Genomic DNA, 72,089 nt, shown 5'->3' on the forward strand with positions numbered 1-72,089 from the left:
TCAATAATAGACTGTGGCTATGGTTTATGACTGCAATCGACGCCATACTAAGTCACTGGGGACTGATTTTCCAATGAGAAGCTGGAACTTTCGCCGGAAACAGGATCTGAAAAGTGGATAAATCGGGAGCTTTTGGAGGATTTTTTTTTTGGTGTAATTAAAATGTTGGGGGTTGGGGGCGTGTAGTTTTCAAAACTTTGGGACTGAGATTTGACACAACACATCTCTGACATGCTGACGTCATAAATGATGGCCAAAGCACCAATTTTTGAAGACTTGTGGCCTTTTGGCAAAATAACTTTTTAATATGGCCTTTTAGCCAACTCCTCCCAATAGCAACCACTAAACTATAACTTAGGCAGTTACACTATATCTCACTACGTTTGTAGAAATTCTTTTGCTAATTTTCCTGGAAGGGAAGATGATTGAAGCAATGCAAGTAAAATAACAATTAAAGTGCATCTTCATTGGGACACACTGTATATGCAAAAATTCAGAACATAAAGGGACTGAAAAATTAACAGGAGGAGTCTGAGCTCATTGGAAAAACTCTGATTAAGCAGAGCACCATCATTGCCGTTCAATGTACATATTTTGATTCAATTGTGAACCCTATCTTTGCAGTGTTACAAACAGATCAGCACCATTCTGCACTATGAAGTTCACAAATATTACAAGTTAAAATGCATTTGTATTTACAAGTTTACTCACTTTATCTTTCAGTAGTTTTCTCCAATCACGATTTTGATTTCTAATTCTTCTTTTCCTTTAAGATTTTGATTTCTAATGTTCACTGGAAGTCTCATCTGAATTCCTCTAAGCATAAAAGAAGTGGATCGTCGCATGAATTACTATTGGCCCTGTGTGCACCTTAAAAGAATTTTGGCAGAAGTGAGTCAGTGACTGACTTCCAAAAAAAAACAATCCTGAAGAAGCCAATGCTGTTATCTGCTCTTCACGTTGATTGTTGTTCATTAGATCGTTGTCGTGCTTTGGAATAAAGCTTAAGTGGATCTGCATGGTTAGAGTCAAGACACAGGGCTGCTTCACAATCTCGAATGGTAGATGTGGGGTCACCCATCGAGTCATGAAAAGCTGTTCGAAGATGGAGCAGGTGGAAGTCGGGTTTGAAAGCTATGACTTTTGTTAACTCTGAGATGGCCTCAGATTCCTTATGGTCATCCATTAAAACTGAAAATACAATACAATCTTCTGATATTACTTCTCTCGGTATATATCATGTATCTTCACAGACACAAATATAGCTGCAATAAGCTAGATCAAAGAAGGGAGAGGGGTAGGAGAAGCATGCAATGTTGCAATGAGATAATCCAATTTCATTCTCAGATTCTGATGCTATACAAAATTTATTTATGTTTGGCAACCAAGAAAAAATGACCATATCTTAAGAAATTTGTCTGATTTTCAAGTAAAACAGCCAAGTAACTTTAGTCGCTTCTCCCATCAGAAACTGACATTAAATCGAATCTACCTCCTAGTAGAAGATAGTGCTTGATTTCGTTGGGAATTGTGAGTTGGACTCGACAGGCATAGATGCTCCCTAATCCAGTTGTTGAAAATGAAAGAGTACAAAATAAGACGTTCGTCCAATTACTTACGTGTACCATTCTAGAACAGCACCTGCTGAGTCACATAAAAAGCAGTTTTCTGAGCTTGAGGTGTAACTACTGCTCCAAATATTGGATCTTTCTAAGAGCTTCTTTCAAACTGAAATCTTTCATTGAACTTAAGAGTCTTAGACTCCAAAATAGAGCCTAGAAACTACAAGCTAATATCAACAGTCCTTATTATAGAAGCACAATTTCTTCTCAGCTACCAGATACATATGTCCATCAGTGGCACGGAGACTTGGTCGGACTAGACAGGTTACATTTAAATCAAACGACAATGACAGTGCTCCCAAAGCAATCTTAAGAATACATGAAACTGAAGAAAGATTTGGTTCACCAAGTAAGGAACTTTTTGTCATACATGTTAAAGGAGAGAATTCAATTTATTATTTTCTTTCTATAAGTACCAACCTATATAGCTCACACACAAAAACTCATATACTAGCAAGCACAAACAGTACTACGTCATTACATAGGAGAAAAACAACTACACGGACCGCCTAGTATTGGGTCCATCCCCTTATTTTGAGGAAGAAAACACCTTCCTTATTTTAGGGAAGAAAACACTTCCCTTGTTTTGAGGAAGAAAACACTTCCCTTGTTTTGAGGAAGAAAACATCTTCCTTGTCTTTGGAAAATTGCCAAGTGCTCGCTTGAGTCACTAATGACATCAATAAGTTCATCTCATACCTATAAATAGGGAAGCTTTCTCATTTGCTAGACACACCAAAAATTGAAGAAGACAACACATCCCAAAGAGAGAAAAATCTAAGAGAAATACTCTTACCGAAAGGCTTAAGTAAGAGAAGTCTTTGAGAGAATTTTTTAGTAAAAAAAATAAAATAAAATTCTTGAGTGTAATTGGGATTGGGGTTGTGAGGTTGAGTGTTGTAAACACTTGTAATATTTCTTCTTTAATAAGATCTGCAGCAGCAATGTGGACGTAGCTCTCACATTGAGGGTGAACCACTATAAATCTGTGTGTGCTATTTATTCTTCGCTTACATCACGGCGTAAGTAGGTTCTGTCTAAGGAGGTTGGTATTTAAGTGGTCCAGTTGTGACTCTCCAATCTTTCCTGGGAACCTGCTTACAAAGGTCGGATTTGGGATTCAAAATCCTAACAACTGGTATCAGAGCAACAGGTTGTGTTGTGATTTAGAAACGATGGGAGGCGAAGATGGTACGATGCACGGCATCGGTAAATTCGATGGTACAGATTTTGCGTTCTGGAGAATGCAAATTGAAGATTATTTATATGGAAGAAAGCTTCATGAACCTCTGAGTCCGAAACCAGAGGAGATGAAGCAAGCAGATTGGGATCTCCTCGACAGACAAGTTCTGGGAGTCATTCGGCTAACGCTGTCGAAGAACGTTGCTCACAACGTGGCAAAGGAGAAGACCACAGCAGATATGATGAAGGTATTGTCTGACATGTATGAGAAACCTTCGGCAAATAATAACGTATTTCTCATGAAGAAACTATTTCATCTAAAGATGATGGAAAATGCTCATGTTGCTGCACACATAAATGAATTCAATACCATTGTAAATCAATTGTCATCGGTAAAAATTGATTTCGATGATGAAGTACAAGCTCTAATTTTGTTGGCATCCCTACCAAATAGTTGGGAGCCAATGAGAGCAGCGGTTAGTAATTCTGTCGGCAGTGACAAACTAAAGTTCAACGATGTTAGAGATCGTATCCTTGCTGAGGAGGTGCGCAGGACAGATTCTGGAGAGGCATCGACGAGTTCTGCTTTTAATGTTGAAAACAGAAGCAGAAATTATGACAGAAACTACAACCGAAATAGGGGCAAATCGAAGTCAAGGAATGGCAGGGGTCAATCCAGACCAGGACGAACACTTGAGTATTGGAACTGTGGAAAACCAGGTCACTTCAAGAAGAACTGCAGGGCGACAAAGAAAGAGGACAACAAGGGGGCTGGAATCAACGCTGCTACGGAAGACATTGGCGATGCGTTGTTGCTATCGGTTGACAGCCCGATAGACTCTTGGGTGCTTGACCCAGGAGCGTCCTTTCATACCACCCCACATCATGATATAATGACAAACTACGTGGCTGGGAATCTCGACAAAGTTTATTTAGCCGATGGAGAGCCGCTAGACGTTGTTGGCACGGGAGACATTAATTTGAAGATGTCAAATGGATCCTCGTGGAAGATTAAAAAAGTTAGACATGTTCCAAAGCTGATGCGAAACCTGATCTCAGTAGGTCAGCTTGATGATGAGGGATATGATCTCAACTTTGGTAATGGGTCTTGGAAGGGGGCGAAATGTGATATGGTAGTTGGCCGAGGAAAGAAGATTGACACTCTCTACATGACGACTAGCTGTCGTGATACTGTTGCTGTGGTTGACAACCCAAAGAAGACAGATTTGTGGCATTGTCGGCTGGGACATATCATCCAGAAGGGGATGAAGCTGTTGGTGACAAATGGCTTAATTCCGGAGCTGAAGACGGTGGACCTTCATACGTGTGAGAGCTGCATTCTCGGAAAACAAAAGCGAGTAAGCTTCTGAAATGCAGGCAGGGAGTTGAAGGTCGAGAAGCTGGAATTGGTGCACACAGACGTGTGGGGACCTACCACCGTCCCCTCTCTTGGAGGATCACACTACTACGTGATCTTCATTGATGATTCAACCAGGAAGGTGTGGGTTTACTTTATGAAAAATAAATCTGATGTGTTTAGTGTATTCAAAAGATGGAAAGCCATGGTTGAGAATGAAACAAACCTCAAGTTGAAGTGTTTGAGGTCCGACAACGGCGGAGAATACATTGATGGTGATTTCAAATGGTATTGTGCCGATAATGGGATCAAGATGATGAAGACTATTCCTGGAACGTCGCAACAAAATGGAATAGCTGAAAGAATGAACCGAACGTTGAACGAGCGTGCTCGGAGTATGAGAATACACTCTGGACTGCCCAAGACATTCTGGGCAGATGCAGTCAATACCGCGGCCTTCTTAATTAACCGAGGACCGTCAGTTCCCTTGGATTTCAGAATTCCAGAAGAAGTCTAGAGTGGCAAGAAGGTAAATCTTTCATTTCTGAAAGTGTTCGGCTGCTTATCATATGTTCATAATGATGATACGGCTAGAAGCAAGCTTGATCCAAAATCAAAGAAGTGTTACTTTATTGGCTATGGTGACACCGAGCTTGGTTACCGATTTTGGGATGAACAAAATCGGAAGATCATCCGAAGCAGAAATGTTGTCTTCAACGAAGAGGTACTGTACAAAGACAAGTTGCAAAAAAATTCAAAATGTCAGGACAAGGAATCGGAAATAGTCGATTTGAGGGACTTCCCGACACCTAAACCGCAGCCAGGTACAGCCGAGGCAGAGGAACAAACAATCCGAGAAGGTGCTGATGAAAATGCCGATTCTGAAACAAATAAGCAGACGCCAATCACAGAACTACGTAGATCATCCAGGATCAGGAAGCCGATTCACAGGTACTCTCTATCCCTCAACTACATTCTACTCACTGATAGAGGGGAGCCGGTATGTTATGAAGAAGCAATGCAAGTCGATGAATTGACCAAGTGAGAGCTAGCAATGAAAGATGAGATGGATTCACTATCGGAAAATCATACATGGGAATTAGCCGAGTTGCCAAAGGATAAGAGGGCATTGCAAAACAAATGGGTTTATCGGATAAAGGAAGAACCCAATGGAAGCAAGCGTTATAAAGCAAGGCTGGTTGCAAAGGGATTTCAACAGAAAGAAGGCATCGACTATACAGAGATCTTCTCTCCCGTAGTCAAGATGGTGACTATCAGAACTGTTCTTGGACTGGTAGCAAAGGAAAATCTACATCTGCAACAAATGGACGTGAAAACTGCATTTCTTCACGGTGATCTAGACGAGGAAATCTACATGCGACAGCCGGAGGGATTCAAAGTCAAAGGAAAGGAGAATCTGGTGTGAAAACTTCAAAAGAGTCTGTACGGACTAAAACAGGCTCCAAGACAGTGGTATTTAAAGTTTGACAGCTTTATGAAGAAAGCTGATTTTTCAAGGTGCGAGGCAAATCACTGTTGTTACTTCAAGAAATTTGAAGACTCGTACATGATACTGCTACTCTATGTCGACGACATGCTAATCGTAGGAGCAAACCTACAGGAGATTGATCGGTTGAAAAAAGGGTTATCAGAAGAGTTTGCAATGAAGGATTTGGGAGCTGCTAAGCAAATCCTTGGGATGAAAATCGATCGAAGCAAGGACGGCATCAAACTCTCACAAGACGAATATGTGAGGAAAGTTATCAAAAGGTTCAACATGCATGATGCCAAGCCAGTCAGCACTCCCTTGGCTGGACACTTTCGGTTGTCAAAGGATCAGTCGCCGACAACCGAGGATGAGAAGAAGCAGATAGACAAGATACCTTATGCATATGCAATCGGTAGTCTTATGTATGCAATGATATGTACAAGGCCAGACATTTCACATGCAGTGGGAGTTGTCAGCCGATTTATGAGCAATCCGGGAAAGCAACACTGGGAGGCTGTGAAGTGGATATTCAGATATCAGAAAGGCAGCTCGAGTTCAGCTCTGTATTTCCGAAAATCAAAAACAGGATTGCAAGGGTATGTTGATGCTGACAATGGTGGTGATGTTGATAGCAGAAAGAGCACATCCGGGTATGTTTACACCTTCGGAGGTACTGCAATCTCTTGGGTTTCCAAGTTGCAAAAGATAGTAGCTCTCTCTAGTTGTGAGGCTGAGTACGTTGCTGTGACGGAGGCCACAAAGGAAATGATGTGGCTACAATCTTTTCTGCGGGAATTGGATCAGGACCACGAGGGAAGTGTGCTATATTGTGATAGCCAAAGTGCCATTCATTTGGCAAAGAACCCGGTCTACCATGCTCGAACAAAGCACATACAACTCCGGTACCATTTCATTAGATCAGCTTTGGAAAATGGAGCGCTAGTGCTTGAGAAGATCGTAGGGAGTCAGAATCCAGCAGACATGCTGACAAAGGCAGTGACGATAGACAAACTGAAGCTATGCTCAGCTTCAGTTGGCCTGCACGAAGTATGAAAGTAGGAAAGAGCTGCTGCATCGATCAAAGTATGAAGACAAATTAAAATTAGTCTTCAAGTGAGAGATTTATTGGGTCCATCCCCTTATTTTGAGGAAGAAAACACCTCCCTTATTTTAGGGAAGAAAACACTTCCCTTGTTTTGAGGAAGAAAACATCTTCCTGAGGGGATCTAACTTTGTCGCCATTCTAAGATCACTTTTTGCCATTTCATGATTACAGTATTCAGAACGCTTCTCATAAGCTGATGCATTGTAGCTTGCCTTCTCAATCAACTTTGTCATCTCATCATATGCAGATTTTCTCTGATTTTTGAGATGGTAAACTCGTGTCAGGCCCTGATGGGCTCTTGTATGCTTAATAGTCAAGGCATTCATGTATCTATCCATTGCATTGTCTAGCTTATCAACATCTACATAGATACTTGCCATATTACTCAGAGCCTGCAGAAGTATGTATGTAACTTTTTGAGTGAATATTCCGGTCATTAGACGTCATGTATTTGTATGTTCCTGAAAGGAGTACTCACCTGGCCTTTCCTAAGACCATCTGAAGGGCATCCAAGAGCTTCCTCAAGCAGTTTTATTACATACAATGATGCCTCAAAATCTGAATTGGTTTCTGATAAAACATATGCTTTTAGGAAAAATGCTTCAAATGATCTCTGGATCGAGATTGACTCTTCAGCTTTAGAAATAGCTTCTTCACGATAACCTGTGTCATATAATATCCATCCTTCATAGACTAACCTTTCTTGCTCAGAGGTAGCTTGATTTCGGGCTTCTCTTAGACTACGCATTGCAACTTTGTGGCTGTCCAACCTATAATTCAACTTCCAATCAGTCTAACAGAATTCATGGAGCACAAAGAGAAACATTACTCTAAACACCAGCCAGGTATTCAACTTGAGCTACTTATGCATGAGAAAAGTATCTCATTTAGCGAAAAAAAGAAAAAGACGAAATAAATTTTCTGTATAATCGATTGAGGTGAATGTTAAGAGCTTCAAGTTTCTTAAAGTGGCTCCATGGAGACAGCCAGCAATATCATATGCACATGATCAGAAATGATTTGTCAATGACAATAAAAGCTAAATATATACTTAAATCATACCATAAAAGAAGGAGAGATTGCATGAACATTAATAGACTCTTCCCAGGGTCATTGGCCAACATATGATGAACAACAGCTAAGGAACCAATATCATCTACAGAGGACCATCGGTTATACAATTGCATCCAGCAATCGGCCTGATTGCGCTGCTGAACAGTATGACGTAGCAGCTCCACCAATTTATCACCTTGCAATTTTCCGTGGAACATCACGTACTGGGGATCCAAAGTCAACAGTGCTCTAACACCCCTTAAAGCTCCTTCATAGTCCTCCAGGGCGATCAAGAACCAGGCACGAAGCTCAAGGCAGTCAGGAGAGATCTTGAAACCAATTATTTTGTTGATCTCAGAAATTGCTGCCTCGATTCTATTCTCCTCCGCCTTTGTAACAGCTCTGTATTTGTATGGATAAGAAAGCGTTGGATCCAATTCAGTAGCGGTACTCAGGTCCATCGTCTTTTATTTGCCATGACAATACAGGGATCGCTCCTGATACATCCACCCAGAAGGTATACAATCAGATATGAGGGAGTTCATCAACTTGTATGCCTTGTACATATGACCACGCTTGTACTTGGCTCTGGCAATGCCAGCTAAGGAATAAGCATGACCAGCTTCAACAGCTGCCTCAAACCATTTCCGAGCATCTTTATACTCTTTTCTTTCAAGCATCACACAACCTAGCTGGTGGAACGCAAGCTGTTTCTGCCAGCTTGCGTTTGAACATTCTCCCAATCTTTCCAACAGCATTACCATTGTGTTTGATTTCATGTCCTCCTCCGTAGCTGTTTGGGTCAAAAAATAGTACAGCAAAAAAGAAGCATGCCCTGCTGAAGCTAATCTGTCCCTACCTTCTGAACTGCAGAAGAGCCTCGACACGTTAGGGTTGTGCATTGAATTTGGAAGTTCCCTCAATAGCACCTGCAAGCATGCTGCCACAAGAACATATGCAGTCTCCTCCAACCCGTATTCAATAAGTAACAAAGCACTATCCATATCAGAAACCAACGATGCTAAATAAGCTTCACAAGCAAACTTCATTTCATTGCAACAAAACTTGTTGGCCAATGATAAAAGCTCTAAGACAATATCCGGATCAAAAGATTCCACACTTCTCGTTCTGCTGATCATCTCAGCAGCTTTCATCGCATTTGCAGAAATCCCATTTTGTGTAAAATTTATTTTCTCCCTTCGTGACTCCATGAAACCATCATACAACATCGCTTCAAATGGCCTCGAAAGTGAAGCTATATTAAATCTCCTACACCTGATCTCTTCATCCCCAATGCAAAATGACATATCATAATCATCCTCCTCATCACCATGACTAACTGAAGTCGAGCATTCCTCATCTCCAACGACAATTTCAGTATCCTCATCTTGTATAGGTCTCTGGTGACATATGCAAGGATCGGTAGCTGATTCAGGATTATACCCTGACACCAAAGAACTCCTCGGGCATTCAATGCTTCGCCCGCAACAATCCATAGCTGATACACCAATAAGTTCATCTTCTCTTCTATCATACCTTAACCACGCCGAAAGAACAACCTTAGAATGCACATCAACAGCGTGCTGTCTGCCCGACTTTAAGCACTTCCTAAATAATTTAGGATCCGATAACCCCCTAAATATGGTACATTGTTCGAGATACATCCCCGATATCTCAAACTGAGGACAAACCTCCATCCTACGATAAACATCAGCTAATGTCTCCACAAAATTGACGGATTTAAGATAAGATTCAATCTGGGGTTCAATTAAATCAGTTTGGGGAAGGCCACAAGTAGCTAAGGCTTCAGATAAGACAACATTTTTCACATTATCTTTTGTTTGCAAAGGTTGGTAATTCCTGTTTGACTTTGACCTAACAGAATTAACCCTTTCTTGGAGATGTTGTAGAAATTTCTCACCAACACCACCACCACCATAATTACCATTTGTTGTGGTTTTCCCAGATGGATTAAAAGCATAAAGTTGTGCTCCTTTACAACCTTCCATCATATTCAAACTACGCATCGTTGCAAAAATGTTATGTTGCATATTCCCTCAATTAACAAAAACATATAGTATGATAACTTATATGCTGTTTTATCTACGAATCTAGGAACTTTTGCCTGCACAGTATTATTTGGTCTTACGTACCAAAACTGATAACATTCAAGATTAAGCAGGATTATACATAAAAGATCCTTTTTTGGCTCTCTCTTTAATGGGTTACTCAAAAACATAAAATAGAAAAGCTTACCCGCAAACACCACCGTTTAAACAAAAGAGAAAAAATAGAGCAAAACAATGGTGTTGCAGGTTGTTTTGGGCTTTTAACAATTCTGGGTGTTTATTATTATTATTATTATTATTATTATTATTATTATTATTATTATTATTATTATTATTATTTTTCGCGTAATTTTTTTTTACCTTTTTTCTTAGAAGAAAGAAAAGAAAAGAAAAAAAGGGAACATTGATGGGTTGAGTTTTCTCTTTGTTTACGCGAAGAACAAATGTAGATTGATGATTAAGGAGCAATAGTATCCATTGAATGGTCATGCATAGTGTAAACCACTCCTTATAGATATCGTAATGTGGCCTTATTTTGATATAAAATATTATGCTCGGAGCCAAAGTTTGCTTATGTGGATGAGAATTTTTTTATTATTTCTCATTTTCTTTTTTCACAACTTGGAGGCCAAGTTTGGCCCCTATAAAAGGAAGGCATTTGTCTCCATTTGAAGACACACCAAAAACAATTCAAGAGCTTCTCATCTCTTAGCTTTGTCTTCTTCTTCCTCCATTTTTTATTTAGAGTATTATTTTAAGAGAGTTATATGTTGGGAAACACTTGTGTGAACCCTTCTTTGGAGTGATCTTGTGAGGTTATTCTCTTGGAATACTTTTGGGGTAATTAGAGTATTTTCTCTAATTTTGTACTCTCTATTGTACTCTTGTTGATATAGTGAAATTGCTCATCTCCGCTTGTGGATGTAGGTCACACTGACTGAACCACATTAAATTTATGCCTCATTTATTTTCTTTACTTGCTGTTGTTATCAACTAACTATTGTCTTTGTTATTGTCATTATAATATTATTTGGCTAAATTTCTCATTACTCGGGTTACCGATCCTAACAAATTGGTATCAGAGACGGATCTAACCGGGTAAATTTTAGTAGCTAAAGATGACTGTAACAAAAACTTATGTTGAGAAATTTGACCGAAGTGCAAACTTCGGGATGTGGCAATTGAAGATGGAAGCTATCCTAATTCAGGACGGCTTAGATATGGCACTGTAAGGAAAAGAAAAGAAGCCAGAAAGTATGATGGAGCCCGAGTTTGCTGTCATAGATAAAAAGGCAAAATCAGGTATCATTTTAAATCTCTCAAATGAGGTTTGACGTGAAGTATCTGCAGAAACCACAGCCAAAGGCATGTGGGAAAAATTAAAAACCCTGTATATAAAGAGGACAGTGGAAATATAGACTTTACCTGAAGCAAAAACTTTACACATTTCGTATGCTTGAAGGTACTTCTATACTCTCACATCTTGATGCATTTGATTCCATTCTTATGGATTTGAGCAATATTGATGCGGAAGTTAAAGATGAGGTTCAAGCCGTGTTATTGCTTATTTCCCTTCCCCAGTCATTCAAACATATAAGAGATACTATGCTTTATGGAATGGATAATATCTTTTATAGAGATATCAAATCTATCTTAAAATCAAAAGAACAGATAGATAGAGATATTACTGGGGAAACTAGTACACCCCTTGGGGAAAGCTTGTTTATAAGAGGTAGATCCGATAAGAAAGAATCAAGTAGTGAGAGGCCTAAATCAAGGTCAAAGTCTAGATACAGAAATGTTGTGTGCAAATATTGTCATAAGAAAGGTCATATTATTTCTGAATGCTATAAGTTGAAAAACAAAGAAAAGCATAAGGAAAAGAAAAATGAGCACCAAAATACTAACACCGCTGAAGCAAGTGTAGCTGCAGATGAGACCGAGGGAACAATATTTTTAGCTACTAACAATAGCTTTAAATCTAATGATGAGTGGATTTTAGATTCAGGTTGTTCTTATCATATATGTCCCAATAGGGATTTGTTTACCACATATGAATCTGTTGGAGGTGGAGTTGTCTTGATAGGCAACAACGCTCCATGTAAAGTTATTGGCAAAGGTACAATCCGAATCAGAATGCATGATGGTGTGGCGAGAACTCTCACTGATATTAGATATGTTCCTGACTTAAAGAAAAATCTCATCTCATTGGGAACTCTAGAATCTCTTGGGTGCAAATACACAATTGAAGGTGGAGTTTTGAAAATCTCTCTAGGTGCTCTTGTGATCATGAAAGCACGCAGATGTGGTACATTGTACACTTTATTGGGATCTACTATTACAGGTGCTGCTGCAGTCTCCACATCAAACCAACCTGATTCCAACATCACCAAATTGTGGCATATGCGATTGGTGCATATGAGTGAGAAAGGACTTTCCATTCTTAGCAAAAGAGGTGTCCTATGTGGACAAAGTACCGGAAACATGAAGTTCTGCGAACACTGTGTGTTCGGGAAGCAGAAAAGAGTCAACCTCAAATCTCCAGCAATTCATCGAACAAAAGGTACTTTGGATTACATTCATTCAGATCTTTGGGGTCCTTCTCGTACCCCGTCAAAAGGTGGTGCCAGATATATGCTAACTTTCATTGATGATTATTCAAGGAAAGTTTGGGTTTATTTCCTGAAAAATAAAAGTGATGTTTTCTTAACTTTCAAATAATGGAAAGTTTTGATTGAGAAGCAAACAGGAAAACAGGTCAAGCGGCTTAGAACAGATAATGGCTTGGAATTTTGTAATGACGAGTTTAACGAATTTTGCAAAAATGAAGAAGTTACTCGACATCGCACTGTGAGGATGACCCCTCAGCAAAATGGTGTTGCAGAAAGGATGAACAGAACTCTTTTGGAAAGAGCTCGTTGCTTGATTTCAAATACTAGGTTGACAAACGCCTTTTGGGCAGAAGCTATCTCTACAGCTTGTTATATTGTCAACCGTGCTCCTTCTGCACCTTTGAACTTTAAGACTCCGGAGGAAATGTGGTCAGGTACTCCTGGTAATTATTCACATTTAAAATTTTTTTGTTGTCCCGCGTACATGCATGTGAATGAAGGAAAATTAGAACCAAGCGCTAAAAAGTGTATTTTCCTTGGATATGCATCTGGGGTGAAAGGAGATAGACTATGGTATCCTGATCCCAAGTCACCAAAATTTGTAATTAGCAAAGATGTAACCTTTGCTGAATCCTATATGTTACATCTTAGAAAAGAGTCTTCTAGTTCTTGTAATAAGAATAAAGAGCAAGGTATACATGAGCAGGTGGAGGTTGAGCTTGGCATTCCTTCTAAGCCAAGCTCATTAACTGTGGAACAAAATACAGTTGAAACTCCGGAAGTTGGGCCAGAAGCTGAAGCTCCAGAAATTGAGCCTGAAGTTGAACCAAATGAGTATTTTATAGCCACACACAGACCAAGGAGACAAATTCAAAAACCAGGAAGGTATGGAGATTATGTTACATTTGTTTTTTCAGTTGCACAGGAAAGTGAAGAAATTGGAGAACTATCAAAATATTCAGAAGCAGTTTCTGGTGGTGATTCAGCCAAGTGGCTGATTGCAATGAATGAAGAAGTTGAATCTCTCCACAAGAATGGTACTTGGTCTCTTGTAAAGCCGCCATCAGGAAAGAGAATTGTTGGTTGCAAATGGGTCTTCAAGACAAAAGATGGCGTTTCAGGGGTTGAAGATGCACGGTATAAGGCACGATTAGTTGCAAAGGGCTATAGTCAGGTACAAGGAGTTGATTTTAATGATATTTTCTCACCTGTTGTTAAACATAGCTCCATTCATGTTTTGCTTGCCTTAGTTGCTATGTATGATTTGGATTTATAACAGCTTGATGTTAAGACAACTTTCTTACATGGCGAACTTGAGGAACAAATATACATGCATCAACCTAAAGGTTTTGAGATTGAAGGAATGGAAGATCATGTTTGCTTGTTGAAGAAATCTTTGTACGGATTAAAGCAGTCTCCAAGACAATGGTACAAAAGGTTTGATTCTTTTATGTTGGGTCATGGTTATTCCAGGAGCATGTATGATAGTTGTGTTTACTTCCGGAAGTTAAATGATGGTTCATTTGTTTACTTATTGTTATATGTTGACGACATGCTCATTGCTGCAAAGGATTTGACAGAAATTCACAATTTGAAAAGTCAGCTGAAAAGTGAATTTGAAATGAAAGATTTGGGAGCAGCTAAGAAAATCCTTGGCATGGAGATCAAAAGAGACCGAGGAGCCAACCGGCTATTCCTGACCTAGAAAAAGTACTTGGAGAAAGTCTTGGAGAGGTTTGGCATGAAAGATGCTAAACCAGTGAGTACTCCTCTTGCTGCTCATTTTAAGTTATCAGCTGCTCAATCACCGCAGTTAGAGGAAGAAGAGAGGTATATGGCACATGTATCATATTCTAGTGCAGTTGGCAGTATTATGTATGCAATTGTGTGTACACGTCTAGATATTTCACAAGCAGTAAGTGTGGTAAGCCGATATATGGCTTGCCCTGGTAAAGCACATTGGCAGGTTGTGAAATGGATTCTCAGATACTTAAAAGGTACTTCAAACGCATGTTTGGAGTTTGGGAGAAATACTGAATCTTTGGTTGGTTTTGTAGACTCTGATTATGCAGGTGATCTTGACAAAAGAAGATCACTGACAGGCTACGTGTTTTGCATTGGTAGTTGTGCTATCAGTTGGAAAGCTACATTACAACATGTAGTAGCTTTATCTACTACCGAAGTAGAATATATGGTCGTAACTGAGGCGATCAAAGAAGCCTTATGGTTGAAGGGTCTATTTGCTGAACTTAGCTTACACCAAGGTGGTATTACCATTTTCTGTGATAGTCAAAGTGCCATTCACCTGACTAACGATCAGATGTATCATGAGAGGACGAAGCATATAGATATCAAGTATCACTTCATTCGGGAAACCATCGCTGAAGGAAAGGTCCCTATTAAGAAAATCAACACTAGAGACAATCCTGCCGACATGTTCACAAAACCTCTTCCAGTTGGCAAGTTCAAGCTCTGCTTGAACTTGATTGGCATTCATGAAGAATGATTTAGCCCATATAGGCTTTTGTGGAGAGGGATTACTATATCACTCAAAATTAGGCCAAGGTGGAGATTTGTAATGTGACCTTATTTTGATATAAAATATTATGCTTGGAGCCAAAGTTTGCTTATGTGGATGAGAATTTTTTTATTATTTCTCATTTTCTTTTTCCACAACTTGGAGGCCAAGTTTGGCCCCTATAAAAGGAAGGCATGTGTCTCCATTTGAAGACACACCAAAAACAATTCAAGAGCTTCTCGTCTCTTAGCTTTGTCTTCTTCTTCCTCCCTTTTTTATTTAGAGTATTATTGTAAGAGAGTTATGTGTTGGGAAACACTTGTGTGAACCCTTCTTTGGAGCGATCTTGTGAGGTTATTCTCTTGAGATACTTTTGGGTAATTAGAGTATTTTCTCTAATTTTGTACTTTCTATTGTACTCTTGTTGATATAGTGAAATTGCTCCTCTCCGCTTGTGGACGTAGGTCACACTGACCGAATCACGTTAAATTTATGCCTCACTTATTTTCTTTACCTGCTGTTGTTATCAACTAACTATTGTCTTTGTTATTGTCATTATAATATTGTTTGGCTAAATTTCTCATTACTCTGGTTACCGATCCTAACAGATATACAAATTACACTTATCGTGTATTTTTTTTCCTTTTTCTCTGATTTGTTTGTTAAAAGAAATGGAATTAATGTCTGTTAAAAGTCGTTAAAGGTGTAGAGCCGTTGAAAGACGAAAGAGGAAGAAGCGCGCATTATTTTAGTGGCTAAAGTTTAAATTCTTTGCAAATGCTAGCTATGTTTTAAACAACATTCCTAAAAGTGGCTAGCTGATGTCATTATTCTTCCCGACAATACTATTTTCCGACCCGAATTGATTGGGCTATCTGTAGATTGTACAGTATAATGACATCAGCTAGCCACTTTTTGGAATGTTGTTTAAAACATAGCTAGCATTTGCAAAGTATTTAAAATTTAATCAATTTAAATATAGCCAACATTTGTTCCTTAATCTTAATATTCGCTTAAGTTATATATAGGTCATTTGCACTTTAGTTCCTACTTTTTGCTGGTCTTTACTAATCGCCCCTCAAGGTAACCAATTTTTCAAGGGCCATAAGTTTATATTTTCTCATCATATATAATATCTCACAAGTTATATACCGCGCCCTAAAGAACTTATGTGCCACTAGGTAGAAGTTCGATTTTGAAGGAAAAAAATTAAAGACCGGCCCATTTGAAGGGAATTTTTTTTAAAAAACCAGTCCATTTGAAAAGCAAACCGTGCAATTTCTTTGTTATATCGGTAGAGTTGTTGGCTGATATCAACTCTGATATGCTCGATTCTTGAAATACTTCACATTGTATAAACATTGAAAACAAAGAAAATAAATAAACTTCGAATCAAATATGAATACTGAATATATTTTGACTAGTTTTATCCTAATTCCGATGAAAAAGGCAAACACAGAAGCTGAGAATTGCTAACAATGATAATACTTGCCGATTTAGCAGTATCAATATAAGCTTTAGAGGTTGAAGTTTCTTATGCTTTAATTAAGAATGAAATATTCCTGGCTAGTGGTCTAAAATAGTCCTGATATTAGTCTTTAAGGAACATAGATATTCTGTTTTCTGGAGACCAAACCAACTTCCTCCCTTGACACTATTCTCTATCTGTAGTAACCACATTTCTAACTTTAGGCCTGGGTCCTGAAGTTTTGACTCAAGAACTCCACATTTCAAACTTTACACCATCGATGTAGCTAGATATCAGACTTGTCACATAACCTTTAATTGTGGAAAGTCTACATATTAGGAAATCATTATCAATTGTTATTAAGAATGAATTGTTGTTTCTTCTTTTAAATGTGTTGAACATGATTCAATGTTATCTAGACTAATTAGGCTTTCTTTGGAAGGTATATTCTTGATGAAGAAAATTGGCATCTTAAATTATACTTAATCATAGTAAAGTAACGTGTATCCCAACTTTAATTTGTAACTATTAAGATTAAATCATTATTTTGATAAACACTTGAAAGTGTATTTTAATTCCTTCAATATATATGTGCATATGGATGTATATTATATCCATGCAAACAGATAAAAACATCACATACATCAAGATATATAGCCATGATGATGATCATAACTATTTCAAAATTGATTGGGACGATAAAATTTGTTTAAAAATGAGGAAAGACGACAGATATGCTCATTCTCAAAGAATGCTAGATCCGCATTAATAGGCACACATATCCCTATGGGACCTTATTATATAATACTACTCCTTAATTTGCTTCGTGTTACAGAGTCTAAATGGAAGAGAAAACAAAACTTGTGTCGGAGTTGACTTCTCTGGATGGTGTGTTTCTCCGAATCTTTTCAGACCATGTTTTTTTCCAACACATTTTCATAATTACCACTAAAATATTTACTTCCAGTCCTAGCTTCGGAACTACTGTTTGGCGGGGCAGAAATAAATTATTATTTACGGATTCAGACGAATTCAATAGCTTTTGCTTAGACTTATATTTATATTGAAGTTTTTAATAAATATGTGTAAATACTTAATCGGGAACCTAGTAATTAAGATGAGCTATAGGTTCAGTAACAAGTTCTGAACTCATGAACTTCAAATCCTGATTGCACCTCTACTATTAATTTGGTCATCATCTTGATCACTACAAGAAAGTATAGAAATGACAACAAAAAATTTAATATTTGGCAACAACTTAGTTTTATTATTGGCAAATGAACTTTTTTGTTGCCAAAGAATTTAATTTTGTTGCCATAGTATTGATTATTGTTGCAAAAAGTACTTTTGGCCAAAAAAAAAAGGTGTTGCATGTTGCTGCAATAACAGCCGCTGGGAAAAGTCTATGCAACATTTTTTTTTGTTCTGTTGCCAAAAGTATTTTTTGCAACAATAATCAATCTATGACAACAAAAACAAATATATTTTTTTTTGTAGTGAATTTTTAATTTGCTTGACATACACATACATATCTTTGGTATGACAAGCAAAACGTTTTTTGAAATATGACTTGTTTATTTGAAGATTACTCCTTTCTGGGTATTTGGTTGGAAAGTGAAAAATAATTTTTGAAATAATTTTATCAGATCAGATAATATTCTGACTAAATTTTAAGTATTAAAGATTGATAATAATATCATAAAATAGTGTCATAAAGTTAATAGTTAGAAATAATTCGAAGAAAATGACTTCTTCCTAAAGTTGGACGAATTTCTCTGCAGATTAACATTAAAATGTTGACCTCTTGCAATCTTGACAAGTTCTTTTTGAATTGGTCACATATATAAATTTTTTGTTGAGAATTGACTGATTACTTCTTCTTCTACTTGGATATATCCTATTAGCTTAGTAAATTTAGATAAACTTAGCTTAATGCATTATGCATCATGATTGTTTAGGTCAATTACCGACGACTCATATACCACCTATTCAAACCATATACGACACTGATTTTGTTCATATTAAAAAAAAAAAAAATTGTTGATATATATTTCAACTCACCTAAATCTCGAATACTTAGACTATATTTTCAAGAACTTAATGATTTAATAATGGATTTAACTGCAACTAGCAGTGTAAAGAATATCTACATTATCATATAATTTAGATCGTATATATTCAGGGGCGGATGCATGTACGCTCTAGGAGTGTCGGCCGGAAACATTTATTAAATATGCATATTTAATTAGTATGAAAAAAATTAGAAAATCCGCACAAATAATATAAGCTGACATAGCTAAACAAAAAGAGCATCTAGTTCGCCCGGTTTAGTGCGCAATTAAGTGAACAGTGGTCATGAGTTCAAAACCTTGTAGATTGCATATATTTTATCGTTTTTTGTTTAATTATTTTCAGTTCTTTGGGGTCTTCCACAATGATAAGTTTCTAAGTACTTATTTTACTAAGTTGTACATATTAGTTTGGATTTGCAAATCTAACTTTTTACTAGTATTCTAAAAAATTACGAGAAATAATTATATGACAAGGGTTTAAAATTGAAAAAGAAAAAAAAAATCTCTCTTAATTTTAGCAAAGGAACAAATAAATGGAAAAAACATTTTTAAAATATCAGACAAGTAAAAGCAAATGGAGGGAGTACTACTTGAGTATGCTTTATTCATATTATTTAAATTGTGTTTTTTATTTTTTTAATATGATGTTGTTACCCTGATTTGTTCATTTGCCCATTTCTTTAAATGTCGCCATCGCTTATCAGAAATTCTACGTACGCCAAAGTATATATTAATACTCTTTAAATTTGTCAGTGAATTTCATTTATATACTATGACCTAATTCAAATTAAGCACATGAATACATGATAAAGTGTTCGTATTAGTCACATTCACCTAAAAATGTTAAAAAGATTTTTGCACGAATTTTCAAGCGTCTATGATGTAGCTAAATTAACCACTTAAAATATGTCACTTCAATTATACACATTAGGCTCAATAAGCCTTAAAACTTCAGACGTGTTCCAATTGATGCCGATGTATGTAACTAAAGTAGCTGACATATTTTATATAACTAAATAATTGGCGCCTGAGAAACATGCAAAAGTTTTTTCAAAATTTGAGACAAAAGTATCTACTAGGATTAGGACATTTTATCATATGTTCAAGTGCTTAATTGAAATATGATGTAGTTCAAAAGTCTAAATGGATTTATATTGGTCAGTTTAAGGGACTATCAAATGCATTTAGCCTATATATAATTTAACATGTTATAGAGGTTACTTGAGGTTATTAAATACCAGTTACTTGTAGTTCTAGCCATATTTTAGGTGATGTAAAATGTAAATAATGTAAATCTTTTTACTCTAATCATAGCTATTTATGTGTAGTGGAAGCAGCTAAGCAAAGGTAGGTTAGGAACACAACCCGTGATTCCCGTCGCAATGGAAGCTGCAAACATGCAAACAAGAAATTATTTTCCCTTTCTTTATAGATTTATAGTCAGATACACCAAGGCATTGCCCATATATGTATCAGCAGCATTCAGCAGTACTATAATCAACTGTTAGCTCTTAGTTGACTCATTATTGAAGTTGAAGTTATTCTATACTTCCTGCATTTGAGTTGTATACGCCAATAGTAATATATAGACCTTTAAACTATTATACTCCTGTTCAGAGGTGGAGCCAGGTAGGGACAAGGGGTTCACCTGAACCCCTTCGGCGAAATATTATATTATATATATATATATATATATATAAGGTTAAAATTATTTGTTATGTAAATATAGTAGATGTTGTATTCCCTTAGCTTCTTCGTGTGTTTACTTTTTCACAATTTGAATCCCCTTATTGGCGATCCTGACTCCGCCACTGCCCCTATTAAGCCTACTGTAGTAGGCTTAATAGGAGTATAATAGTTTTAACAGACCAACTAGTTGTGTTACAATTTTTTGGGATTTCTTACATTACAGTACTGCAGCCCAAAGTGGCCTATTTAGAAAAATAACCCCTAATATTTATTTCTTTTAACAAAATTTAGCTAGAGTATAAACAATATATCATCTATGTAAAATCAGTTATATATACAATATACACTGATTATACACTTATTGAACACTCGATATATATATTTGTTATACGTATGCACATTTGCGCTGGCTGCGAAGGGTTACATTTAGGAGCTCGTAAATATTTTTAACTGACAGGCCAAAATTGTAACTTTCCCTTAGTATGGGGAGTCAACTATACATTTTTCTGCAATGGTGAGAAATATAATAATTTTTAAAAGTTCAAATATTAGTCGAACAGTAGCATGAGAAAGAGCCGAATAAATGAGACGATATTAATAGGTAATCCCTAAATCAATTGGTTTCAACTTTCAACACTTTGGAAGGATGAGGGATCATTTGAATGACAACTTTAAGAACAAGATAAAAGGAAGTAAATTGTTACTCTTTTGTCCCTTTTCTTTCTTTCTTTCTTTTTGATTAGTAGGAATTAATCAGGAAGGAGTTTACTTTCTAGTTTCTACACATTGAAAGTTTAAATAATATGAAAAACAATCAGAACGTTTTAATGTACTCACCTGTTTCAAAAAGATTGTTTTAGTTTGACTTTACACAAAGTTTAAGAAATAAAGAAAGACTTTTGAAATGTCTGGTCCAAAACAAGCCTTAGATATTTGTGTAACTGTAATCTCATAAAGTTAAATTATTTCTAAATATAGAAATGTTTCAATCTTTTTAGGACAAACTAGTAAGGAAAGAAAGACAACCTTTTTGGGACGGAGGGAGTACGTTAAAACGCTCTGATTGTTTTTCATATTATTTAAACTTTCAATGTGTAGAAACTAGAAAGTAAACTCCTTCCTGATTAATTCCTACTAATCAAAAAGAAAGAAAGAAAAAGGACAAAAGAGTAACAATTTACTTCCTTTTATCTTGTTCTTAAAGTTGTCATTCAAATGATCCCTCATCCTTCCAAAGTGTTGAAAGTTGAAACCAATTGATTTAGGGATTACGTATTAATATCGTCTCATTTATTCGGCTCTTTCTCATGCTACTGTTTGACTAATATTTGAACTTCATCAGTACGTTTAGTCCTTCTAAATTGATTCATCTGCTGCTGCGGAACCAGAATCGGTTTTTTCAGATAAAGCTTCAAGTAAGGTTACCCCCCCCCCCCCCCCCCCCCCAGGATTCGCTGGATGGCCGGTACCAGAAACCAAACAAGAGATGGAATTAAAAAAATATATAGTTGACTCCCCAGGCTAACTTATCTGTTATTGTTTCTGCCCGTTTTACACTGAAAATGGAGAATTGGCTTCTCTCCAGTTTGAACGAATTGAATAACCATTTCTTTTTACTTGGAAAAGTCAGAAATATTGGTAGTTATATGTAATTATATATTTATCATGCTAAGTTAGATGAAGGCTTGATCACATTTGATGGAAAATTACTTTTTCTAAGTACAAGAATATAAATTGCTCAAGAATTAAAACTAAATAGGAATATGGGGCAAATGGGATAATTACACGAGAGAAAATTTCCTAACTAACATTAATGTGAAAGAGGGAGATTTTGGGAAAAGAAATGTAAGCTGCAATTTTATGTTGGAATCTTTTGATAATGATGTTTATAAAAATTGACAAGGTCCAATCTTCATCGTGGTGGTCCCAACACTTGTGTCTATAACTACGACAAGAGTGACAAAAGATTTACGTTGAACTTAATTGGACTCAATCAATAAACAACAGTAGTTTAAGTTTATTTGGACTTTATACTTCTTCCCAAAATGGTGGACAGTTATGTGTTCAATGATGTTGAAGCAGTCCATAAAATTAGATTGCCTAAGTTTACTTGTTCAGAATTTATATGAAACACATATACTGTTAGAAAATATTTTATAAATGGCCTAATTTCAAATGTTATGGAATGCTATCAGAAAATATTTTCATATGAATTAAGTACATGATTTTACGTGGAAAACTATTTTTCTAAACCTTTTCCAGTGTTTTCTGAGTTGCTAGATAACTTATACTAATAGTAGAATGTTGGGAATGCAGTGCGGAAATAGTGTTTTTTTTTTTTAACAAAGGAACCGCATGCCACAACTCTTCGGTGAGCACAAGGTAAATCCCATTTCAGTATAATAGTCCGTAAACCGCACAGAAAAGGTAAATTGGCACTAGGCAAATCCCGTGCAACGAGTTCGACTGAAAAAACATGCAGAAGATTTCAAACCTAAGAAGCTAAGACCCCTTATTTAGGAGATAACCTGCTCAACCAATTCGGCCACCTTCACAGAGGAGACAGTGTTTCGGTGATAATTATTATCATTATTATTTGAACATGTACAATAATATTTACATGTCGGCTTAAGAAAGTGTTGTGGAGTAAGAGTCAAGATAGTCATAGAAAAAAACGAACCACACAATAAAAAATTGATTTAAGGGAGACATTTTGGACCATATCAAACAAATCCCCAATATGCTTTTCTCCAGAAGCTGTACAAGAAGAGCTGGTCTCAGATGTACCTTTTTTTTTAGTCAGTCTCAAAAAGAACGATATCTCTCTATGTTTAGTAGTAATAATTTAATTTTAAAATTTTCAATTTACCCTTAATGAAGTAATTTATTCACATAAATATTTAGGGCTTATTTAAATCACAAGTTTCAAAAGTCTTTCATTCATTCTTAAACTCCATGTACAATCAAGTTCAATCACATGAATTGGGACCGACGGAATATCTTTTTCTTCCGTTTTCTATTTTTTATCAAGATTTGTGGTGCCCTTACTACATCATCCATATGAAAGCATGCATGAAAGGTTCCATTTACTATATATTCATATGCATGAAGAGTTGATTAGAAAAATAATTGGAGAGAGAGAAGTCTTCCATCTTCTAGGTAAAGTCTAGGGTTTGATTTTTCCATATGTTCTACTTGGAATATTTCTCTTGTATAGTATAGTATAGTTCTCAAATAGAAAGAAGAATAAGTAGAAGTATGCTCAAAAATTTATTTCTTCCTTTCCTTCTTATTAGGACAAACTAGTAATTAAGAGTAGCTAGACCTATTACCAAGTATGATGGAGAATAGTGGTGGCACTGAATTTTCAAAGACAGGCCCTTATTCAGACAAAAATGAAGACGAGGACGAGAACACTTCGATGAAATTACCTAACAAGGATGGATCAGGAAGCTCAAGCACCAGTACTGTTGAAGAGAGTGAAAAGAAGTTCTCCGTGAGACCTTATGTTCGATCTAAGATGGTTAGACTCCGATGGACACCTGATCTCCATCGTCGTTTTCTTCATGCTGTGGAAAGACTTGGTGGACACGATAGTAAGTTTCTAGAATTTCCTTGATCGTTGTTTGGGCTTTTTGCTCTATAATTATTAGCTATCAGGTATCAGAAATTCACTGACCCAACTGATCTTGATTCACGTTAAATAGGCCTATTTAGAGGAAATAAGGATGAGTTTTTGAGTTTCCAATTGATCTAAATATCAGAATTAGGGAAATCCACCTTTTGTTAATTAAATGTTTATGTTTCTTCTTCACTTTCCTTTTGGTTCAGGAGCAACACCAAAATTAGTTCTTCAATTGATGGACATAAAAGGACTCAACATTGCTCATGTCAAGAGCCATTTGCAGGTAAATTAAGTGCCTAACTAAAAAAAAAACACGTATCTAAAAGATTTCTTGATTCATACAAATTCATGAAACAACTATAACCTTATTCTCATGAATTCAATATAATTAGCTTCATATAAGCTGCTACACCTTTTCCTACACCTTTTCTGATTACTTGTTTTGTTATGTGATCTAATTTGTCTTTTTACATAGATGTATAGAAGCAAGAAGATTGATGATCCAGCTCAAGGTATACTGTTATCTTTTTTGTCTTTTTTTTTTTTTTTTTTTTTTTAAACTTACAAATTTAGGTTTTTTGTAGTAAATCTTTCTAATCTTAAGTCCTTTATCTAGCAGGGACTACAAATCATCACACGCTTTTTATGGAAGGTGGAGATCCATACATCTACAACTTCAATCAACTCCCTATGCTCTCAAGCTTCAATCAAAGGTTCAATTCCCCTTTTAGGTATGCAAATTGATTTAGCTGCACACTTGAAAGATAGCCTATAAATACACGGAAATGGCTGGATATATAATTGGTTTATATGGGTCCTTCTTGTGTGAAAGCACACAGAGAAAAACGACATTTATGTACAAATCCATAAATACACCTTAATTACAAGAGTTGGAATTGGTTATATGAATCTTACTCTTCATGTCACCCCATTTAAGTCCGTTGCGGTCCAAATCAAAGTATACTAATACGAGAGATTTTTAATTTACTCTTTTTCCCAGATATGGAGATGCTTCTTTGAGGAATTGCCAAGATAACTTGATGCATAGCTCCACAATGGGACAAAGCACAATTGACAAGGCCAGAACAAGATTTTACACTACTCTCAATGAGAGGATCTCTCGCAGCAACCACCTTGATAAGCTCACTCCATTATTCCAGATAGCTGCAAAATCTCAAGCAAGAATATTGAATCCTTTGAAAAGGAAGGCTATGGATTGTGACCTAATTGACCTGAATTTATCTCTAGGAGTAAAGCAAAAAAATAACAGCCATGATGATGATGATGATGGGAGTACTTTAACATTGTCATTGTCTTCACAAATATCTCCTTCAAGATTGAAAGAAGATGGTAATTATGCTACAATTGAAAATGCAAGAAGAGGGGCAAGTACTCTTGATCTGACTCTATGAATGTGACATGATGATTCTAAGTGAGATCTTGAGGTACTTGTTTCTGAGATTAATGCATTTTGTTGAGAATCTCTTTGTACCATTTACAAAGGTAATATTACTACTCTAATGTTTCATTTTATGTGTCTTAGTTTAACTGTGCACAAAGTTTAAAAGAAATCGGAAAGAATTTTGGACCTTGTGGTACTTTATTAAAGACGTGTTTAATGTATCAAAATGCCCTTAAATCTTATGGTCCTAAATATGTCATTGCAATGTTGGAAGTAAAAAGTTACTAAATATAAAATGTGACATTCTTTTTCAAACAGACTAAAAAAAAAAGTAACACACATAAATTGAAATAGAGCGATTATATTTTAATAGTAATTGTTCTAGTGTTTTGCTGGAACAACCTACTTCGTGACATGTGTGGAAATTTAGCTCCAACTTTGCCATATAGGTTTGGTGTTTTGAGAGAACATAAAGAAATGGATTTTCATCATTTAGTCTGCTTCTCAAAATAACAAAGATTATCTTTATGAAGAAAGTGACAAAATGAATAAGGGATCATGAGGATCACCAGATCTTGATAGGAAGAAAGTTATGGGTATTTGTGCTGGAATATAGTGTCTGAATCTTAGCATAAGATGTGTGTAAAGCTATCATGAAACTTCCCTTCTATTGATTATTCTAAATATACTAAGCTACAAAATTCATCTTTCGAAGCTGAAACCTACTTCAAGAAAAAACAATTATTCTATTTAAAAGAAATATTTTGTTGCTCGAGCCTTGATAATAAATTGGAAGAGCATTTCTAGGCTCAGAACAGGATGTTTGTATTGTATAGAAAAGGACAAAATGTTCAACCACATTGTAGACTTCACATCTGAAGTTGTAATTCCAAGATTACAGGTATTGTCAGCAAGAATCTTTCTTATAATACCTTGGCCCTTAATTATATGGACTCTTCACGAATACCATATGCCAGAAACAAAAAAAAACAAAAAAAAAACAAAAAAAAACAAAAAAAAAACATTTCTTTGAACAAAGGGTATTGAATGTTATGCATAATTTTTAAAAGATCCAATGAGCGAAGAATATTGTTCTACTCTTTCGTCCGGAATATTGAGTTTATGAATTCTGAATTCTAGAAAAAATAATTATTATAGATTTTGAATAAATAATTTACACATATTAAATATTATTGGATTTTATAATATAAATACAGGGTTTGAGCCAAAGCTATATATTAAATTTTACCAATGTAACCTATGGAATATTGTAGGGTAATTAACATGTCAAATCTAAGCTAAGTAAACATTATATTAATACTTCCTGCGAATTTTTTTAATTATTATATGAATTACTTTGATGAGATACGAAGTTTAAAAATGTAAATTCGATTTTTAAATTTTTGTCATCTTAAATAAAATGCGTGTATAACATATCCAAAATACTCTTCGAATTTGGTCTTGTTAAACATGTCATATATATCATTCTTATAAGGAAGTCTTATTAAAACTAATTCTTTCTCTATATATATGCGCGATAGAGCATGAACAAAAAATGAAGGATTCAAGTCCATTTTAACAAAATCATCTGTTCACATCTTTTCTAAATTCAAACATTTGGAAATGTCTTGATAAAGAAAGGAGAAACAGCGTGTTCTTTGGGCCATATGGAGGAACCATCAGCATTACAAACCATATGTGTTTCATCTAGACGCATTTTTTTCCAAAGGAAACCATCCTGGATCTTCCTAAAGCATTCTCAATGAAAGTGATTAATTTGACTAAAATTAAGGTACCTCAAGCAGGTACCTAGGTAAGTGATAAATTCCTAAAAGAAAGTAATGAACAGCCGAGAAGCCAAGTGAAAATATATACAGCTTTGCAGAAAGAAATAGTGAAAACATAGTAAGTACTCCTTCTATCCCAATTCATGTTTCAATTTTTGCTACCCATATTCAAATTGCACAAACTTTGTCCAGCATTCTAAGACATATTTTTTTACCAAATTGATATAAGAAAAGTTGCAACTAATAGTATTTTCATGTCGTATTCAAATATACTAATCCAATTTAGCTTCTAAATTTATTCAAATTGACTATTAAAAAACGAAAAGTATTACATAAATTAGGACGGGAGGGACTAGTTATCAATATATCATTGACACGGGAATAAAAATGCATCAGATTTGAAAATCCACACCTTTTGTGTTGTATACGAATTGCTTAGGGTTTTCATTCATGCTTCTTATAGGCCCCTTGGTATCGTGTGTAACATTTTATGCACTGTGCTCTTCAGCCAAAACAAAATAAATATTTTTGGCCCATGCAGGTCTCGAACCTGCGACCTTCGCGTTATTAGCACGACGCTCTAACCAACTGAGCTAATGGGCCATTTGATTGTTTCATGCATTTATACTATTTTAATTACTCCTAACTATGGGCTAATGCCATCATTAGTGCATTGCCCACAGACGGTCATCTAGCTCATAGTCATAACCCTAGAATTTCAAATTATGTTATGTATTTATAGATATAATTGATCATTTATCCAATTTTCGTACCTTTTTGAGATAAACAATACTTTTCTAGAGAATGTTACTATATATTTCAAAAATTCAATTCATCTTTCAATAATATTAAAGGTGACTTTAGTTTTCAAGCTATTGAACAATCGTATGCACTTTTTCTATTTGGAAATTGGGATGGAAATGTACTCCTTAATTAATTTAATGGGTGACGCGATGGTGCTTCTATGATAAATAAATACCGCCAAATGCAGAGTACAGAACATTGATAGGAGCCAAACACCAAAGAAATTAAGTACTTGTCCACTAGGCTGTAAAAATTACAAACTGTATGAGTAAATCAGTTAATTTCCTGGAAATATTATGAACAACCTCAAATTTATTACATTACAAAGAAATGAAATCAGTCGTTATTTGCCTAAAAACAATACTAAACGTAATACTACATCACGAAGTATTAGCTAAAAGGAAGAAATATTCATGGTGGATACAGAGTTGGCTGAATATTAATGTGGACTCAAAGGCGTGAAGCAAGTAATATTTGAAAATTATTTCAAGAATGTGCATTCCCTCCTCTTCTAGAACTAAATAACCTCCTCCCTTCACTTCTTTTAACTTTTCAGGCCTGATTAAACTAATTTAGTGAAATTCAGGTAAAGCGACACAATTCAAAATCCTGGAGTACGAGAAGGAACACCCCCTCAAAAAAAAAAAAAAAAAAAAAAAAGATAAATAAAGAAAATGACAAGAAAGAACCATTCTTATCTGTTTATACAAAGATAGGACGTCCTTCTTAAGCATCAAATCTAGATAAAAACTGCTGAAAAAAATCTAGATAATAAACTAAAGTAAAATTGATTCTAGAAAACTATAATTAAGAAGAAATAAGGTTTATGGTGTCCCACGTCCGATGCTTGGACAGATTTAGTAGACTGGTACTGTAGGTATGGATTCATTTGAACGCATAATTTTTATTCTAGACCTGAATTTTATTTGTGTAAACAACATTGGAATTACAAAAAAATATTGAATTATGAACACAAAATTCAAACAAGATGACGGGGTCAATGAATAACATTGAATCCTGAAATCATAAAATTAAAATCCTGAATCTATTTGTGCTCTATCAACCTCGCCTAGATGGCGATGCACCGGCTTACTTGACATAGGAAATATCGGATGATTTGTCGATGGAACCACTTCCTCCATTGGACTCCTATTAGACTTTGGAGTACAATTAGGATGTAAATGCTTCATACACAAAAATACAATCATAGACAGTAGAAAAATGGTAAAGAGAAGTACAAGTGCGGCCAACATTATTTGGCCGTGGACAGCAAAACTATGATCTCCAGAAAACATCACCAGCCTATCATCCTTCCTAGGAAATATTCCATCTGGAGCTATGGATGGCGATTCTTGAGAGGAAGACATCTTTTAAAGATAATTACGATTAAAAAAGTGGCGTGCGTGTAGTTATTTCTTGGTAGGCATTAGAGATTTATAACACTAGTTTCTTGTCTTGTCATGCAGTGGGATGGGTCACCATATTTTCTTGAAAAACGACTCATAATTGATTTTGAAGTAACTTGGGATTCTCCTTGAGAGAATATAGTTTGAATTAGAGCCGAATGCCGATGTCTTTTTTATATATATATATATATATATATATATATATATATATATGACTGGTACCAGAGTTAGACACATCTCAGTTCGTTGTTTACCCGATATTAGTGGACCCTATGTTATATTGTCCACATTTCAGATATTCAGTACTAGAGCATGCTAGGGGTGTTGGAGTGATGGAGTCCCATTGATGGATTTAAGCATACTTGATCTCTTTATATAGTCTTGAACAATCATCTATACATGAGCTAGTGTTTGAGGTAGAACTAGGCTCAATATCCATTTCTTTAACAAAAGCCAATTGATTGATTTTGATGCAGCTTGAGATTCTTTTTTAGAGAATATATATAGTGTGAGATAAAATAAAATTAAAAAGCAAAAGGAAGCACGTGAAATGGTTTCATTTTTAAAATTTGGGAAAAGGACCAAAAGGAGGTCAATGTCACCACAGAATTGGGCCATGATGAAGTACTCGGAAGGAATAATATTTCAACAGCTAGATCTATGGTACTAAGGCATCAGACAAATGCTGGAAATGATGGATATCAAATCTGAAGCTTGTATTTAGAAAAAGTGGAAACTGATATTGTATACTATCTTTTAGAAGCTTCAAGTGTTGGAAATCTCATTGGAATTCTCATAGTTTGAGGCGTATTAAGGTTATTGTTCTTAAGAATGTTTCATCATCGGTAATGATGTATTCCTAGATTTCAACAAGTTCTTTTAGTATAAAATTAGGAACATAAATTAACGAAGATTTAGTAAACTCAACAGAAAAAATTAGACTATTTTCTATATTCTCGGTGTACCTCGCAAATGAATGGATGAATAAATATTATCGTAATAGTCCAATGGTTACAAATTTGAAAAATTGATGGTTCATTATGTGAACTTAAATCACACTTAATATCTAAATGAATTTAGATATTTTTTTAATAATCATGAATCCAAATAATTTTTGAAGATACCATATTCAACCATTTTTCTAACATCAAGTGCCTTGTATATACAAAAAAATTGTGTAGTATGTGAAAATGTCTACCTCATTATGAACCTTGTATAAAACGGAAGAAAATAACCTTACAAAAATCTCACCTATTACATTTATCGAATATCTATGTTATTTTTTAGTAATTCTCTTATATAAATGGTCAGATAATTAAAATAATATTTATAATGCACCAATCAAAATTGTTTGCAATTTTCAAATCAAGATTTTCAAATTGCCTTCACCATACAGGCTCACCGCCCATATCCGTTGTCCAACCAATCAACCTTTAGTTCTTTTTTCTTATTTCTATTTTATTATTATTTGGCTAGGTCCCACAACAACATGTTAAGATCTATAGAAATATATAGGGAAGACCACACAAAATACCCCTAAAATGTAAAATATTTATCCGGTCTTGTCCCTTTCTAAATTAATTTCATTCAAAATTCAGCCGACTGAAAATATTTACCCAAGTACGCCCTCATCCAAAACCCTTCTCAATGATATATATATATATATATATATATATATATATATATATACCATGATGGTATTATAGAGGACTGAGAGAATGTCTCATTGAAGGACGACTAAAGCAGTTTTCCATGGTTCCATCTCAGTATATGATATATATTATGATGGTATCATGGAAGACTAAGGAGTGTCTCGTTGAAGGATTTGAAGCAGTTATCTATGATAATGTCTCAGTATATGTATATAAGATGATGACACCATTAAGGTTTTCTTAGAATTGTGTATTTTTTGAATAAATGAACATGATCCTCAATGATACCATGTCAATATACAATATATGTCATATGGGTTTCATAGAGGGTTGATGAGTGTTTTTGAAGAAATGAAAAAAATCCTCTGTGATAACATTATGGTAAATAAAGAGACATTGTGATACCATAGCTTTGGGGACATTTCGGATAAATAGTTCGAGGGCATGAAAATAAGTGGAGTACATAATTATTTTATTGGCAAACTTACAGGAATGACTACCTTATTATAGGTTCTTACCATTAGTAACTACCATTTAATTTATTACATTTCGTAGCTACCTTTTAGTTAATTACCATATGTATTGCGTGTATTTTACAGTATAGTAAATAGACTCAGAAGCTGTAACCAGTAAAACAGATCCCTTAGAAATAGGCATTTAATTTGGTCTTAAATGGGAAAATATATTTCATAATAATATCTTTCATAATCTGCTCCACAAAATTAGCTTCCATTTCCATATTCTTCACGATTCTCCTTCTCTCCACCCATCTTTTTCAAATGCAACGTAAAATTCAAAAAATCAAACCAGTCAACTGCAGAGCAAATACAGCAAAACAGCAAAATACGATCATTCTAATGGTAATTCGAAAGTACCTTTTTTTTTTTTAATAAAAACACTGAAAATGTATTTTAGATTGGCATTGGTTTTTGTAGTTTTTTTACTTTTTATTTGTCAAACCTTGCTAAGTTCCTTCGTCTTTGAATTCCTCTTCAATGACGAGCTTCAAATAAATGTGTTATATGTTCGGCAAAAAACTGAATGTAGTATCTTTGTGTTGTATGTTTGTTGGGTATTTGACCAGTGATGAAGTGTGTGTTGAAAACATATACATTCTGTTTTCGTATTTATGTAGTTTGTTTCAATTTATGAATACATGAATCTTGGTGTTTTTGTTGTGTTGTTGTTTTCCCATCCCAAATACATTAATAAATACGATGTCTTTGTATGTATTTTTGTATTTGAGACAGTGTGTTGTATATCTCTTATGTTTGTCACGAGTGTTAATGTATTTGGAATACAGTATAGAATGGATTGCTATATATATAATTCTGTAGGTTATATGTATTTGGTAGACTGTTTCTTGTGTTCATTATGATATGAACTGGTGTGTTCGAAACTATGTGCGTATTTGATAAACACAGTTTCTGCTTCAAATATGTTTCAAGATGTGTATATTTAGCTGTGTGTATTTATGTATCTGAGATAGTGTTTTCATAAGCTAACTCAAATACATAAATGTTAATGTATTTGAAAATCTATATGTAGTAGGTTTGTGTATTTAATTTTGTATATTATTTTATAATGTATTTCAGGTTGTATTCAATCTCAACTAATTCATTCATTTTGAGTACAAGAATGTCCACTATATCGTTGTTGATAAGACACTCAGGTAATTGGAACAATGAAAACTGCTATGTGAATTTCAAAATCGATGCAGTGGCGTTTAAAGAATATTCGACATATATTGATTTATTACAAGCAGTTGCAACTCAGCTGAATATAGACATGCAACTGAAAAACATATACATCAAATACATAGTTGAAGCTAACGATACGCCAATGGAAATACATAAATGATATGAGTGTTAGGGTGTATGTGAAGAATTGAAGAAAGAGAACAAACAGTTAGCGATGTATCCTTTGTGCATAACTACAACTGATAAAAGCGTTGATACTTGTGTATCTGGTGAAAGTTATATTGAAGGAGGATTTTTGCAAATTGGTTACATAAAACAAACAAATGCTATGGAAACAGTAGTGAGTGGAGACTTAGCTTCTTCAAGTTGTGGCAATGCCGCGGTATGTGCAGGTAATAGACTTCCTTTAGCATATGGTGTGATAGATTCAGAAAATGACAGGTCTTGGACGTGGTTCTTTGAGCGATTTAGGGAAGCGTATGGTGTGAGAGAGAACATGTGTATTGTTTCCGATAGGCATGAAAGCATAAACAAAGCTGTTTCTAGAATCTATCCGAATGTGCCGCATTATGCATGCATATGACATCTTTGGGGTAACGTATGTAAGAAGTATAAGAAGAGCCATGATGTGTTGAGTCCCGTGTTTTATGCAATGGCAAAAGCGTACACGCAGGAAGATTTTGATGAGCTTATGGGCAAAGTTGAGAAGGCAGATTTTCAGGTGGCAGAGTATTTGGAATTGGCTGGAAGAGAGAAGTAGGCTAGAGTGTATGCAACTGCTAACCGAGGGTGGAAAATGACTTCAAACATAGCAGAGTGTATTAATCGTCACCTTGTAGCAGCAAGAGAGCTTCCTATATTTGATTTTCTAGAAGAAGTGAGGAAGATGTTTGGAAGATTGAATTATAATAACCAGAAAAATAGTACATACACGTTCACAACACTCGGTAAAAAGTTTCAGGAGATGTTGTCAATAAATGAGTATCTATGTTTACGTATGACGGTATGTTTCTTTTCAAATTGCTTAAGTATGTTCGATTGAGATTCATTTTATGTTCGTTGTAGTTGATATAGTTATCATATGGAATCTGTGAGATCTATGTGAAAATGATAACATGTATTTATTAGTTGAATAAGTATTTTGATTCTATTACATTACTGTATTTGTTGTATTTAATTATATGCAGTCTGGATATGTGTGTCAAATATTTTCACATATTTGGTGTATGTAACTAGATTGATCAAATACAATTAGTCAGCTATGAATAATAATTAGCAATATGTTTATGACTATAATGGTTTAATCTTTGCAATCATGAACTTATGTGTTTTTGATGTATCTGAAGTATGTTTTTGTTGATTTTGACTGATATGTTGTAGGCCGAACCATCAACCGAATACTTGTACACGGTATATGATGCAGGAAGGCGTTTCATCGTTAACTTGGACAACAAAACGTGCAGTTGTCGGATGTTTCAAATAGACGAAATTCCATGCCTACATGCATGGGCTGTCATTAAGAAGAAAAATCTAATGGCTGATGATTACTGTTCTGAATTGTTCAAATCGCACACCGTGGTGAAGACGTATGATGTCGTCGTGGATCCTCTCCCTGACGAGCGGGAATGGAATATTCCAACATACATATCAGAGGATGTTGTTTTTCCACCAAGATACAAGAGACCTCCTGGTAGGCCGAAGAAAAAACGTGATAAGCCGTTATTTGAATTGCTTCTTGGAAAAAAGAGACATACTTGCAGTACTTGTGGACAGACTGGACAAAATAGACGATCTTGTAGTAATGCTCCTAGAAGGAAATAATTATTTTTTTGTTTGTAGAAGTTTAGATTTGTTAGACTAAATACACTGTTGGTTTGCATTTTTTTTTTTGAATGAAAAATGAAATCTGTTTCACGTACTACTTGTGTGATATCTTCATTTAGAATTGTATTGAATAGTTATCTTTAAATTCATTCACAAATGAATATAAAAGGCAGCATCAGTTCTTTTAAAAAAAAAAACAGTTACTATATTTTAATGTGTAATAATGGTGCCAAAATACATCAAATATATATAATGTAGAAAGTGTATCTGACTCTGCCATCTTAATAAGTTGCAGATGTATTTGAAATATGTTGATGTTTATAGGTTGGGCGAATTCAAATACATATAGCAAGATATACACATTCATATAAATTGAACTAACAAAATCACACAATGGTCACTGTATATTAGAATGTAGGCAGATTTACACATTCATCCAATAAATATTCACCGTATATTAAAATGTATTATTGATTCCAACATACATCAAATACATGTAATTTAATCAGTGTATCTGAAAAAACTTGCAGATGTATTTGAAATATGTTAATGTTTATGGGTTTGGCGTTTTCAAATACATATAACACCCTTGTTTCAATATCTAAATACGCGTACGTATTTATAGTGTACCTCACTTAGTCGCTTCCGAGAGATAGCTAGATATACACATCCATCTAAATTCCCAAAATAAAATCACACAACTTTGATAAATTAGAGTAAGCTTAAATGTTCCAGTTAAAATTTAAGTATAATGATAAGATAGTCTTAAACTAACTAAAGCTAAAATATTTGCTTTCAAAATAGCCATAGTCTGAAATTACAATTAAATATTCCTACATCAATCCTAAGTAATATCAATTCTGACAGCTTTGCCATAATCCACTGCTGGCCTAACTTGTTTTGGTGGCGCCTCAATGTCGCTCATAGCATGTTCATCGATCTTCCGTGCAGCATAGTCCCAAAGGAGTGCGCCATACCTAGTGCAGATCATTGTTGCATCGATTTGTGCTGGGATACCTTCACCAGTGCTTAGATATTCAGTGAACACTGCTACGTATGCACCACAATCCCTGGTAAGGTATAAAAGATGTAGAATTATTAGAATGAACCCCATATATGAAAAATTGCAATACATTAAAATATACATACATGCTGGTAGTGTCTTGCTGCGGCAGATTTTCTACATACTCCACTTGAAGGTTCTCATTCTGTGTCATGTCCGTATTAGCTGGATGATTCTGCCAATTTATGCCAGTTTTTTTAGTGTAGAATCCACTTATGTGTAGATAATGTGGCAGGAGGGCAACAAGCTTTTGTACTTCCTTTCTAACAACGGCATTGTGGCCTGCGCTGCCTCGGTATGAGTTGTACACATAAAGTAGCCTGTCGTACCGAAAAGAAACATTAAAAACTGAGTGTATTTGGAAAAAAAAAATAGGCAACCAGATACACTGGATAGTTTTACAGATACATAAAATACACTCTGAATGCCAACAATGATTATCCGAAAAGAGTATACATATATATATGACTCATTAAAACTCAGTCGAAACTGAAAATACTTAACTAATAAAAAATATATACATAAAATACCTGTCATTGAATGAGAGTACGACCAAAATCCAATGATTATCCTCTTTAATGTTGACAGGTATAAAAATATTGTCAACTGAATGCCAAGGGACATTTGCATGCAATCTGTAGCCCTTAACATATTGACATATATCGTCTTCTTCGTTGGCTACATTGGGTCCAGTTTCCGGGTTGTTGTATGCAAGATATGTTTGATTAACCTTTCGCATGAAGAGACAATCAACTGTTGTGTATTTGAAATTGCTCCTTCTGTCATACTTTCCTTTCTTTCGCAAGTAGTAGAAAATCACGTCAATGTGCTGAAAATCGAAACACATAAACATTAAAAACATCAAAAACATAAATCTTAAAACAATGGAATCTTGTATTTTATGTATCTATATCTTTATTGAACCTCATCATTCCACGGCTGGCCACTCATTGATAACTGGTAGAACCAGTTTTTGTTCTCTAATGCTGCATGCCGAGGTATTTCCCAAATATAGTCTTGGAAAAGAGTTCAAACTGTCTATCCGTAAGCTTGTCCTTCAATTCTTTTTTAACTATCGGGTTCATGTAAGAAGCATATCGTATTGCATGACTGGGCGGATATTGTACAAAGAATTTAACATCCTGTATAAATACAAGTAGTTAACTAAAAAGAAGACACAACAAATATATGTATACGAATATCATAAGAAACTGGTGAAGAAATTTATGAGGTTCTCATAAAACTGATCAATTTTACACAGTAAAATTGCTTAAGTATGTGGTTCTCAATTCATCAATTTTTCAAATAAATACATCACATACATTGAAAATGGTTCCAGGTTCTTCAATTTTCCAAATTCAAATACATGATTCTCAGTTCACCAACCTTTTCAAATACTCAGCAAATTTCCAAATATGGGATTCCAGTTCATCAATTTTCCAATTTTCCAAATACATAACATAAGATACACAGAACAAAATGATTCTCAGTTCATCAATTATCCAAATACATAACATACATTCAAAAAAATACGATTCTCAGTTCATAAATTTTCCAAATACTCAGCAAATTTCCAAATATGTGATTCCCAGCTCATCAATTTTCCAATTTTCCAAATACATAACATAAGATACACAGAACAAAATATGATTCTCAATTCAACAATTTTGCAAATACATAACATATATTCAAAAAATTCGAAAAAAAAAAACACTCTTCACCAATACATAACATATGCCAAATACATTCGTCAGTACATAACGTACATCATTACATAACATACATCAATACATAACATACATCAAAAAAATTGGAAAGTTCATAAATACCTGCTTCATCGCTGGGTCAAACTCTTCCTCTTCTCCTGCTTCATGTTGTACGACTTTTTTCCTCTTCATCTCTTTTCTGGTATCTATTTTCTTTGTTGATTTTGTGACTACCGGTTTTTTATGCCTTTGCATGTGGGAAGGATCATGCTTATTTTTTGTCCTTATTTCAGCACTGATTCTCTCAGCCAAACCTGCAACAACATCATGTTGTTGTTGAGAAATCCCCAAATCAAAAGAAGGATAACCAAAATTTTGAAGAGTAGAAGGTATACCTCGAGTAACCATGTTTGATTTTGTTCCGTCTACCATTAATGTATAAGCATTTAACTTCCAATTGCTTTAAACCCTAGCAATTTAACACTTCAATTGACTTGAATTTGGTGGAAAGAAAAAGACTAAAATATGAAAATACACTATCAGAGCAAGAAAAAATCTAAAGAAATATACATTCCCCAAAAATCACGGAAGAATCTTTTGCTAATGTTGATCGTGGAAGAGGTAATGGAGAAAAAAACGGTGAAAATTAATGGAGAATGAGAGAGAAATCAAGTTGAATAATGATGTATCCGTTAAACTTGGGATATGGGAATATGGTAGCGTCTAATACGGTCAGTTACCAGTGTATTTAACTGTGTATATTTATCAATAACTGTAATTTACTGATGTAGTTATAGATGGTAAATAAAAAAAGTAAATTAGTTACTAAATATAAATAAATGAAATGGTAGTTATTATCATTAAATATGTCTTATAAGAAGCTATAACCAGTAAAAATTCCTATTTTATTTTCCAGGAATAGCGACGTTCTTTCGCCAAATATATAACTAGGACTAATGCTAATGGGCTGCTTCACTGGGCTACTTCAGAGTGCCAAATATAACTCCAATACCTTCCCCATAATAGTTGGAGAGTGATTAAGAAGCCCTAACTTTCATAAAATGTGCAAACTGCACGTTTTCCCCTTAAAGGGGGTGGTCTTTAGTTTTGTCCTTTAGCAACCGAACTTATGTCTAGTAAGTTTTTTAGAAACTGAAATCAATGCCTTAAACTTGTGGAATATTATAATAAGGCCCCATTTGTCCATAGATATAAAAAAAAATCATTTTTTTTGGAATTTTGGAGTTGGAGTTGTGTTTGGCCATAATTTTTGAAATTGTAGTTTTTGGTGAAATGTAGTTGTAATAAAGTGAAAAAAGTGAAATTTTTGAAAAACAAGTTTTTGAAGTTTTTGGTATTCCAGAATACAACTTCAAGTTGCATTCGGAATTCTTATGGCCAAACGCTGAAAAGTGAAAAAAGCGAAAAAAATTCCGGAAAAAAGTGAATAATTCTTATGGCCAAACACCTACTAAGTGTTATAAATATTATTTATTATTGTGGATGTTTATTTTTAGGAGAAAATTTAGGGTTTGTGACTTTGGTACCAAGCTACTTTTCCTTTATAAATAGAGAGGCTCTCTTCATTGTATTGACATCCCAAAACAAGAGAAATAAAGATATCTCCTCTCAAGAGAAATAAAGATATCTCCTTTCTTTTCTCTTTCTCTACAATATTCTTGTTCTTGTTTTATTATTTTATAACATTTTATCAGCACGAGTCTCTAATCTTATTATTAGGGTTTAGTCCATATGTCAATACTGCCTTCTTTGGGAACTTAGAGAAATTAAACTGATGCTATGTTTGTCGGGGGGGGGGGGGGGTGTAGAGAAATATAGTAGAAGAAAAGTAAATTGGAGAAACTTTCTGCTAGCCCAAGATCGTTACTAAGATTGAAAGATTCAATTAAAGAAGAGGAAGCTTTGGAAAGGAGAAAGAAAATTTTAGATAAGAGAACTTGGTTATGGAAGAAAGGCTTTCTTGAATTACTTGGTTACAAATGATCAAGTCCATTCCTATTTATACTTGTCTAAGGATGGTTCTAGACATTCTTCTAGATACATCTATAAGAAAAATCTAGCAAACCTTATCTTCTTGCAATACTCTAGACTATCTAGAAATCTCTTCAAGATATTTATCCAAGATACTATACCAGGCTATTTTAGAATCATTACTAAATATCTAAGATTTTTTGTAGTTCCAAAAAATCTACTTTATAATTTCACACTCCCCCTTAAAGTGAATTTTTGGAACTAGACCAAGCTTGTCACAAAAGAGCTCGAGTGAAGCTTTAGGAAGTGACTTGGTGAAGATATCAGCAATATTCTCCTGACTTCGCACTTCCAAAGTATTTATAGTTCCATCAAGAACTTTTTCTCTGATGAAATGATGTTCCACCTCAATGTGCTTAGTTCTAGCATGGAATACCGGATTGTTTGCAAGCTTGATGGTACTTTGATTGTCTTCGAAAATAGCAGTTGGCTTTGATATAGACAAATGCAAATCTTCAGCAAGTCTTTGGAGCCATACACATTCTTGAGCAGTAAGAGTTGCTGCTTTATATTCCGCCTCCATAGTTGATAAAGAAACTGAGTCTTGCTTCTTGCTGCACCAAGAAACACTTGTTCCACCACAAAGAAAAATATAGCCTGACGTAGATTTTCGATCATCCAGATCACCGCCAAAATCGGCGTCAGTATATCCAATTAATACCAAATCATTCTTATTTTGGAAGAGTAGGCCCATATTTGATGTTGAGTTGATGTATTTCAGAATCCTCTTTGCAGCTTCCAAATGAGGCTTGCTTGGTGATTGCATAAATCTGCTGACATATCCAACAGAAAAAGCAATATCTGGCCTTGTAATAGTCAAATACAAAAGACTTCCAACAAGAGCTCGAAAAGGCTTGGGATCTGCAAGAAGTGAGCCTTCTTCACGCCTTAACCTCGTGCTAGTCTCAAGAGGAGTAGAGCACTTTTTGCTTTGTTTTATCCCAAACCTGTCAACAAGCTTCTTGCATTCCCTTCTTGGGTAACAAAGATCCCTTTACTCGTGTTTGTCACCTCTAAGCCAAGAAAATGATGTAGCTCTCCTAGCTTCTTGATATCAAATCTTATGGCAAGCTCGTCTTGAAGCCTCGCAACTTTATCATCATTGCTTCCTGTTATTATCATGTCATCCACATAAAACAGACCAACAACATGCAAATCTCCATGTTTCTTAACAAACAAGCTAGGATTTTAATGTGATGCAACATATCCACAAAAATATAGATATTGTGCAATTTTTCCATACCATGCTCGTGGAGCCTGCTTGAGTCCATAAAGTGCTTTATTAAGCTTGCAGACATAATCAGGATATAAGTTAGAGACATACCCCGGTGGTTGATCCATATAGATATTTTTGTCAAGTTCCCCGTACAAGAAGGCATTCTTCACGTCAAGTTGCCATAATTTCCAACCGTACGATGCTGCCATGGCTAATACAACTCGAACTGAGATCATCTTAGCCACCAGATTGAAGGTTTCTTCGTAGTCGTCACCATACTTTTGAGAAAATCCTCGAGCAACTAACCTTGCTTTATATCTGTTTATGCTGCCATCTGCTCTTCTTTTAATTTTGTAAACCCATTTGCAAGATATGGGTTGTACGTATTTGGGATTTGGTACAAGGCTCAAAGTTTGATTTTTCAATAAAGCCTCCATTTCATCATTCATAGCAAGCTCCCTCTCTTTGACTCTTTTAGCTTCTTCAAACGAGGAAGGTTTTTCATCGTCAATTGGTCCTGTAAAGAAGCAAGAATATGTACTAACAAAATTTTCATCTCTAAAGCGGGCTGGCTTAACAATAGTTCTTCTTGGTCTTTTTGAATCACGTGAATTATCTTCTTGTTGAGTTCCCGGGTTCCCCCTTTCTCCTAGCTCCTCTACAGATGTACTATCCGAGGAAACACTTGTGATGGGTAAGCTTGGAACTCCAGGATTCAAGATTTTAAAACCCTCTCCTTCTGAAGCTGCTCCATAATACGAGGAGACTTCATCAAATACGACATCACGAGAAACAATGAAGCGATGAGTTTTCGGGTCCATGCACTTCTAACCCTTTTTCCTTTCGTCATATCCAACAAAGATGCATTTCCTTGCCTTGGCATCCAACTTGCTTCGTTGAGAATCTGGGATATGAACATATCAGATAGAGCCAAAAACTCTTAGGTGTTTGATGCTAGGCTTTTCTCCAAACATTAATTCATAGGGTGACTTCATGTTGTTTGGAGAAAGCGGCATCCTGTTGATCACATATGTTGCACATTTCATACCTTCAGCCCATAAGGCTTTAGGTAAATTTTTGGCATGAAGCCAACTTTTACATGTCTCGGTTAAGTGTCGAATCTTTCTTTCTGCCACTCCATTTTGTTGTGGTGTATCAACACAGGTGAGTTCTCTTTTAATACTATGCTGACGACAAAAGAGAGAAATTCTTCAGAAGTGAACTCACCACCATTATCAGTTCGCAACCGCCTTATTCTGGAACCAAGCTCGCCTTCAACCGTTTCTTTGAACTCCATAAACTTGCTGAAAACTTCTGACTTATGCCTCACAAAGTAAACCCAAGCGAATCTAGTAAAATCATCAATGATAATTAACATATAAGAATAGCCGGAGAATGAAGGAGTTCTTGTCGGCCCTATCAAATCACTGTCAATTAGTTCTAGATGAGCACTATATCTTGACAAGGATCTATCAAACGGAAGACGATGTGCCTTTCCGTATTGACATCCTTCACAAATCTCTCCTCCACCATAGTTTCTTAAGTTTTGGTAATCCTTTTACTAGATTGAATTTCACCATAGCTTTTAATTTATCCATGCTAAGATGCCCAAGTCTAGCAAGCCACAGATATGTATTATCATTGCTACTCATCTTCTAAATATATGAATTAGAGGCAGATAAGAAATATAAATCATTAACTCTCTTACCGGTACGAATGATATCTGCCTTGAGTTCTTTAATATTTTGAAGGAACTTCACATCATGTGGGCCAAATAATAGATAACTTCCAGCATCTACGGCATTTGCAACTAATAATAGATTTTTCCTTATACCTGGAACATGAAAGACACTGTTGAGAGTGATAGAGTCCTCCTGCTTCTCGTTGATGACAACAAAGCCTTCCTTCTCCACATGATGAACTGAGTTATCTGCTGTTACAATGATATCACGACCATTGTATTTTCGAAAGTTGGAAAATTTAGATTCATCCCCGGTGAGATGGTGCCCACATCCTGAATCCACAATCCAATCTTTTTCAAAATTGATGGAAGCCATGGTATCTACTGCTCGAGTCTCAGCTACAAAGCACTGTCCCTAGTCTTCTTCTTCTTCAGCAGCTTTCTCAGTTTGAGCCATATTACTTTCTTTGACTCGGCAATATCTTTTTATGTGTCCCATTTTGCCGCACCGATAGCATTTGGGAGGCTTCTTACCGTGATTGTTAGAAGACTCTTCCTTCTTTCTTGGCGAGCTTGAACCACCTGAGGAGTGAGAGTGTAGCTATATCTTGCTTTTCCTTTAAAGTTCCTCTTATCGGCTACAAGAGCATTTCCTTCACCTTCTTTGAAAGATACACCGGCCAACTGTTTAGCTAATAACTCCTGTGACGATAACAAATTCTCAAATTCCTCCAAGGATGGTTGTTGAGCCCATCCTTGAATTGATGTAACAAAAGGAATATATTCTGACTTCAAACCACGAATGATAATTCTTCTCATTCGTGCTTTAGAAATATCCTCGTCCGGATTTAATAGAAATCTTTCAGAACATAAGTTTTTAATCTTCAAGAAGTACTCAGCAATAGAAAGATTACCTTAAATGGTGTTGGCCAATTCATTCTCCAAAATCTGTAGCCGAGCTTCATCCTTCTTGTTGAACAAACGATCAAGGGTCCTCCATATTTCATGAGTTGATTTACACCTTATAATATGATCAAATAAACTAGGAGAGATGGACCTCTTTAAGCTGAACTCCGCCTTGGCATTAATGTGCTTCCACTTCTTACGTGCGTCATTATTTTTCGGTGCATCGGCAGGAGGATTTGTGTTACTCCCATTGACAACTTCCCACAAATCCTCGCCAACAAGGTAGGACTCCAAGCAGGTCTTCCATACCTTGTAGTTGGACTGGTTCAATAATTCCATCCCCAGTCCATTAGCACGACCACACACATCCATTTAGAAAAAAATAATTGAATCGACCACTAACCCGATCTTGAAAATATATCCAGAAGCCAACGTTTATGGCTATGGCTCTGATACCATGTAGAGAAATATAACAGAAGAAAAGTAAATCGGAGAAACCTTCTGCTAGCCCAAGATCGTTACTAAGATTGGAAGATTCAACTAAAGAAGTGGAAGCTTTGGAAAGGAGAAAGAAAATTTTAGATAGGAGAACTTGGTTATGGAAGAAAGGCTTTCTTGAATTACTTGGTTACAAATGATCAAGTCCACTCCTATTTATACCTGTCTAAGGATGGTTCTAGACATTCTTCTAGATACATCTATAAGAAAAATCTAGCAAACCTTATCTTCTTGCAATACTCTAGACTATCTAGAAATCTCTTCAAGATATTTATCCAAGATACTATACTAGGCTATTCTAGAGTCATTACTAAATATCTAGGATTTTTTGTAATTCCAAAAAATCTACTTTATAGTTTCACGCGGGGGGGGGGGGGGGGGGGGGGGGGGGGTTAGGATATCTGCAACATTAACATATTACTCCAGAAAGGAGAACGTATGGTTTCCAATGTATGTTTGTTTACACATCATGAGTATGATGATTCCATTATATAATCGACTGAAACTAAGCAAAGGATTAAAGAATCCTAATGTTTTGCATCTTCATATACGAGTTGAGCAAATAAAATTCTGTAGCGATAAACCAAATTGAATTGCCATCATTACGAGTCTTGCACGAAAGGTTGGTATTTCTTTTATATTGAATGTTTGTTGTCTTTCGCTGCTAATAATATCCACTCAGTTGGGTTCATGGGATCTGAGAAAACCTAATGGTTCGATATCATTTATATCTCAAATTTTTTCCCGAAGAACAATATTATCAAGAAAGATTATGATATTAATTACATATCCCTTAATGACCAAAGAATGAGAGTTTGCAAAATATATGCTCACCAGAAGTGACAATATTTTCTATGCCTTATTGAGGTTAAATTCATTTACGCCTATAATCACCAGAAGTGGTAATATTATCATAGGCATATTGTGATTACAATTAAAATTATTTTAGAGAAAATTCTCTATATTATATGTGTGCCTCAATTTGCTCCTGAAGTAGCAATATTTTAAAAGAGGTTCTAAGCGACCATAATTTTATATGGTTAAGACACGTTCATGTGATTATGTTCCATTCTTGAAGAATGAGAACTTTTGATAAATATTACAAATACATATCCAATTCCTGAAGTGATCAATGTGATGATATTTAGAATATAATTACATATGTTTTTTTTTCTTGTGAAAATAATACCCTCACCTACAGAAGAGGTAGAATAATTGAGAAGAAATACTTTAATACTCTATACTTTACTCCCGAAATGATAAACACTAGAATTTACTCCCGAAGTAGCAAAATCAGAAATCTGCTCCCGAAGTAGCAAGTTTTGATTTCTACTATTGTTTATCTCATGACACCAGCAGTGTTTAACTAAAATTTCTTTATGATACCAACAGTATTTAAGCAATATTGGTAGTACAAAATTAATCAAGGCTCCAGAAGAGCTAACTATATCTAGAAGATCATGACACCAATAGTGTCCAAAAAATATTTGATTATGAAGATTAAATTAAAGGCTCCCGAATAGCTTATATACTATTATATTATTCGTTCGAGGTTGTATTATATGAAGTTGTTATGATCGAAATACAAGTTGTAGTGAACCTGAAATTTACTAAAGTAAATGACTATCATATTCTAGCTATTAATGATGGGATGATCAAATATCTTCAAAATCATGGTGGGTAATAAATATCTATGTGAAAGGTTACACGCCTTATTCTCCTAAGTGGACTACAATAGAAGCATGATGAAATCACATGTCACGATAACCAGAAGTTTATCGATGCGAAAAAAATTCATGTCATAGTAAATCAGAAGTTCACTAAAACAAATAGCACATGGCAAAGTAAACCTGAAGTTTACTAGTATAGATAATTTTATCAGTTGGCATGAGCAATTTGGCCATCCCGAATCAAATATGATGTGCAAATTGAGTATTCGACATATATTGAAGAACTAGAAGATTTTTCAAGAATTTATTTGTGTTGCTTGTTCTCATGATAAATTGATTATACTGGCTAATGTAGGGATTGAATTCCTTAAATTCTGGAAAAATATAAAAGGTGAATATGGGCTCGTTCACCTGTTATGTGATATCTTAAATAGATGCATCAATGAGATAGTCACATGTGCGTTTATTGTCAACCTGCAGTTTGACATTTATAAAATTATTTGCTCAAAATAATTGAGTTAAGAGCACAATTTTCAGATTATGTATTCAAGACAATCCATCTTCATAATGCTGGTTTCTATCCAAGCTGGTTTAGCGTTAAATGCCTTCAAGCTGGTTTGGCGTTAAATGCCTCCACTAAATAGCTAAATCATTGCTTATGAGAACAAAGCTTCAGGGGCTGGTCTGAGATATGATATATTGTATACAACATCACTTGTATGCTTCAGACCAATAAATTATGATAAATTCTCCCTTCACAATTGGTTCAGGGTTAGGAACCCTATATTTCCATCTAACAGTTTTTAATGTGTGGTATATGATTAATTAATCTACCATGATACACAAAAATGGATTCCCCCAAAGAAGATGAGATATATGTTAGTTTTTCTAACATAAGGGGGAGAGAATAAGTAACTAGGAAATATGTTGTGAATTATCACTAGTATGATCCTCATTCAAAAAGTAATTCAAGAAAATGCTAGAAGCATTTGCTGACCAAAAACTAGTTTCATATTTCAGCTGCAAAATGCTCCTTAATATTAATGTCCCTAAAGGACAACGTATACAACATGCATGAAGCATGGTGTCAATCGGTTCAAAATGAAATAATCCTTGAAAAGGGAGAGGAACAAATTATCAGAATGGTCATAATAAGGACGCAATGTGCTCTTGAAGAGCATACGACATAACACTTCATGAAACCTCATGAGAGGTTTAGGTACCTAAAAATAATGAAAGTGATGAGATCCCAATAAGTTATGTCACATTGCGAACTGATACAAATGATATATAGTCGACGCTATCTTTGGTAAAATATAGCGCAATATTGTAAAAGATTGTAAGGATCTAAATTCTACGTTTATTAAACCATGCTAACGTAGAAATTATTATCAGGTGAAATGACGCATCCTAGTAAGCGTAAAGATTATTGGACCTGCTATCCAGACACCAGAAGATGTCACATCATTTAAATAAAAATAGATGTTGTCACAGCCTATATGAATTACTTGATAGAATTATAGGAAAATTCCTAAAGAATTTTAAATGCCTGAAGCATATACAAGTTGTAAAAATTTGTTCATAATTCTTATATGGATTAAATTAAGAAAGATGAATGCGATTTTATCATAATGAGTATTCATTAACTAAGGGTACACATGAATATACTATCCTTATGTCTTTAAGAGTGTAAATTGATTACTTGAATATTATTCGAACTCTTGAAGAGTTTCCACAAGCAATAGATTATCTGCTGAAAGAAGTTGAAATGAGAAACTTGCAGAATTCTTTGGTCCTGAAGTGCCATATTTTTATGCAATTGATGCATTTATACACTTTGTTATGACATTAAGGGATTACAATCATACAATGTTGTTCTACATGACAGTCAAATCATATAAAGATAACATTTGTTTATAAATCAAGTGAAGAACGCACTTGAATTGATTTCAACAATATATGTCGATGCAACTCTAACCAAAGACTGAAGATATAGCAGCATGCATAGGCCAACTAAAGTGAGGATTCATAAAAGGACAAGTAATAATTCATCAAAGTTGTTCTTCACACACGATCTCCAAAAGAATGGTGATATCAACGTGCAACAGATGGGTTCAAGTGATAATATGGTTGATTTGTTCACCAAGTCTCTACCAACTGCAACTTTCGAGAAGATGGTGCAGAAGGTTGGAATGCAAAGATTCAAGTTTTGGATTAATGTTCTCATCAGGGGGAGTAAATACACGTTGTACTCTTTTTACCCTAGACAAGGTTTTGTCCCAATTGGGTTTTCCTTGTAAGAGTTTTAATGAGGCAACTAAATGGCGTATTATTAGAAATATGTACTCTTTTTCCTTCACTAGAATTTTCCCATTGGGTTTTTCTAGTAAGGTTTTAATGAGGCATATTATCTATCAAGTAGACACACAAGGGAGAGTGTTATAAATATTATTTATTATTGTGGATGTCTATCTTTAGGAGAAAATTTAGGGTTTGTGACTTTGGGACCAAACTACTTTTCCCTTATAAATAGTAAGGTTCTCTTCATTGTATTGACATCCCAAAACAAGAGAAATAAAGATGTCTCCCCTCTTTTCTCTTTCTTTACAATATTCTTGTTCTTGTTTTATTATTTTGGAACAATAAGAACATATAAAGTTATGTCCTGCGATATTCTTTTTTCTTTTTGTTGTAAGTGTCATAAATTAAAGACCATCACAAAATAAGGAAAAAGCGCAAACGATCCACTAACTTTCTCAAGATGAACTGGTGGTGGACTTTAGGAAGGTACATACAACAAGGCCTCATTTGTTTGCACTTAATGGAGGTGTGAATCTGAATGGTTCAGGCCTTAGGCCATTAAGTGCATTTGTTTATATTAAGATCTAAGTACTTAATGGAGGTGTGAATCTGAATGGTTCAGGCAACAATAGTCTTTGCACTAAAGATATGGTGTCACTATTTGTATGGAGTGCATGTTGATATCTTTACCAATCATAAAAGTCTGCAGTATATCTTCAGGCAAAGAGAGTTGTATCTCAGACAGAGAAGATGGCTCGAATTGCTTAAGGACTATGATGAAGATATTCTCTATCATCCAGGGAAGCGAATGTTGTAGCTGATGCTCTCAATCGGCGTTCTATGGGAAGTTTAGCCCATGTTGATGCAGATAAGAGAATTATGACCAAGGAAATTCACCGTTTGGCCAGTCTCGGGGTTTGACTTTTGGACTCCGAGGATGGTGGTGTAGTTGTTCAGAATAGAGCTCTTTCCTCCTTAGTGGTTGAAGTTAAAGAGAAATAGTTTAGTGATCCCTGTTTGTTGCAGTTGAAGGAGGGGATTCATAAGCATAAGACGACAGCTTTTGAACAAGAGGGAGATGATGCTATCTTGAGTTATCGAGGTAGATTGTGTGTTCCATATGTAGATAGGCTCAGAGAGTGAATCATGTCAGGCGCTCACAACTCCGAGCATTCCATTCACCCAGGTTCTACTAAGATGTATCATGACCTTAAGGAAATTTATTGGTGGAACGACATGAAAAAGAATGTAGCAGATTTTGTGGCTAAGTGTCAGAACTGTCAGCAAGTGCAAGCCGAACACCGGAGGCCTGATGGCTTAGTTCAGAATATTGATATTCCTGTCTGGAAATGGGAAATAATCAATATGGACTTTGTATCAGGTCTACCTCGTTCAGCTAGGGGGCATGACTCTATTTGGGTGATCGTTGACCGGCTTACTAAGTCGGCACACTTTTTACCAGTCAAGACCACAGACTCAGCAGAAGATTAGGTCAAGTTATATGTTAATGAAATTATCAGATTGCATGGGACTTCAGGGTCTATTATTTCAGATCGTGGTGCTCAGTTCACAACAAACTTCTGGAAATCCTTTTAGAAAGGATTGGGTACCAAGGTGAACCTCAGCACAGCTTTGCATCCACAAACAGATGGTCAGGCAGAGCGCACTATTCAGGCTCTTGAGGACATGTTGAGAGCATGTCCTAGATTTCAAAGGTAATTGGGATGATCGCTTACCTCTCATTGATTTTTCTAATAATAATAGTTATCATTCTAGCATTGGGATGATACCGTTTGAAGCTCTGTATGGGCGAAGGTGTAGGTCACCGATTGGTTGGTTTGAAGTTGGTGAAACGGAATTGTTAGGGCCAGATTTGGTTTATCAGGCTATAGAGAAAGTCAAGTTGATTCAAGAGCATTTGAAAATGACTCAGAGTCGTCAGAAGTATTATACAGATGTGCGGCAAAGGGACTTAGAATTTCAAGTCAATGATTGGGTGTTCCTTAAGGTTTCGCCTATGAAGGGTGTTATGAGATTTGGCAAGAAAGGCAAACTCAGTCAGATATATTGGATCTTATAGAATTCTGTGAAAGGTCGGTCTAGTAGCTTATGAACTTGAGTTGCCACAAGAGTTGGCTGTTGTACATCCAGTGTTTCATGTGTCCATGTTGAGGAAGTGTATAAGAGACCCGTCGTTGGTTGTCCCAACTAATAGCATTACAATTAAAGATAGTTTGACTTATGAGGAAGTCCCAGTAGAAATCCTTGATCGTCAGGTTCGCAAATTAAGAACTAAGGAAGTAGCATCAGTAAAGGTTTTTTGGAGAAGTCAGAAAGTCAAAAAGGCTACATGGGAAGCCGAAGAAGACATGAAGTCCAAATACCCCTATCTCTTTGAGGAGCGAGCAGAAACTGGTGAAGGCAACATACTTTCTCCTCTCAGATCTATCCTTCTATAGTTTCCACGTTCTCAGTATTCAGCCAGTTAGATAGTCAGCTTTGTAGTTATTCAGTTTAGCAGATAATTCAGTTCAGCCCCTTTCAGCTCAGTTTGTATGTGCTCATGCCAGTTAGTGTGCAAATGTTTCAGCAGTTACTTTTAACCAAAATCTATCATTTGAGGACGAATGATTCCAAGGGGGAGATATTGTAACAGCTCGTAAAATTTGTACTAAACCATATTCATGACTCAGGAGGTTAGAAGCCCAAGAAGGAGAGAGTTGGAATCGAAAATATGTTTCAGTTCAGAAAACCCAGCGTTACGGCTCAAGGGACGGACTGTAACGTGTGTTACGGACCGTCGTTCATACTGTAATAGGTGTGGTTTGAAAAATCACCATCTCGTAACTTGGACCAAAAGGATGGTTCATCGTTACGGACCGTAACTCGTGTTACCGCCCGTAACAGGTCACCATAACCCAACCTCAAAAATCAAGCCCTCACTGGTATTTTGGCACATGTTAGGGTCCAGTGTTACGGACTGTAACCTATGTTACGGACCATAACACGGTCCGTAACAGTGCCAAGACTGAGACAATTAAAAGACGGGAAATTCAGTCTTATTTCATAAGTCTCATTCCTCACAAGCCTAATACGAAAGTACTTTCCTCTCCAACCCCAAGAACTCTAAGATAAGCAAGTTTTACCCATTCCAATCAAATTCTATCATTTATTTAGATAATTTAAGATAGAATTCATTGTTCTTAACTTGGGGTTGTCATGAAAACCCATAGATAAGGTTTGAGACACAGGATTTTGGGTTTTTCTCAGAATTCAGAATTTTGGATTGAAGATTGTGAAGCAAATAAGGTATGTGAGGCTAACTATCCACGTTAGGGAATGTTCGTGATTCTCCCTATGCCTCATTCTTCATACTTATCAGTAAATTGACTCAGAATACAGTTTAGCCCTAGGTTCTTGAATAGTTGTAGAACTGTTATCTTCTAGGCTTATAGTTTCAGAATTCGTTCATAGTGATTAATTTGAATATCATGAACTTAGTACATAATAAATATAGACTTGTGAATTATGTCTCATGAGTCTCAGTATGAATACTTAGAATTATTATGAACAGTTACCAGTTTTGTCTTCATAATCAGTAATCAGTATCATGTTATCAGTTATATCTCAATCTCAATGCTTGTTATTGTATACCTGTATTAGGGCATCAGGCCCACAAAAATAGACCTAAGATCACAGATTATGTATACGCATACTTAGGCACCATGCTACAGATTTTGCATGCATATTGTTATTATTGGACCTAAGGTCACAGACAGTAGACAGATTATTCATTATTCAGGACAGGGAGTATCCATATCTTTACTTCTCTATTCAGTACAGTTATCAGCATTTCAGTTCCGTTTCAGTTCAGCTTATTATTTCATTCAGTTGCTTTACATACCAGTACAATTCCAGTGTACTGACGTCCTATTTACTCGGGGCCTGCATCTCCTGATGCAGATATGATATACAGGGTGCAGACGCAACTCGCTAGGAGGCTTTCAGATTCAGCTAGTCAGTGGTGACCCTCAATTCTCCGAGGCCCTACCTTTATCTATATATTCAGTCAGTTAGCAAACAATATTTCAGTATTAAGCTATGCCGGGGACCTTGTCCCGGTAGTCAGTCAGTATTTCCTTATTCAGTAGAGGCTTCATAGATTAGAGTCAGTCAAATATTTTAGTATTTTTTTGGATTATTAAGTTAGCCTAGAGGCTTCATAGATTAGAGTCAGTCAAATATTTCAGTATTTTTTTTATTATTAAGTTAGCCCTTTTGGCTACTACTTATCCAGTATTGCAGACTTTTAATATTTCTCCCGCACAAATATATTTCAGTCAGTTATTTCTCACTCAATTAGCACGTGTTTATCATTCTTAAATGTCAGCATACCACATGTTGATCTAGCTAGCCAGTTGATTTGCTCGGTCACATGCAGACAGGCACCGAGTGCCTTGTTACGTCCAGGCTATGGTTTGGGGCGTGACAGAATAGGTCTTAATCGATATTGAACAAATACTTAATATCATTAAGAAGTATTTTGTGTGAATAATTTTTACCACCAGCTCTACCCCACACCTAACCCCCACTCCCACCAGCCACCCCAACCCTTTACTACCCCATCCCAACCTCACTCAGCACCACCCTTACCACCATCACCACCAACACTACCCTAACCCACTCACCACCCTCTTCACTACTCACTGACCCCACCCGCCCATCACCACCCATCTCATTCATCACCGACCTACCTTACCCCCAACCACCCCTACCCTCCAGACCCACTGCACTACTACCTACCCCCATAACCCTCCTAAGCCCCCCCTCCCCCCACCCATCACGACTAAAAAACATCTCCACCATTATTAACAAATATAAATCTTTCATTTTTTTATCAAAATAATATTTTTATTTTATTAAATTTGTATTTATTTTTTAATATTAGTTACTGCTTTTTTTATTTTATTTGAATTGTATATTTATTATGTTTAATTAAATATATTATAAACATTTAGATGTTGAAAAATAAACATTCTTAATAATTCAATGTTAAGATCTAGGGGATAACATCTTAATCATTCAGATGTGCATTCATATTCAGACGTCTTAATTTTAATGAAAAGGGTCATTTGCATGATTGCCCTTCAAAGGCACTAGTCTTTAATTTTTGGCCCTCAAATTGGTGGTCTTTAATTTTTCTCCTTCGCTAAAAAATCCTTGGTTTCGGGTTCGAGCCCCCGTTTAGTTAATTTTTTTTTAAAAAAAAATCGCAAGATAAAGTTTGGATTCGTAAGGCAGATTTTTTTTTGTACTTAGTTGGAATTTTACAAATCTCTGCCTTAAGGCCTAACTTTTGCTCGAATAGGCCTAATTTTGCACAAACGTTAGGCCTATTCAGGCAGAAGTTTGCCTTAAGGCAAAAGTGTACCTGCCTGAATGGGCCTAACTTTGCCCGAATAGGCCTAACTTTGCTACAAACTTCTGTCTTGCGATTTGTTTTTTAATATTTGACTGAGCGGGGTTCGAACCTGAAACCAAGGATTTTTTAGCGAAGGACAAAAATTAAAGACCACCAATTTGATGGGCAAAAGTTAATGACCAGTGCCTTTTAAGGGCATTCCACACAAAAAAAATGTAATGAAAACAAATGAGGCCTAAGCATGTCTTTCAATTCAAGCAAACTGATACTGGAGCTAAGAAAACCAAATGGGTCATTTGCACGATTACCCTTCAAAAGGCACTGGTTTTTATTTTTTGCCCCCCAAATTGGTGATATTTAATTTTTGCTCTTTGCCTAATACCTCGAGGTTCTGTTTTCAAACCCCGGCTCAATTAAAAAAAAAAATCGCGAGGTAGAGTTTCGTAGCAAAATTAGGCCTATTTGGGCAAAAGCTAGGCCTTAAGGCAGAGTTTTGCAAAATTTCAACCAAAAAAAATAAATTATCTTAATGCAAACTTCTACCTTGCTTTCAGGTATAAGGCAAAACACTGCCTGATCAGGTAGAGTCTGAGGCAAAACTCTGCCTTGCGAATCTAAACTCTATCTTGGAATTTTTTTTAAAATTTTTGACTAAGCGGAGTTTCGAACCCGGAACCAAGGATTTTTCAGCGAAGGGCAAAAATTAAAGACCACCAATCTGAGGGGCAAAACTTAAAGACCAGTGCATTTGAAGGACATTCCGCACAAAAAAATGAAACGAAATTAACTCATTAAATTAACAACTTAATATTCAAAACAACAAATAACAATTCTATCAATTTCACGAAATACTTAAACTAACTATTTCAAAACAACAAATAACAATTCTATCGATTTCACGATATACTTAAACTAACTACGAACAATTCAATTATCAATTAGACTAACAATTTTTAATTAACAATTACTATTCAAATTCACCCTAAAATAAAAAATAATAATTCAAATAATTTCAAAAGAAATCTAATAAAATTTAAAATTGATAATCCATGCTTGTAACATACAACTAATGTCAAAAATATTAATAACACAATTGTTGGATAAGGAAAAGTCCCTATATTTGATGAAATTCCCGAGTTTCATAAACATTAAAAATAACCCCTTTCGCGAACTTCAAAGCCAAAAATCTTAATCTAAGTCTAAACTATATTTCTAGTCTCCATTTCTCCTTTTATCTTCTTTCCTCTCTTTCTGAGGACCACTTTTATGTTATTTATATAATCCTAGATTTTAAAAAATGAGTCGAGCAATCATGTCGTGCTTAGATACACTTCTTATCTGATTATGTCAGCGTTACTAAGATTTATAAATAATAGAGGACTTAACCAGTACGGAGTATATTAAACACAAAAACAAAGTACAACCGCAGAACAAAATAAGGTAATCATATGAGCTCATATTTTCCCTATCTAAGGCTAAATATTTTATTTATATATAACTATTTTAATGATTATGTAATTTGAAAGCAAGAATTATTATTTTTCAAACTGATGAAAAGTCTCCGCAAGTCACCATCAATTGCACAGTTGTTGGCACAAGATAACTAGTTGGAACGTTCATTTATTTTCTTCTAACTAAGACAAGTCAAAGGCATGTAAATATTGACTTATCAAACTTGAAGCTTCCTTATCACTTTCATTCACATGCCTCCTCCTTGACCTTTGCTTTCCTTGAAGTGTTCCAATTCCAGACTTGGCTGCGTAACATTGAGTGTGATGACTCTGTATTCTGATGAATTTTAAGTTATACATATGACAATATAATGTAGAATGTTTGCGTTGATTGTAATTTGATTGGATAGCGGGGCTAGAGGGGTGGAAGTGTTATCTCCGACAGAGGCAGAGTTAGGACTTGATGTTTATGAGTTCAAAATTTTAGCTCTTTAAAATTATTGAGTTTTAAATTAATAATTTGTGTACATATTTAATAGTTTTTTTTAAAATATAAATATGATTTGGACTAAAGCTATTGAATTCATTGGACTAAAGGTGACTAAAGTTATCGGGTTCGTTCGCACCCATAACCGAAGTACTAGCTTCGCCCCGGCCATCTGAGCCCCCTTTGTCACACACTATATATAATGTCAATTTTTTTTTATGTATATAGCAAATGATGAAACTCTCGGTGAATATCCTGGCCCTGCCTCCGGATATAAGAAATTGTCATTCTATTTTTCAGATTACTATATCAACCTACTAATTACTATGAATAGAAATATGTTATATCTTAGGTTAAACTAACTTAATAATATAAAAGAATTATATACTCCAGGATTAGTGCATAGAGCTCCATTCTAATTTGCTCGAAGGTTCGCGGCTACTTCATCACGCTTTCGCACCTATTGACTATTTCTCTACTTTAATTACTTATACCACTTCTCTATATTCTATTCCAATCCCTCTGTTTTTATGTAAACATATTTGACTAGACATAAAATAAAAAAAAAAAAAAAAAAAAAAGAGAGAGAAGAATTTTGAACTTGTTGTGTAAAATGAGGCTTATATATTTTGTGTGACTATAAAATCATTGCATAAAGGTAAATTAATTTCAAATATGAAAAATGATCTTTTTTTTTTGCATAGATAAAAAAGAAAATAAGTTCACATAAATTGAAACGAAGTAAGTAATAAATTGAAGTTATGCATCTCGTGTCTTGTCAGTGTTAAGAAGTTTTAGATTATCAGTTTAATTTAATAGGATATAGTAAATTGTTATTTTATTTTTCAGATCAAGATGCTCCAAGAAGTTACATGTTCTCTAAGTAAACTTTACCTGAGCGTGAAAATTATGTATTGTTCTAGTCAACTTAATAAGCTCTATTCCAATTTGCTCCATTTAACAAAACAGACCATACCATATATACCACTCCATATAATTAAAACAAAGACAAGACATAAATAGCAAAAAATTTCAATCAATCATTCAAGGAGCTCTGAAAACTTAAGCCATGTCTACACCAGGACAACCAGGAGCATATCAACCACAACCAGGTGTCCCTCCATGGCTAAACAATGGCGACAACGCCTGGCAAATGACTGCTGCGACCCTCGTTGGTCTGCAGAGTATGCCAGGCCTTGTCATCCTTTACGCCAGCATAGTGAAGAAAAAATGGGCAGTTAATTCAGCTTTCATGGCTCTATATGCTTTCGCAGCGGTTCTCATCTGTTGGGTCTTAGTAGGCTATCGTATCGCCTTTGGCGATAAACTTTTGCCCTTCTGGGCAAAAGGCGCTCCTGCTTTAGGCCAAAAGTACTTGACCGGACGTGCAAGAATGCCAGAGACGACACATTATTTTAGCAATGGGGAGATTGAATCTCCTATGCATGAACCTTTTTATCCTATGGCTGCACATGTGTATTTTCATTTCACTTTTGCTGCTATTACGATGATTTTGTTGGCTGGTTCTGTTCTTGGTCGTATGAATATTAAGGCTTGGATGGCTTTTGTTCCTCTTTGGCTTATTTTTTGTTATACGGTTGGAGCTTTTAGCCTTTGGGGAGGTGGATTTCTGTATCACTGGGGTGTTATTGATTACTCTGGTGGTTATGTTATTCATCTGTCAGCTGGAATTTCTGGATTCACTGCTGCTTATTGGGTACGTATAGCCAACTAATTCCTCCTTTTTCCCTCTTTACTTTCAATAAATCGTTCTATAAAGCTTTGTTTTGTAATGGCGGATCCAAAATTTAAATTTGACGGGTTTAGCTTTTAAAATTCTCTGTATTGAACTCATCATACTGTTAAAATTATGGGTTTTAGATTTAATATTTGTTGAGATTTTAGTAGATTTTTGCATAGACATATCTGTGTCAAAAATTATAGGTTCAGATGAGCACATAGTCAAAAGGCTACATCCACCAATGGCTATGACATGTTCTTGAGAGAAATAGATCAAAGTCAATTTCTTCATTCGATCGGTATGGCCAGTTTATTTGGAGTGGGCATGATTTAGAGTCTTAGAACCTTAGAGGTGAATTCAGAATTTAAAATTGACGGGATTCAATTTTTTGGTTTTAACTGAATTTTATTACAGTTTTGGAATATTTTTGTGGTAAAAGTAATTGTTTTTTGAAATTTAGTGATTTCTTACTTATACGTGTGTCGGAAAACCTTATGTTGAACCTGTTTATTACATGCTCCATCCACCACTGGCATGATTATATGCGTATACACTTTATGAATTTTTTTTTGTATACGAATACATAGTTCGAACTGAAAGCATTTGATTCTGTTCTACTCAAAATCTGTTCCAATATATGTTCTCCCACATTCATATATGTTGAAGTTCCAAAAATTGACATCTTTTGTTATTTTTCTTACTTAATCCATTTTTAGTACACTATTTGAATTGGTTGCATATATGGATGTCAGGTTGGGCCAAGATTGAAGAGTGATAGGGAAAGGTTTCCACCAAACAATGTGTTGCTGATGCTTGCAGGAGCAGGGCTACTTTGGATGGGTTGGTCAGGTTTCAATGGAGGAGCACCTAATGCTGCAAATGTAGTTGCTCCTTTGGCTGTGTTAAACACTAATATTTCAGCAGCTACAAGTCTTCTTATTTGGACAACCCTTGATGTTTTTTACTTTGGCAAGCCATCCGTTATTGGAGCTATTCAGGGAATGATGACCGGCCTCGCTTGTGTAACTCCTGGAGCAGGTAGTTTAAGTTCTATGTACTTACAGTTAAAAGATTTTGACATAATTAATTAGGTTGCTTCTATGATAATTACAAGTAAATTTCGATGATAAGTAACAATAAATTGGTGACCTTATGAAAACGAAAACTAACTGGATAGAATGTCATATTATGTTTAATAATGTGTTTAGTATTTTACTTTGTGGTATAACTTAAATCCATCAACAAAAAAGCACTTACAATTGTATATTTATCGCTCCAATGGATCACATATTGTCTAAAGTTCAAAAATATACTATTGCCTCTCTTAAGTCAGACAACATGTAAAACACCTTATATTAGGAGTCAAATTCGTTCAACAATGTGGAGTTACTACAATAAGATATTTTAAGAAAAAAGGAATCATGCGCTCTTCACTTACAGGAGCTCTGAACATCTATTTTTTGTTGTTATTTTGTTTGGAGAAACCTTTTCGTTATGTGTTACTCTTTCCGATCCGTCCCATTTTATATGACGATGTTTGATTGGATACAAAGTTTAATAAATTATAGAAAACTTGTGACATATAAGACAAATGCTTAGAAAGTACCAAACATATCCTTTTAAATAAGTGGTGGTAAGAATTTCACATGCCTTTTGATTTTAAATGAGAGGTGATGAGGAAGGTCCCAACAAGTCATGTCACTGAATTGTTGTTTATTGATGTAGGAGTGGTGCAAGCTTGGGCAGCCATAGTAATGGGAATACTTGCTGGAAGCATTCCATGGTACTCCATGATGATCCTCCACAAAAAGTCCACTTTTCTACAACAGGTACGTTATTGTACTTTAATATTCCATTTTGTAAAGACTACTTGTCCTATAGGGTATTGGTAATTGTCTTCATGGTTGTTGAAATTGAATAGTCTGTATGTCAAAATAAGTTGCTATAAGATCCAACCTTCCCCTGTCCCTACGGCTCTTACCATGTCATACTCGAATGGAGGAGAAAAGTAGGTAAGCACTAAAAGTTTGAATTTTTTTTTTCTGTTGTTGTTGTTAGGTACACAAGCAAAATCTATAGTATATGTTGAGTCCCACATCAGTGGTGGAATGGGGATTTTGTCTTCTTATATAGTCCCGGACAATCCTCATTTCAAGAGCTAATTTTTGGGGTTGAATTAGGTCCAAAGTCGATTTTCTAATCACTCTTCACACCCCCACTTTGTTTGCCTGCAAGTCCAATGCTTAAAGTCCATTCTGAACATTGAAAAATACTTGTTCATACCTCTGATTTCACATCAAGTCCTATTAAGTTATCCCGTTTAAGTGATAAAATAAGGTCAAACATAGTAGTAGTTTGCAAAACACTACTAAAAAAAATAATTAGAAATTAAAATAAGGTCAAACATAGTAGTAGTTTGCAAAACACTACTAAAAAAAATAATTAGAAATTAGCGGATTTAGCGATGGATTATAGACAATGTTCATAGCTAATTCCAATTTTCTTATAGTGAAAGTTCATGCGCAAACACATGTAAAATAATCATGTATAACTTAATTAAAATAATCTACAAGCTTCTTTTTTTCTTTTTTATGATTCTATCACTCTATCAAGATTTCAATTACTATGAAATCGGATTCTTTATTACCGCTTGTTCCTAATAATAAAAGGATTTAACTTATGCATTGACAGGGTAAAAAGATTTACATTATCAACTAATCTTACTAAACTGTTGTGGCAAGTTAACTGCCTTATTTTTCACGTTGCTAGTCCCGCTTATTATTGACGGTTACCCATAGTTATACTAGTGTCTAAATTCTTTTATGCTGTTAGCATAGCAGAGTGAATTTGATAATTTCCATGTTGGATAATAACAGGTGGATGATACCCTGGCTGTGTTTCACACACATGCTGTGGCTGGACTTCTAGGCGGTTTATTAACTGGTCTTCTGGCAGAACCAACTCTCTGTAGTATTGTTCTTCCAGTCAGCAACACAAAGGGTGCATTTTATGGTGGAGGCGGTGGAATGCTTTTCCTTAAGCAAATAGTTGCAGCTCTCTTCATCATTGGTTGGAACATAGTTGCAACGACGCTAATCCTACTTGCGATAAGGTTGTTCATCCCGTTAAGAATGTCGGATGAGCAGCTAATGATTGGGGATGATGCGGTTCATGGAGAAGAAGCCTATGCCCTTTGGGGTGATGGAGAGAAATATGATCCCGCAAGACATGGTTGGCATGACTCAACTTCTCCACCACAAACAACACAATCTGGTTTTATCAATGGAGCTAGAGGAGTGACAATTAATTTATAGCATGCTATAAGGTCATACATCTATTGGTTTACACTTTACAGGATCAATAGATTTGTACATTTTGTAAGGTGTGTATGGAAATTAGTGGAATTTAGGGAAGGCGTCTAGTTGTGAGTGAAAAGTGAGTGCAAAATATCCTGTAAATATCCTTACAATTCCCCTTTCATGCCCAGATTCAGTAAATTTTCTGTTTTAATAATATTCCTTTTGCCTTTGACTTTATCATTCCTTTTTGTCTCCCTAATTCTCAATCATCACATTTAGAAGGAGCTGAACTTTTGATACAATTCAGCATTAACAGGAAGTTCTTTCTCATGAACTCATGAGTGAAAAGTGTTGAATGACCCGAACCTAGAAGGTCGACATCTTCACAAAATTATGAATATGTGGAGACAAAGAAAACACCAGAGTGAATTTCAGAAAACCATTAAAACTGCTTCGAGTATCACACATCTTCCTGAGACGAGGTGAAGATTACAATAATGAGGCATTTTAGTTTTTTCAATCTTATCTTATACTCATATTTCACCAACACTTCCTTAACATGCATATTTACCCTTGTTGAGTTTTTGGGTTTTCTTTTCTACGTGGAATTGGATTAATAAAACCCTATCTAATTTGGACCAGACCACTTTTTCCACTATATATAGGATGAACTTAGGTCTTATTTTCATAATACAAGAGTGAATCCATAGCAACCATATAGAGAGAAAAGTGTTGATTTTCATACATTGAAAATCAACTATAGAAGTCCGATTCAAATTGCGTTGCCTAATTCGTTAACCGTTGGTTCGTTCTCAAATTTGAACTGGGGGTTCTAAATATCTGGTTCTTCTATTTCAACGGTGGAGATCGAATTTTGTGATCTGTAGCTCCAGTTTCCGAGTACGAATAGTAGCTCATTTTTGTGGGTGATTTCTCTCATTTTTTCACTAGTTTTGGTGCTATCTTTTATATGTTGTTGCTCCGTGTTTGGCGTTGATGTTGTAGCCATTTGGAGAACATTATTATAACTCTTGTTGATTATAGTGGAGCTTTTGTGGGCTGGAGGTCCCGTGGATGTTTCCTCTTCACCTTGAAGGGGTTTTATCATGTAAATTTGGTGTCTCTTGCATTGATTTATTTTTGCTTGCTTTGCTATTTGTTGTTGGTATAGTTGCGGTCCAGATTTCCATTTGTGCTAGTGTTTATTATATTCTCTTGATTCAAATAGTGTGAGAAGTTTTGACTTGGGTATTTCTTCCGCTGTTACCTCATTGTGTAACTTGGTTGTTGCTTATTTCTTCCCAAGAAAGTGGTATCAAAGCTTGTGGTTGTATTTGGTTGTATTTGGTTGTGTTGATTGCCTATTTGAATGATGGAGGAAAATATGAGCAAGATGGTTTGTTTAAATGGCAGTAAGTACCATATTTGGAAAAGCAAGATGAAAGATCTTCTATTTGTCAAGAATATGCATTCACCTATGTTTGCTTCTAAGAAACCCGAGTCTATTGAAGATGAGGAATGGAAATTTGAGCACTTACTGGTTTGTGGCTATATTAGGCAATGGGTTGAAGATAATGTTCGAAATCATATTGTGAATGAGACAAATGCTAAAAGCTTGTGCGAAAAGCTCGAGACACTTTATTCTTCGAAGACTAGCAATAACAAGTTGTTCCTGCTAAAACAATTGATAAATATTAGATACAAAGAGGCAGTCCTATTTCTGATCATATAAATAATTTTCAGAGTGTCCTTAATCAGCTGTCTGGAATGGGTGTCAAGTTTGATGAAGAAATACAGGGACTTTGGCTTCTTAATACTCTGCCAGACTCTTGGGAAACTCTTCAAGTTTCTTTGACTAATTCTGCTCCCAGTGATGGTGTAACTATGGAATATGCTAAGAGTGATGTTTTGAATGAAGAAATGAGAAGAATATCTCAAGCTTCGTCTTTTTCAGCTTCACATTTTGATGTTTTGGGTTACTAAACATAGGGGGAAAAGCAGTTTCATTATAGAGGTAAAAGTTGAAGCAAGTCAAGAACCTCCAAGTACATGAATATTACATGTGACTATTGTCACTTGAAAGGGCACATCAAGAAACATTGCTACAAGTTTAAGAGAGACCAGAAAAAGCAAAAGAAAGAAGGCGATAATGAAAATCGTGTTGCTGTTGTTGCTGAAAATGATCTTCTTGTTGCTTGTGGTAAAAATGATATCAATATTGTTTGTGATGAGTCTACCTGGTTTGTGGATTCAGGTGCCACTTCTCATGTCGCGCCAAAGAAGGAATTATTTTCTTCTTATACTCCAGGTAATTTTGAAATGTTACGAATGGGCAATGATAGTGGGGTTGAGGTATTTGGCATTAGCACAGTTTGCTTGAAAAGTAAGAATTCTTCGAGGTTGGTTCTAAACAATGTCAAGCATGCTCCAGATGTTCGTCTAAATTTAATTTATGTAGAAAAACTTAATAATGAGGGTTATAATCAAACCGTTGGTAGTGGCCAGTGGAAGCTTCTTCGAGGTTCAATGATTGTGGCTCGAGGTAACAAGATATTTGACTTGTACTTATTTCAGGGCTCCATTTGTGGTGACTCAGTAAATTTGGTGGAGAATGATACTTCATCAGAGTTATGGCATAGAAGGCTGAGTCATATGAGCGAGAAAGAGATTGATAATTTGGCTAAGAAGAATTTGTTTCTGGAGTGAAGCAAGCAAAGTTAAAGAGATGTGTTAATTGCTTAGCAGGGAAGCAGAAAAGAGTTTCTTTTCAGAGTCATTCGCCTTCAAGAAAGCTTGATTTGCTGGAGTTGGTACATTCTGATTTATGTGGTCCTTTTAAAGTAAGTTCTCGTAGTGGTACACTTTACTTTGTGACTTTTATTAATGATCATTCTCGTAAACTCTGGGTATTTCCTTTGAAGTCCAAGAATCAAGTACTTAATGTGTTCAAGACTTTTTAGGCCTTGGTTGAGAGACAGACAGGGAAGAAACTAAGATGCATCCGCTCAGACAATGGTGGTGAATACATTGGTCCTTTTGATAATTATTATAGACAGCAGGGTATTCGGCATCAGAAAACTCCTCAAAAGACTGTTTAGTTAAATGGTTTAGCAGAGAGGATGAACATAACTCTAGTTGAGAGGGTTAGATGTTTTCTTTTAGATGCTAAGTTGTCAGATTCATTTTGGGCAGAAGCACTTAATACTGCTGCTTGTGTTATCAATTTATCTCCTACTGTTGCTTTAGATGGTGATGGCCCTGATAGAGTTTGGTTTGGTAAGGATGTCTCTTATGCTCATTTGAGAGTCTTCGGGTGTAAGGCCTTTGTGCATGTTCCTAAGGATGAGAGGTCAAAGCTGGAAGTTGAAACTAGGCAGTGTATCTTCATTGGTTATGGTCAAGACGAATTTGCTATCGTTTCTATGATCCAGTTGAGAAGAAACTTGTTAGAAACTGTGATGTTGTGTTCTTGAAGAACAGACAATTAAAGATTTTGACAAAGCTGCAAAGGTTAATTCTCATAGCAGTGAGAGCTTAGTTGATGTTGATCCAGTTTCTGTGACTATAGCACCTGAAGAAAATCTTCAAAATGACGAAGGTCAAGTTGATAATGAAGATAATGATCATGTTCAGAATGACCATCATGATGTTGTTGATGCTCCAGTGGAAGATGATATGGTTGGCCAGCAACCAACTACTACTGATGCTTCAGAGAGTTCTCTCAGAAGATCTACTAGAGAGAAAATACCTTCATTTCGTTATTCTCCTAACGAGTTTGTACTTTGACTGATGAAAAGGAAGATATGAAGAAAATTCCTTATGCTTCAGCTGTTGACAGTTTGATGTATGTAATGATTTGTACAAGACCAACTATTGCTCATATTGTTGGTATTGTTAGCCGTTTTCTTTCTAATCCGGGAAAAGAGCATTAGAATGCTGTGAAGTGGATTATGAGATATCTTTGTGGCACTTCTAGTCTGAGTTTGTCTTTTGGGACAGGGAAGCTTATTCTTTGTGGTTACACTAATTCAAATATGGCCGGTGATATTGATACTCGTAAGTCTACTTCGGGCTACTTGATTACTTATACAGGGGGAGCCGTGTCTTGGCAATTTAGGTTGTAAAAATGTGTTGCTCTATCTACTACAGAAGCTGAGCTTATTGCTGCCGTTGAAGCTTATAAAGAATTGCTCTGGATGAAGAGATTTATTGAGAAACTTGGCTTTGCTCAAAAGAGGTATGTGCTTCATTGCAACAATCAAAGTGTTATTCATCTTGGCAAGAACTCTTCATTTCATGGTAGGTCAAAACATATTGATGTAAGATATCATTGGATTAGAGATGTGTTAGGATTCTAAGTTGATTGAACTTGAGAAGATTCACACTGATGATAATGGTATGCTGACTAAAGCTTTGCCAAGAGGGAAGTTTGAAGAGTGTTGCATGATCGCCGGAATGGCGATTTCCTCTACATAGTGGGGAGGGAGAGAATTGTTGGGTTTTTGAATTTTCCCTTCCTATGAGGAATTGGATTAATAAAACCCAATCCAATTTGGACCAGGACACTTTTTCCACTATATATAGGATAAAATTAGGTCTTATTTTCATAACACAAGAGTGAATTCATAGCAACCATATAGAGAGAAAAGTTGAGAGAAAAGTGTTGATTTTCGCACATTGAAAATCAGCTACAGAAGGCCGCTTAAAGTTGAGTACCCTATTCGTTAACCGTTGGATCGTTCTAAAATTTGAATTGGGGATTCTAAATATCTGGTTCTTATATTTCAACGGTGGAGATCGGATTTTGTGATTTGTAGCTCCAGTTTTCGAGTACAAACAGTAGCTCATTTTTTGGAGTGATTTCTCTCATTTCTTCACTAGTTTTGGTGCTATCTTTTATGTGTTGTTGCTCCGTGTTTGGTGTTGATGTTGTATCCATTTGGAGAACATTATTGTAACTCTTGTTGATTTTAGTAGAGCTTTTGTGGGCCGGAGGTCCCGTGCATGTTTCCTCTTCACCTTGAAGGGGTTTTACCATGTAAATTTGGTGTCTCTTGCATTGATTTATTTTTGCTTGCTTTGTTATTTTGTTGTTGGTATAGTTGCTGTCCAGATTTTCTTTTGTGCTAGTGTTTATTGTCTTCTCTTGATTCAAATAGTGTGTGAAGTTTCGACTTGAGTATTTTTTCCGCTGTTACCTCATCATGCAATTGATTGTTGCTTGTTTTTACCCAACAACCCTGTCATGAGCATGCAATAGACAGGATATACTTGATTTGTAGAATATATTCTGCCTTGTGGGCATCTATTAATACACAACTCATACAATCCAATTGGCATATACATTAGTCTTTATCTAGCTAGGAGCCGCAAAATTCATCATTTACCAATCTTGCATAGTCCAATCAACATTGAAATCGATCTCCTGGCTAACAATAGGTAAAAAATCATTCATAACACAAAAAGGTTAACTTAAAAAGCTACCCATAAAGGTACCAACTTCAACTAAACATTGCCTTTTTCATGCAGATGCCCAACTGATAAACCTAGCTTGTGATTTAGAACCAAAATTTACAGAAACAAGTTAGACAAGAAAACTCAACTAATAGTAATCATGTTTAACCTATCCTGCTAAGAGGCAAACATGTTTATCACTTTTCTATTTTAATTGCAAAACACATCCAGAAATTGTAAAATTGATTCAACTACTATCTTGATTAAGGGCCAGATTTACATAAATAATCTGGGCCAATGAACCTGTTGAGCCTTGGAACTTCTTCTGTTTGTTGTCTGGCAATAACCAGCTGTATAAACTTTAAAATCACACCTTTTAGAGTACGATACCGACTTCAATTGTTCTCCCGAGACTCTGACTCCATCATTCCTACTTATTTAACATTTGTAAGTCATTGACTTGGGATATTGATATGGTATTTCAATAATAAGATTAACCCATAAAAAATTATCTCAACAATTATTCAGGTAATTTGGATTAAGTATAGTGGGCTCCAGTTACTGCAAACTCTGTACCGTAGTGAAAACCCCATAATTAAAATAACATGTGAACTAGAAAATTAAAATGTCATCGACAATAGTGAAAATATTACTATGTGTTTATTGCAAAAGTTCTAGGGATTTTTCATGTCACTCTTCATGTTTATGTACAATATGATTGTGCTCAAGCTAAATTCTTATGTTTATTGCCTTAATTCCCAAGCTCAACAGTGTGTTTCTTATGTCTAATATATGCACCACGGGATATAGGAAAAATCATTTTGCACCAACGAACTTTGATTGCACGAACTACTCCAAGCTTAATATAAGGTTATTCTTCTGAGTAGACTAAGGATTTAAGGTACTAATCTGATACCATGATACACTACCTGAATAATGGATCATAATTAAATCTCAGAAATTTCCAGTGATTTTGAGCTGTTAATCTTGATTGTTTTGCTAGTTTCTAAGTGTTGTTTTGGAACAATCCTTACTGAATCAGATAGATTCATATTTGAAAGAGGTTGACAATAAGTTCTTTCAAAATTGATTAACAAAAGTTGAATAAAGTAAAAGAGCTAGTTTATTTGCCTAATAGATGAATAATGTTTAGCACATTGTCATCCCAAACCTCTGAGAACACCATATAGAAAACCAAGGAAAAACAAAGCTAACAGAGTATTATGACTCCTTCATATGCTTATCGCAAGCAGACTTTTCCTACCAAGCATAATGTAAAAGATCTAACTTCAAACTGCAGCAACTTTCATAGCCTTCTGTACTCTACAACAAACCTTAACTTACCTTTACCTCCTTCGGTTTCCATTCCTGCCAGCAATATTGTGCTGACCGAAAATTCTGAATAGAAATCTATCGACTAGCTCATTGTATCTTGAGCTATATAAAAACAGTCAGGTTACTATGCCAAAACACACGGAAGATCCCAAGGCAAAACTTATATATTTCCCGTCAATTGTTTCAGGTTCAGAATGGCCACTAGGGAATTGTGACAGTCCAGTCGCCTTGGTGTTGCTATACTTCTTTAACGGAAAATCACACAGCCCTGTGTTCCCTTCAAAGGAATTATCTAAGAGCATTTGAAGTTGGTTGCCTCTTGGAATCCTACCAGAAAGTTGAGTAAAAGATAGGTTCAAGACAGAAAGGAATGTGAGACTCGCAAGATTATCTGGAATCCTCCCACTTAAATGGTTAACTGAAAGATCTAAGGATCAAGCTGACTCAACTTTCCAAGGGCCTTTGGTATTCTTCCTGTCAAAGCATTGTGTGACAAGTTAAGAAGGTAAAACGTATTGAGATCTCCCAATATCTCTGGTATCTCTCCTTGAAAGTTGTTGCAAGTGAAATCAATAGCAGTAAAAACTTCAAGAATATTCTCAATCTCCATTAGCTGACCTTTGAGAGTTAAAGTCACTCTAACTTGATAGTATATGCCAACCGCTTGGAGTTGAACTTACAAATGCTTGGATCCAACTTGATCTGGATTGCTGCTCAGCATCATGCCTTGCCTACTTGAGAAGTACCGTGTTGGTAGAGATCCGCTGAAATTGTTGGCTAAAAGATCTATAATTTGAAGCTTTGACCAGGTTTCATTATTAGCTATTAGACACCGGAGATTCCCATGGAACATGTTTGGCCTCAAAACTAGGACATGCAAATTGGAAAATTTCTTCAACATGCATGGGAATGTATTTCTAATCTTATTATTTCTAATATCCAAGACCTCCAGAAATGCACATCCTTGCAGGGATCTTGGAAACTTCCCTTCTAGGATATTGCTGTTGAGGTCCAAAGTTCTCAAATTGCAATTCTGCGGAAATGTATCAGGAATGATGCCACTTAGTTTGTTTCTCCCTAAATTCAACACTACCAGACTGTCAGACTTTTGGAATAGACATGGAGGCAATTTGCTGTTTATGGAGTTATTTGACATGTTAATATATTGAAGGTGATGTAGGTTGCATATGGAAGAGGGTATTGATCCCGTTAGTTTATTATTGGCAATTGAAAAGTAAATCAGAGAAGTAGGTAGGATGGGTGGATCGCCATTGATCCTATTGGAATGAAAGTCAATGAGTTGTAGGCTGGTGGACATGTTGTAAGGTTTTTCCAGAGACTCCAGGAGATTGCAAGAAAGATTCAGATAAACTCTATTTCCTACTCTCCAAACCCAAACTTCTTTGATTTGGTTAACTGAAAGGTCTAAGTAGAACATCCTTGACTGGTTTCTAAGGTCTGGAAACTTTTCCAACCGCAAGCCACAAAGTTCAGTACTTCCAATTGGGGAAAGGGAAATGAGGTTGAATTCCTATCATGTATATCTATTCTCAAGTTGTTGTAAGAAAGGTCGAGGTTGGTTAGCCTAGGAAGTCCCTTTCGCTTCAGGATTAATGCTCCCACTGAAGGAATTGGAAGAAAGTGAGAGTCTGGAAGGCCTTTTAAGTTTAAAGATAGACTGGGGGATCGATCCATTTAGATGCTTATGTTACACCTCAGAAAATTTCGCGTTATTAAGGCTGCAGACGATTAATGTGAGCTCAAGGAGGAGCAAATATTACAAGTATGAAGGATGAAATTCTACTGTATTAGCATGAGGATAGCATGAGTATGATATTTGTAATTCGTACAATATGATTGGAATAATACGTTAAAAGATATATAGCCTCGTAACCGTAAGCTGAGGTGGGGCCCACATGATGGGTTTTTTATAAAGGACATATGAGAAGTTATATGGAACATATATGTGAAGTTAAACACAACTCAAGCAGGACCCTTGAGCCAAATCCAAGTGTAAGCCCTCCAAAAAGATACGTTCTCGGGTGATCTGACTTCGGGAGGCCATAACCCCATCATTGTTTTGGAATTTGGGAAAACTCCAAAAATGAAAGTTGTAGATAATTGAAATGAATTTCCAACCATAGGTCGTGGGTATCCATGTGACATAGGGATAAAAAGTTATGGACGTTTTAAGACAGCAAGGTCAAGCTGCGCAGTGGGCTCGGTCCAACCCGACTCAAAGTCGGTGGGAACCGACCCAAGACCCATATATAAGGGATAAATTCATACAAATTCATCATTTACACATCAACAAGTCCACAAACTTTTAGAGAGGGAGAGAGGAGAGTTAGAGAGACAAAGTGGAGAATCGAGCAAGTTCGACGTCCCGAATCCCGAGGCTCGTGAAGGGTAAAGTATAGAAGAAGTCGTTGCCGTCGTTTAAGCTAAAAGTTGAACTTGGGGGATGTTGGTTTCGTGGTGGCTGCTTATATAAGGTATTTTAAAAATGTTAGTGATGTTCTTACCATGGTCATTGATAGATTTGATGGGTTACAATAGAGAAAATGACTTTGAAAGTTCGGTTATCATTTTTGGATATCAAATAACTTGGGGGAGGGTTTGGTATGATTAAATGGCTAGAATTAGTTGGATATTGATATAAAATGATTGTTGATATTTTTTTTGATGTTGTTGATAAATTGTTGTTCTTGAATTTGGGAGAATAAAGTGTATGAAGATATCGTATATAAAGAGTATATCGGGCTATTTTGGTGTATATCTTTGGGAGTTTATGCTTTGAGTTTAAAGAGGCTTATATAAGATGATCGTGGTTGTTGTTGGTTGTTGATTGTGTTGTTAAATTGAATTGGAATTAAAGGGAAGCGAATATTACACGGAAAATGCTGCCCGAATTTACGGAAGTTAATTACGAGCTTAGAGAAGTATATAAACCTCTTTCAAGTTGTCTACGGTTTGTTTACCTTGATTGTAGATTGGCCAATGTTTGGAAACATAAGTTAAACTAATCACGTAAGCGACAAGGTATGTAAGGCAAACCTTTCTTCCTTTGGCATGATTCTTGTTATTATCCATTCTATACGTGCTCCCTATGATTCCATTCTTAGACGAGTAAGGTCTAAATGTTTCTTGTGATGTCTTATTGATAATGCACTCCTATTCCATTCTGAAGGGAACACCTATAAGGTGCCAAGTTGAGTTGTGTATATAGTTTTACTAATGATTTCGAAGAAATGAGTTTTATACTAAAGGAAACATAAAGTTTGAATTTCAAAACCACTCCGAAGGGGGTGAAAGATTTTTACTACTTCATTTTATTTACGATTTACATTTACATTCCATAATATCATCCCTTTGTATTGATATGATCATTTATTCTTTGGGTAGGGCAATAAGAAGAAATTGAGTAGAATATAAGTAGTAAGAATTTCATAATAATTCTACCCTCAAAACTGGAAGTATGTCCTCCTAAGTCTAGTGAGATACAAATTTGATAACTTCTTATGAAAGACTAAGGCTGATAACTTGATTGTGATGAATTGATTAGTGACTTTTGATATGAATTGAAATTAATATATGTGGATTGAGTTTGTGTTGATATGATGATGATGTTAAGCCGGAAGCGGCTTCCCAAAAGGGCCATCATTATTAAGCCGGAAGCGGCTGCCCGAAGGGGCCATCATTATTAAGCCGGAAGCTGCTTCCCAGAAGGGCCATCATTATTATGCCAGAAGCGTCCGTCCGAAGGGAGTATTGTGATACTAGCTGGAAGCGACTGTCCGAAGGGACCATTCTGTTAACATGTCGAAAGCGGCATGTGTGTTGGATTGCATTATTTACTTAAAGATTGTTTTGGACTTAGTGTACACATTTATGTTTCTTCCAGCGAAGGCTGCAGGTATTGAGTTAGATTGTGATTTCTTCTCTCCTAAGTCAGTATAATTATGATTTGTTAGCACCTTGCATACTCAATACATTGTCCGTACTGACATCCTTTTGCCTGGGGACGCTGCGTTCATGCCCGCAGCCCCAGATTGTTTGGCAGGTTAAGTGTATAGCTAAGATGCTTGGACGTCAGCTGGGATTGGCAAGTTCCGTCTCATTCTGGAGCTGTGCTGAGTTATGTATAGATATGTATAATTATGGGTATGTCAGGGCCCTGTCCTGACTCATAATGTTCAACTTGTTTCTTAGAGACTTCTGCAGACAGTGTCCTCTGGTATGTTTGTCGAGATATCGACAAAGTGATGTCAGCTGAGTCATTTGTGGATTTTAAAAGAGTAGGTATTTTAGACGATTTCAATTGGTTTAAAGTACTTATTTGACTGAAAATTTTCATAATCGTTATAAAGATAATGATTTTTATTTCGAAAAGTTTTATGTTCTTAAAAGTTTGTGAAATGACAGGTTTTGATAGAGCAAATGTCTAAGGGTTCACTCTACTCTGATGAGAGTCGGTTTCCCATCATGCCCTACCATTACTAGGGTGTGACAGGTTATTGCTCAAATTAGGTGTTTCCAGAATGGAGGTAGATGCATTCGAAAATTCATGGGCTTCTCCGCTTAAATGACTGTTTTGAAAGCTAAGGAATTGCAATAATGGGAGGGAAAGGAAAACTGCTAATTGAGTTTTAGCAGAAGAAAGTGGACCATTATTATTAGGAATGTCTATGCGATTGAGTGTCTTTGCCTTATGAAAAAGTGGGATTGAGCCAGTAAAGTTGTTGTATGACAAGTCTAGATAAACTAGGTTTGTGAGATTTCCCATTTTTAATGGAATACGTACACTGAAATTGCAACTTCTTAAATCAAATCGGGTCAAATTTCGAAGGTTAGGAATTGAATCTGGAAGCGAACCGGTGAATCCCGTTTCGCTAAGCACTACCTCCCTTAATGTGTTTTTTTGTGGAAATTCAAGTAAAGTGCCAATAGGGTTTTCATTGTATGACAGGTCTAAAAAAAAATAAGTTCATGAGATTTCTCATTGCTGATGGAATAGGTCAACCGAAATTGCAATTACGCAAGTCAAGTTGGGACAAAATGCTAAGGTTAGCAATTTAATATGAAAGAGAACCGGTGAAACTTGAACTGCACTTTTCTGTGGAAATTCGGGTAAAGTGCCGGTAAGGTTTTCATTGGATGATAAATCAAGCTCCTGTAGAGTTGGTACCTGAAAGACTTCTCTGGGAAATTCACCTCTCAAGTTGTAGCGCCCGAGACTCAGGGTTGTCAATTTTGTAAAATTTGCTACAAAATCGGGAACCATAGTGGACAAGTCGTTGCTAAGGTCCTGAAATATTATAATGTATCATTGACACGACTCTCAATTGAGGTAAAGATGAAGATAATGTTG

The 72,089-nt window shown here is 35.6% G+C and overlaps 5 protein-coding genes, 1 non-coding gene and 1 pseudogene across 6 annotated transcripts; 3 read left to right on the forward strand and 4 right to left on the reverse strand.

Annotated features, from left to right (window-relative positions):
- Positions 1 to 499: 499 nt before the first annotated feature.
- LOC132608146 (ethylene-overproduction protein 1-like) lies at positions 500 to 9,859 on the reverse strand (annotated as a pseudogene).
- Positions 9,860 to 23,380: 13,521 nt separating this feature from the next.
- LOC132605300 (myb family transcription factor MPH1) lies at positions 23,381 to 25,490 on the forward strand. The gene is made up of 5 exons (XM_060318497.1): positions 23,381 to 23,832; positions 24,068 to 24,144; positions 24,337 to 24,373; positions 24,481 to 24,592; positions 24,862 to 25,490. Exons 1-5 carry the CDS (start codon positions 23,574 to 23,576, stop codon positions 25,271 to 25,273), a joined length of 897 nt encoding a protein of 298 aa, XP_060174480.1. The 5' UTR covers positions 23,381 to 23,573; the 3' UTR covers positions 25,274 to 25,490.
- A 2,089-nt stretch (positions 25,491 to 27,579) lies between these two features.
- Positions 27,580 to 27,653, reverse strand: TRNAI-AAU (transfer RNA isoleucine (anticodon AAU)). The gene has a single exon. It is a non-coding gene; the product is annotated as a tRNA-Ile (tRNA).
- Positions 27,654 to 33,264: 5,611 nt separating this feature from the next.
- LOC132608147 (uncharacterized) lies at positions 33,265 to 34,433 on the forward strand. The gene is made up of 3 exons (XM_060322225.1): positions 33,265 to 33,368; positions 33,800 to 33,836; positions 33,993 to 34,433. Exons 1-3 carry the CDS (start codon positions 33,265 to 33,267, stop codon positions 34,431 to 34,433), a joined length of 582 nt encoding a protein of 193 aa, XP_060178208.1.
- A 21,400-nt stretch (positions 34,434 to 55,833) lies between these two features.
- LOC132606775 (ammonium transporter 2) lies at positions 55,834 to 60,166 on the forward strand. Its single transcript, XM_060320410.1, has 4 exons — positions 55,834 to 56,606; positions 57,383 to 57,668; positions 58,356 to 58,459; positions 59,507 to 60,166. Exons 1-4 carry the CDS (start codon positions 55,959 to 55,961, stop codon positions 59,942 to 59,944), a joined length of 1,476 nt encoding a protein of 491 aa, XP_060176393.1. The 5' UTR covers positions 55,834 to 55,958; the 3' UTR covers positions 59,945 to 60,166.
- Positions 60,167 to 66,604: 6,438 nt separating this feature from the next.
- LOC132608148 (putative receptor like protein 25) lies at positions 66,605 to 67,328 on the reverse strand. The gene is made up of 4 exons (XM_060322227.1): positions 67,168 to 67,328; positions 66,859 to 67,045; positions 66,728 to 66,751; positions 66,605 to 66,643 (listed from the first exon to the last, which is right to left on the reverse strand). The coding sequence occupies exons 1-4, from the start codon at positions 67,326 to 67,328 to the stop codon at positions 66,605 to 66,607; spliced, it is 411 nt and encodes a 136-aa protein (XP_060178210.1).
- A 66-nt stretch (positions 67,329 to 67,394) lies between these two features.
- On the reverse strand, positions 67,395 to 68,156 carry LOC132608149 (receptor like protein 27-like). The gene has a single exon (XM_060322228.1). It carries the CDS (start codon positions 68,154 to 68,156, stop codon positions 67,395 to 67,397), a length of 762 nt encoding a protein of 253 aa, XP_060178211.1.
- Between the last annotated feature and the right edge of the window lie 3,933 nt (positions 68,157 to 72,089).

This window comes from Lycium barbarum, chromosome 8 (genome assembly GCF_019175385.1).
Source record: "Lycium barbarum isolate Lr01 chromosome 8, ASM1917538v2, whole genome shotgun sequence".
Taxonomy (NCBI): Eukaryota; Viridiplantae; Streptophyta; class Magnoliopsida; order Solanales; family Solanaceae; genus Lycium; species Lycium barbarum.

What these genes read in the sequence shown, in the direction of transcription:
- LOC132605300 (XM_060318497.1), top strand. Translation starts at nt 23,574, where the DNA reads ATGATGGAGAATAGTGGTGGCACTGAATTTTCAAAGACAGGCCCTTAT. An exon ending in GATTGATGATCCAGCTCAAG is followed by an intron (nt 24,374 to 24,480) that starts GTATACTGTTAT and finishes TTTATCTAGCAG; the next exon opens with GGACTACAAATCATCACACG. An exon ending in AGGTTCAATTCCCCTTTTAG is followed by an intron (nt 24,593 to 24,861) that starts GTATGCAAATTG and finishes TCTTTTTCCCAG; the next exon opens with ATATGGAGATGCTTCTTTGA.
- LOC132608147 (XM_060322225.1), top strand. Translation starts at nt 33,265, where the DNA reads ATGGCAAAAGCGTACACGCAGGAAGATTTTGATGAGCTTATGGGCAAA. An exon ending in GAATTGGCTGGAAGAGAGAA is followed by an intron (nt 33,369 to 33,799) that starts GTAGGCTAGAGT and finishes AATTATATGCAG; the next exon opens with TCTGGATATGTGTGTCAAAT. An exon ending in AATATTTTCACATATTTGGT is followed by an intron (nt 33,837 to 33,992) that starts GTATGTAACTAG and finishes GATATGTTGTAG; the next exon opens with GCCGAACCATCAACCGAATA.
- LOC132608149 (XM_060322228.1), bottom strand. Translation starts at nt 68,156, where the DNA reads ATGTTCTACTTAGACCTTTCAGTTAACCAAATCAAAGAAGTTTGGGTT.
- LOC132606775 (XM_060320410.1), top strand. Translation starts at nt 55,959, where the DNA reads ATGTCTACACCAGGACAACCAGGAGCATATCAACCACAACCAGGTGTC. An exon ending in GATTCACTGCTGCTTATTGG is followed by an intron (nt 56,607 to 57,382) that starts GTACGTATAGCC and finishes TATGGATGTCAG; the next exon opens with GTTGGGCCAAGATTGAAGAG. An exon ending in TTGTGTAACTCCTGGAGCAG is followed by an intron (nt 57,669 to 58,355) that starts GTAGTTTAAGTT and finishes TTATTGATGTAG; the next exon opens with GAGTGGTGCAAGCTTGGGCA.
- LOC132608148 (XM_060322227.1), bottom strand. Translation starts at nt 67,328, where the DNA reads ATGGAGATTGAGAATATTCTTGAAGTTTTTACTGCTATTGATTTCACT. An exon ending in ATACCAAAGGCCCTTGGAAA is followed by an intron (nt 67,046 to 67,167) that starts GTTGAGTCAGCT and finishes ACTTTCTGGTAG; the next exon opens with GATTCCAAGAGGCAACCAAC. An exon ending in GTTTTGCCTTGGGATCTTCC is followed by an intron (nt 66,752 to 66,858) that starts GTGTGTTTTGGC and finishes TATTGCTGGCAG; the next exon opens with GAATGGAAACCGAAGGAGGT.